Source organism: Apium graveolens, chromosome 8 (assembly GCF_009905375.1).
Source record: "Apium graveolens cultivar Ventura chromosome 8, ASM990537v1, whole genome shotgun sequence".
NCBI classification, from domain to species: Eukaryota; Viridiplantae; Streptophyta; class Magnoliopsida; order Apiales; family Apiaceae; genus Apium; species Apium graveolens.
The window spans coordinates 31,676,534-31,748,622 of NC_133654.1; the positions used below are offsets into that span (position 1 = coordinate 31,676,534).

The 72,089-nt window shown below is 34.9% G+C and overlaps 3 protein-coding genes and 1 non-coding gene across 15 annotated transcripts; 2 read left to right on the plus strand and 2 right to left on the minus strand.

Moving 5' to 3' along the window:
* Window positions 1–3,666: 3,666 nt before the first annotated feature.
* On the minus strand, window positions 3,667–24,517 carry LOC141678258 (uncharacterized). Of its 12 annotated transcripts, none has more exons than XM_074484530.1 (6): window positions 24,381–24,517; window positions 23,913–24,031; window positions 23,467–23,541; window positions 23,057–23,163; window positions 22,476–22,534; window positions 22,019–22,316 (listed from the first exon to the last, which is right to left on the minus strand). In XM_074484530.1, coding segments are annotated over exons 2-6 (315 nt in total). In that variant the 5' UTR covers window positions 23,915–24,031; window positions 24,381–24,517; the 3' UTR covers window positions 22,019–22,244. The 12 variants fall into 12 exon arrangements, 5 of the variants coding, with proteins under 5 accessions (XP_074340631.1, XP_074340632.1, XP_074340635.1 ...); XM_074484531.1 differs by having other exon boundaries at window positions 22,019–22,333; XM_074484534.1 differs by having other exon boundaries at window positions 23,057–23,173.
* A 4,380-nt stretch (window positions 24,518–28,897) lies between these two features.
* LOC141679459 (plasma membrane ATPase 1-like) lies at window positions 28,898–35,571 on the plus strand. Its single transcript, XM_074485958.1, has 21 exons — window positions 28,898–28,957; window positions 29,529–29,648; window positions 29,750–29,848; window positions 29,961–30,098; window positions 30,210–30,344; window positions 30,452–30,631; window positions 30,833–31,036; window positions 31,150–31,269; window positions 31,555–31,674; window positions 31,833–31,955; window positions 32,184–32,288; window positions 32,374–32,518; window positions 33,028–33,192; window positions 33,268–33,506; window positions 33,615–33,647; window positions 33,734–33,815; window positions 33,959–34,119; window positions 34,333–34,569; window positions 34,721–34,903; window positions 35,112–35,290; window positions 35,412–35,571. Exons 1-21 carry the CDS (start codon window positions 28,898–28,900, stop codon window positions 35,503–35,505), a joined length of 2,922 nt encoding a protein of 973 aa, XP_074342059.1. The 3' UTR covers window positions 35,506–35,571.
* Window positions 35,572–36,392: 821 nt separating this feature from the next.
* On the plus strand, window positions 36,393–40,287 carry LOC141676614 (nudix hydrolase 8-like). Its single transcript, XM_074482301.1, has 9 exons — window positions 36,393–36,978; window positions 37,092–37,354; window positions 37,525–37,590; window positions 37,685–37,822; window positions 38,068–38,145; window positions 38,252–38,302; window positions 38,407–38,441; window positions 39,249–39,357; window positions 39,713–40,287. Exons 1-9 carry the CDS (start codon window positions 36,876–36,878, stop codon window positions 39,923–39,925), a joined length of 1,056 nt encoding a protein of 351 aa, XP_074338402.1. The 5' UTR covers window positions 36,393–36,875; the 3' UTR covers window positions 39,926–40,287.
* Window positions 40,288–44,975: 4,688 nt separating this feature from the next.
* Window positions 44,976–45,082, minus strand: LOC141682198 (small nucleolar RNA R71). Its single transcript, XR_012559600.1, has one exon. It is a non-coding gene; the product is annotated as a small nucleolar RNA R71 (small nucleolar RNA).
* Window positions 45,083–72,089: the final 27,007 nt, after the last annotated feature.

Below are 72,089 nucleotides of genomic sequence, written 5' to 3' on the forward strand. Positions count from 1 at the left end.
CCAATTTTCCCATTTCTATTTTTCTTCTTATTTCTTGTATCTTCAGTCTTGGTCTCTTTGACAGGTGTCTTGGAACTTTGATTGTCTATGAGCTTCTCTTCAGCTTTGGAGGATGGATTTTTTATGCATTTTTCTTCTGTTTATCTTCATCAGCAATTTCTTGTTTGATAATCAACTCTTCTTCACTGAAATTAACTTCACATGCCTTGAACATAGGTGAGGCAACCTTTTTCAGCATTGCTGGAACATTTTCATTTTCTGTTGCTTTTCCCTTGTCACCTATGTCTTTCTTTTTGCTGTTCAAGGAATCATAGTCAAGACAAATAGCAATGTTTGCACATGGCTTGTTTTTCTCATGATACTCTCCAATTAACTCAGATGCATTCTTGAAGGATTTCAACTTAACTTCATTCTTTTCCAGCTTTTCCCTTAGCACTGCTTCAATTTCACTTGCACACTTGAGATTGTTCTTCATATATGCATTTTCTTGTCTTACAGTTTTAAGCTCCACCAACAACAATTCAGCTTCTTGTTTCTCACTTTCAAGCTTCTCATTTATCTCTTTCAGTCTGCTCACTTCTTCATTAGAAGCAACCATACTTGTATGTATGTGAAACATTTTTGTGCTTATCTTTTCTACAGTTTCTTATATTGACTCGCATTTAAATCAATGGTAGTGAGAGTTGGTACCTGTGATTCTGATGAGGATGATTCTCCTTGCTCCAAGGCCATTAAAGCATAATTTTCAACTTCCTCATCTTCATTATTATCATAATCATCCCAACTTTTTCCCTCTGTAATATAAGCTTTGCTTTGCTGTTTTTTCAGAAGAGCTTCATACTTTGCTTCCAGTTCAAGATAAGCTTTGTATTTCTTTGCTTTGTTGGGTTTTCTGCATTCTGTAGCAAAATGGCCAAGTTCATCACAGTTGAAGCACCTTATTTTAGATCTGTCAACAAGTCTAGTTTTGTAACCATTCTTACTATCAGAAGTGTACTTCCCTCTTCCTTTCCAACTGATGTCCTTGTTGAAAGACTGTCCTTTACCCTTGAAGTATCTTGGCTTCTTTACTCTAATATTAGAGAATATTCTAGCCAAATAGGTCATTGACTGATCTAGCTCATCCAGTTCATCAAGAGTGTAGAACTCATCTTTTTTCCAATTCCAGTATGACTTGTTCCTGTGAATCATTTGTTCTTTGCTCACTTGATGAGGCAACTGGAGTTTGATATCTTGGCTCTTCATCAAATGTTTGGCTTCCATTGACAATTAAAGCACTTGAGCCATCTACTACATGTCCTTGACTAGATCTCAATGATTTCCTTTAAATCATTTCTAGTTCATATGTTTTAAGAATTCCATATAGAACTTCCAGTGTTATTCTGCTCAAGTCTCTCCCTTCCCTGATTACTGAGATTTTCTTTTCCAAATGATCAGGGAGAGTAAGCAAGAACTTTAAGTTCACTTCTTCAGCTTCATAGTATTTGTCATGGAGTTGTAAGTCATTTATCAGCTTATTGAATCTTTCAAACACATCAGTTATACTTTCTTTTGGCTTGGCCATGAAACCCTCATACTGTGAAATTAGTATCTTTCTTTGATTATATCTAACTTCCTCAGTTCCTTTACGGAGTATTTCAATCTTTTCTTAGATTTGTTTGGCAGTGTCACGGTTGACAATGTTATTGTACATCACATTGTCAAGTGATTCTATCAGTATTAGTTGCAAGCCATTATCCAGGGAAACTTTCTCATTTTCAGTCTCAGAATACTCAGAAGGGTCTTTTGGAGCATAATGAGCTGGAATGACCATATCACCATCTGTTGTTTCTTCAACTCTAACCATAGGAGTGAAGGACCCATTTTTGAGAATCTGTATATAGAGTGGGTTGGCCATCCTGATAAATAACAAGATTTTCTTTTTCCAAAGAGTGTAGTTAGCTTTGTCAAAGGTAGGAATTTTGATGCTATTGATTTTTCAGTGTATTCATTCTTCCAAGATCCTGAATCTGTTTACTTTCAGATTTTGCTCTGATACCACTTGTTAGGAAATGAATAACACACAGAGGGGGGTGAATGTGTTTTACTATTTTTATGCTTTTCTTGAATTCTTTTTCTGGTTGAACAAAGTAAATTGAATCTTGTAATGAAATGTGTTACTGTAGAAATTAAACATGCAATAATAAAGAACACATATCTTTTCAAAACTCACTTAATTTTATATTAAAATTAAGAATGTTTTGCTACAAAAATTCTAAGCTCTTTGTTGATAAAGAGCTTAGCTTCTTCTTGAGAGAGTTATAAGATTTTTTATCTAAACTGTTACAACTGACAGTGTTAACTTTATTATTCAGTTAATGCTGGTTTACACAGTGTACAATAAGACATGCTATTAGCTTTAGTAAACAGTCACTTGTCATTTCCATTAATAGAAAAGTGTATCTTCTATTTCTGGCTTAGCATATCTTAGCATCATGTGTTTACTTTGATCTTCCTTTGTCAGTTAATCTTCCTCATTGATCTTGCACATCCTTCAAACTGCTTTTTGTAGACTTGTCAATCCAGCTGTTTGGATTGTTTGTTGATTGTAGATCTTGGATATTGAACTGGTCTGCAACTTTGTACTTTGAGATTTTACCTCGAGATCTCCATTTGGTCTATAGAGAACTTGACATCTCGATAAGTATATTGGCTTATCGAGATATCTAATACTCCATAGTTAATTTGACGTGTAGAGGTCTCTGAATTCTCTATAAGAGAATTTGGCTTGTCGTGATCTCTAGTCTTCATATCTTCACTTTAACTTATCAATATCTCTGAGTTCTCTAGTAGAATTTGACTTATCGATAACTCAGAGTTCTCTAATGAATGTTGACTTGTTGATAACTTCGAGTTCTCTAGTGAAGAAATGACTTGTCGATATCTCCAATCTTTATGTCTTCAATTTGGCTTATCGATATCTCTGTGAGTTCTCTAATAGGTTTCCTGACTTCTCGATAAGCCATTTGGAGTTCTCGAGTGACTTCTCTATAACACTAAATCTATGACTTGTAGAGATCTTGACTTAGAATATTTTTATCCAAGATGATTTATTCAACTCCAAGCTTCTTCAAAAAAATTTCTGAGGCATGACCTTCTTGATCTTCTTTCAGATAGAATCCTAAAGCTTGATACTGTTTAAACAAAAAGACTCAAGTCTGCTCTTTGACATTTTTGCAGACTTTAAATGTTACAAGTACAAATGCAAACTAAAATTATAATACAACTTGCTTAGGATTGTCAATTTGACTTAGTCTTGTTAAAGTACAGGCATGTCTTGCACAACATAGCGTGACATTCTTGCATACATTTTAGGAGCAAACCAATTCCAACAAAATCAAAACTAAATGAATAACAAACCTTAAAACTTTTGCCTACTTATCACATTTTCCCTTGTGTCTTTCGCTATTCAGATTGGAAGTTTTAATAAATCAAGTTGATTTCTATAACACCCCCAAATCCGGGGTCGGGGATTCGGGTTGTCACGAGTTCCATTTCCCTTATCAATACTTAATCTTAACAGTCAACCAACTACTGCGTACTGTGACCCCACAATATACACACATACACCACAAGTTATAGTGTCAGAGATGAATACCAAAAATAACACGAGTCATTTTATTCCGCAATTATAAGTCATTACACCTCAAAAGGGTTTCTGAATAAATTTACATATTCTTTGCCATTATTACAATTCATAATATACATAAGTCTGGTACATCAAAAGTTGAAAGCCTAGCCTATTGGTAACTCATACCTCAGCCACAACGGCATCAACGCCTACAGGAAATTGCGGAACGTTTCCTATCCGCTCACGAATTGGGAGCTTGGTCCTGCTCATCTTGTCTATCTGTTGTTGTGTGATGAAAGAAGAAAGCAAGGGTGAGCAACAAGCCCACCGAAATAATATGTATAATAATTTACAATATATAAGCATTCTCATATTACTCATGAAAGTCTTGGTCAAGAAGAAATGAACCAAGTTTGAAATCTTAATGCGACAAAGTCACAAAATATTCAGTATATATATACATATATACTTCCCAAATCTTGGAAGTCCTCTTCCATGCATAATACACACAGAGTTCCAGTGTATAACTGTATAAAATATCGTTGCAAGGTGATCTCATATATCTAACCTTGTCTCAACGTTTTTCTGAAAATCTTTGTCATGCATAAGATAATCATTTACTAGATATAAGTTGAAAAGATGAAGTTATAAGATACTCCAATATACTTATATCTTTTCCGAATACTACTTGAACTACCACCGTCCAAGGTATAACCAGTTCAAAAGTTCATCACATAGATGAGACTACAAGATAAGATTTGAATAGATTCAATATTTGAAATATCATTCAAAAGAAATAAAGTTACGAGATACTTCATTAAGTCCCGATATATATATATATATATATATATATATATATATATATATATATATATATCTCATACTTTCCTTGGAAACCTCTGTTATGAAAAATATAAACAGAGTTATAATATCTAATGAATTTGGAAAGAAGAAAATCTTGACATAAACCTGATATCTTGATGATCAGGCAAAGATACCAATAAGTAACCTTTTCTACTAGTAGATGGACGAATTCCCCACTGGTCATCACCCTGGCCGCATTAGGACCTATGTTGGACTGCCACTCAGCCACTTACGCATTGATGGACTCCCACTGAGCCACTTACACTTTCATGGACGCCCACTGAGCCCATGTTGCTTATACCGACTCAAATAGATGGACTTACTTCCCGAACGTTGGGCAAGTAATCAAAATGTTTTATCAAAACAGCAACCTCGTTGCGATTATAAAATACACCACAGAGCCGGATCCCTCAATTTTTAAGCGAGTATTTAAATCCGCTTCGAAAGGAAGATCTTAAATTTGAAAACGAGTTTTGGGATCCGCTCTAACTTTTAAAATCTTTTTGAAGACTCGAAAACATTTTTAAGAATGTTTGGAGTAATGTTGATTTAATAAAATAAATCAGTCTCGATATGTTGGAGAATATCTGAATATTATTATTTAAATAATATTTCCATAAAGGATAATCTCTATAAAAATAATTGAAGTAGAAGTTTTAAAACTCATACTTGAAATGAATAATAAATAACCAAAGATATACTTATACGAAAGTACGATCTTTATTTGAATAATCAAAAATAAGTTTGATTATCAAAACATTATTCTTTAATAAAATAAAGAATATTATTTAATAAAATGAGCGGAGTCATAAGTCCTCGAATGAATATTCAAAATAATATTCATTAAATAAAATAAGCGGAGTCATAAGTCCTTGAATGAATATTCAAAGTAATATTCATTAGAAAAAATAAGCGGAGTCATAAGTTCTCGAATGAATATTCAAAATAATATTCATTAAATAAAATAAAGTTATCGAATAAACCTTATTCGATTAATAGTTTTGAAAACTATATCTATATATATATAAATATATATATATATATATTATACTCGGGAACATCGACTCCCGGTTTAGAAATATGTTCACCTTTAGGTCCCCTATACTAAGGGTATACGCAACTACTGCTTATCTCTAGCATAGGTATTATGCAACTTATAAGCAATTGAATCAACAATTAGATATCAAGATTACGAAACAGACATGCATATATACCATATCAGCATGCTCCAATATATCGCAAGATTTGCTAATAACAATCATGCACTTATCACAAGATAATGTATATACATATATACATCACAACAACAGTATAACGGGTAGAAAATTTGCCTGAGTGCTCTGGGGTAGACTTAAGCTTAGAGTGGGTCCAGTAACCTATGAACAACAACATAAGCCGGAATTAAATCACGGTCGCTTAAGAAACTAGACTTTATCCACTTAGACCATAACGTTCGCTTATACGCTTAACGATTTGCGTTAATCTTTCGCACACCCTCGGCTCCACCAATTTTAATAAATTAATCATTACGAATTTTAAGGCAACTCTTTCGTGAGTACTTTACCAACTTCCTAATCCACCTTAAATAATTGTTATGTAATCCAATTAGTCTTTTAGGGGCCTTAAACAAGGTCTCAAAGTAATGCGAGGGGTAAAGGTTCGTTCGCGAAACGCCGTTACTTAAAACGGTCATTTCTCCTATACCATACATCGGAACCAAGCGATCCACATATCAAAACGAAGCTTACGACACGCTCTAGCTAAACATGGTAATGTTACAGATTGTTTGTTGAGTTTTCTTTGCTGAACACTAAGAACAAGCAGTTGAATAAAAATGGGCATTACGACGGCTATATTTGCGCGATTACCAATGTTTAAACTACTCCAATTAACCACCAACCAACTCATAACCATCAATACAACAAAACTTCACCTAAACCATACCACATCAGTCCATAACCTCCGAGTTTTTCAACTCAAACAACCACAATCAAGACCTATGAACTATAATCAAGCTTCAATTACCAAAATACTTCCAAATCAAACCAAACTACTAATAATCACAATCCATGCTTCTCATTTCACAAAACCAACCATTAAACTTACTAACAAATAAAGTAAAGGCTAGGATTTGAAGTTTATACCTTCCTTGGGAGGTGTTAAGTTGCTAGGAAGCCTTAGGGAGCCTCCTACAAGCTTGATCTTTCCAAAGAAATCAAGGACACAAAGTTAGGCTTTGAAGTTTCTAAAAGTCCGATTGAAATAACTGTAAAAATGAGGGTCTTACTATGCTTATTTGGACAAGACTTGTGAACAAGAGTTGTAGGCCATCTCAATACCTTTCCAACGAGCTATAGAACACAACATTTAAGTGAGAAATGAAGGAGATACAGCAGTTTTAATGTGCTGGTTCTGTTTTGGCCGAGAGCAATGGAAATGGGGGAGGAAATGCTTTTGCTTTCTTGTGTTGGTGGAAAAATGTGGTGGATAATGATGGGTTGTCTTGATATTTTGCTAGGTTAATAATAAAAAAAGGAGTTAGTGGAAGATGATCTCACCATTTTCCATGTGTTGGTGATTTGTGGTGAGATGAGATCATCCCTGGTTAACTAGATAATTAACTAGCCATTCCTTCCTAACTATCACTTGGTTTCTTGTTTGATCAACCATCCACTTGCCTTGCCACTTGCAAAGGTATTTAAAGAGTCGTTATTCATTTCTTTGTCCGATTATCACTCAATCTCGTTGATCGTTTGGTTAAATACCTTAATGGTTTAATTGATAAAATCTTCTTGGTATTTTTAATACCTAAATTAATTCTCCTTTATAATCCTTGAATTTAAAATCCTTCATCTTAATATTAATTCCTTAAATCCCTTAATGTCTGGTAGAAATCTCGGGGAAAAATAAAAGTGCTCGTTTTCGAAATCCGACGGCTTTTACATACACTTATTTTCTTTATGGAATACTAATACGATCTTAGAATTTCCATAACAGTACTCCTATATATCGTGGTCTGATAATTTTTCTTAATCAGCATTGTCAGCAAAAGTTACTATTCATCCGGGTTTCAAAAATTTCCAAAAATTGGGGTTATTACAGTCTCCCCTCCTTAAAAGGATTTCGTCCCGGAATCAGATAGAAAACAGTTGGGGATGCTTTTCTAGCATTGTGCCTTCTAACTCTCAAGTTAATTTTCCACGTTGTGGTTCTACCACCAAACTCTGACTAGTTTGATAACCCTTCTCCTAAGCACTTGTCCCTTTTCGATCTATAACCCTTCCTGGTTGCTCCATATAGGTTACGTCTGGTTGCATGCCTATGCGCTCATACGCCCCTATTTGTCTGGCATCCGAATTACACTTCCTTAACATTGATACATGGAACACGTTATGAACTTCCTACAGGTTCGGGGGTAGGGCTAGCTCATATGCTAACTTCCCAATACGTCTTAATACCTCAAAGGGTCCAACAATTCGAGGGCTTAGCTTTCTTTTCTTTCCGAACCTCATCCATCATTTCCAAGGGAATACCTATAACTGCACTAGGTCCCCTACTTCCTACTCTTTGTCCTTTCGTGTCAAATCAACATACTTCTTATGTCCATCTTGGGCTACTACCAGCCGCCCTCTGATTAGATCTATTATATCCCTGGTCCTTTGGACCACTGCTGGTCCGAGCATCTAGCGCTCTGTAACTTCATCCTAACATAAGGGAGATCGACATCGTGTTCCCTCAAGGATCTCATAAGGCGACATCTCGATAATGACATATGATCTATTATCGTAAGAAAACTCAATCCGCGTTAAGTGATCATTCCAAATTCTTTCAAGTCTGTTTCACAGACTCCCATCATAGCTTCTAGCATTATAGCTTTTGCTTCTCAATACCCATTCTTTTCCAGTTCGTAATCGGTACTATCTTCCGTACAGAATACTATTCTAGATATACCTTTACTCGCTAGAGTTTTATAACCTTTTAATAATCGCGTCAACCTTAGTATCACGAACGCGTTAGAATCCAAATACCATCGTACTTGGTACCACTTCATCTCTAGCTGCCTCCATCTTCGAAAGCTTGGTCCTTCGTATAGAAGTAAAAGAATTTATTGAGAGATCACTATGATCATGAACACTTGTTCTATTGCATAGTTAGTACAGAAGGTGGCCAGCCTTTAGTACTTGACAAGCAATTAAACAACATGTGGTATCCTACTAGGCTTCTATCACACCGATAGATAGTCATTCGGCAATACCTCCCCTTCTGGAAGGGTTGTTCTTCTCAGCTTACATGAAATGAAAAGAAGAGAAAAGAACGAACTGAAGAGAATTGTATATATGAAAAAAATACTGCCATAAAATATCTGGCTTGGAATATACCTCTGAACTATAGAGGTTTGTCATTGGAGAACAAAACGTATACGTATATATATCAACATCAAGTATTATAGCATCGCATTTCACCTGCTTAAATATTTTTGCTATTCCGTCCATCATTCTATGGACCCATGCTCTTGCTTAGCTTATACATAATCACCCTTGAAACTCCCTCGACAACGAAAATCGAATCTGGGATTTCATTCTAGACCTCATCGTTACTAGAATCCATTTCTATACCACAACCTTCTTCGTATGGGTAATACTACTCTTTATCGATAAGAAGGGATAAATATATCATAGGTAAATGTTCGGCTTAGTCGGTCTATCATTAATAACTTATACATCACCTCGACCCGATTAGTTGTACTCAATCTCAGCATCCATTCCAATACAACTCTCACGGTTGTAATCGGCTCATTACTCGCAGAATCATTGCTGCATTACTATAGTCCACCACGGACCTACTATAGTCATTCGTTTTCCATGAGATCTTAATATCTAACCATACAAAGTCCATAACTATCGTATCCAATTCTTCTAAGGAGGCAACATGAACACCGTTCATGATTCATGAAGAACACTCCTGAACTTGATGTACATATGACATGAAGCTAGAAAAAATTGCAGAAGAGTTTCAATGAAAGCAACGATATCAGGTTAATACCATTATTAACCATATGTCTTTATTTGGAGACATGAAACTCAAAGATCCATTTAGTCCTTTCGTAACATGGTCATGGCTTATCTCTAGATAGGCTAAGATAGATAGCCCGCTCACGGCGATTACATAAATTAAATCTTTACTAAACTACTATTACGGTTGAGTATCGCACAATCATCAGAAGGAATGTCAATCTTTCAAATCATAATACAACCTTCACGGCTTTAACCATCGTCACTGTATTCCTCTGGCACGAGCGCCTATAATTGCTCTCTTACACTTAGAGTATCGGCCACCTCTTTGGCCTTTCCTGATAGTAAAATTTCCTTACAATCAATGTCATTTTAACCACCTCCAACTAAATTTTCTACCTCATTTCAATCACTGCTTATGTGAAAATTCTTTTCTTAAGTCCTGGTGAGAAAAAAAATCACCATTTTTCCATAAGTCATTGTCTTAGTCTTTAGATGTGAACATTGTCACGACTGACTCTCGATCATACTTAGGACGTCTCTTACCTTGGGTCCTTCTCGTTTTCACCAATCTCGACCCTCATTGGGTCGATCTATACTTTCTTATGGTCCAACATGTGCCCCACCTGGCATTATTATAATTACATCATATTTCCTTTATCAAAATTTCTATTCTTGAGAACTTTGAATATTACCTTTCTCCTTGTAAAACCTCTAAGGTTATCCTTAAATCCTTCATCAGGTACACCCTAGGTAAAGGGCATATCAAGATACCATTTACTAATACCAGAATCATTTTCTATATAGTTTTGAAAACTTTCTCCACTGATCTTTAAAGGTTGTTGTTGCCTTAGTCCTTCATTTCGTACTACCCAAACTCATAATGTCCCTATTAAGGGTGAAATGCCATCCTTTATGCATCCCCCATGGTTCATCTCAAGCTATTAAGGTTATATCCTTAATTCCACCTTTAAAAAGGTACTTGCATCCTTACATGGATAAATCAAGTCATATATCCCTGATAAGGGTATCTTATTCAATCATTCCCACCTCGATAGTATATGCCTAATTTCATAATAACATCTGTATTCAAAATGAGGTCAATCAATATGGCCTCCAAAAGATAACAACGGTTATCCGCTTTTCTTGCCTGATTCAATAATGATAACAGGGATGTTCTAGAAGATATTGGTCGTGTTCAACGTGAACTTTTTAGTTCTAACTACTCATTTACCTCTTTTATTTATCTCAACAGTAATCTCAATGTTGGGATATCTTTTATACCTTGCATCCCCCTTTTTGGGTATTAATTCACATGCGTTACTTACACTTCACATTCTTGAAGGTCACTTCCTTCATCCAATTTCCTAATTTCTTACTTTCTTGTCTCCTCAGTCTATCTGCGTCTCATTATTTATCCTCGAACTATCTCAAGGTTTCCTCGAATCCTCCCAACTTAAAGGGGATAAAATATATGTATCTCTTATACCTTCAACCATCAACTTTAACTCATGGTGAATCACCCTCATCCTGACGATTGTATACTTTTCTAGTTCTATTGCTACGAGTCTTTAGGGTTTCCTCATACCCAACTCCCTTATCATTTCTCAAACTATATTACCTTTATATTCCTTTCCACTTCAGTTTCTTTTTTTTATTACAATCATTTCATGAACCCATTAATCATTGACTTCAAACATCACGTTGTTCTGGGATTCATGTCCTCAGGACGAATCTTGCCACCTTTTACCACTTAGATTCATAATTCATCATACTCGTCCGCCTTGGTTCTGGCTCTAAAGCTTTTACACTATCTCTATAATCTTGGGAAGTACTTTCCCGAAAACAATTGACTGAACTTTAATCGGTTTATTATAACCTCTGGCCCCGTGTCTTTCTTGGCCTTTCACCAACGGGTGGCCTCTCTCTTAGGAAGGTAAGTGAAAAAAAACAGTCTTTTTCGCTTCGTCAATCATTTAGAATCTCAAATGATTCCTATATTTCTTTTAGCCAGGCTCTTGCCTCAACTGGGTCAACATGTTCCTTGGAACTCTGAGAGCTTAGCGACTTAAAGGTCATGAAAGAATTTTCCACCGCATTATTTCCTTAGGGTGGTGGTTGGGGGTAAAAGTATAAGTTTTGTTTAAGCAGGTCCATGATTTTCCCCATAGGAGTACCGTCCTGGTTCTCCCTATCTTGCTCGACTTCTATTTTCTTAGTATGAAATGTTTCATCCTTCTCCCATAATCGGGGTTATCTTATACATTAAAATCCTTGTTTTCTACTTCATTATGTTATGGGTTCCTTCTATCTTGATGGCGACCTCCCTGTGCGGCGTCCTTCAAACCCGGATCAGAGGTTTGGGGTCCACAACACATACTTAATATATAAACCTGTATATAAATTATTATTTGTAATGACCCTGCTTTACATAACCACGGATCGCAACAGGTTAAAGTATGAAAACAAGCCACAACCTTAACTTTTATTACAACGTACCATAACCCAACTAATTTAATTTACAACTGATATAAAATTATTCTTACAACCTTGCTATCTCACTACTGCCATAAGCTTTTGCTAGCTCGATCAATCATAAGCTGGAATCCTAGCTCGAACATTAAACTGGGAAACCTCACTATCAACCGTATCCTTCTTAACTGTAGAACACATAAAAAGATTCGCAAGAGTGAGCTAACTAGCTCAGCAAGTCATATTATCAATAACTGAGGTTAAACAATAATAAACGAGATGATTCAGAGGAATCAAGTTTCTTGTTAAACAACCAATAGAATTGGATATTCATTTTAAGTTTTTAAAACCAATGTTAGGCTGCTGATCAGTCACGCACTAACCCCAAGCAAAGCACACAGCACTGCTCTAACTACTGGATCCAAGGCACACATTGGCCCAACTTGACCATCGATATGGTCTGACCACGAATCTAGTCCACACAAAGAAAACTATCCAATTCTAAGTATTTCAATATGATAAATAATAGAGTTCAATAAAACCAGATCATAATCAATAACAATAAAACATTTGTAAAAGAGTATGGTAAAAATTCATGGTTACCGAAAGGGTATGTCAAAGTACATAAAAGAAGTGGCCTTCAGCCGGTAGGATAATCGGGTATTAGATGAATAATGTTTTTACCAGGTTTTAGTACTTTGATGTCACAAGGTATGGTTGAGTATAAAAGTTTCTGTATGTTCAAACAATTCTGTTTCAGTATTTGGTATTTGATGGATATATATTTGTGGAGTAGTATTGTATTTGTGTGGTTTAATATCCGTTAAATCAACAAGAAATGGTTCACAAAGAATAAGGCTTGCGGTTTAAAGATCAAATGATGTGGCTCAGGTTCAAGGCTGAAGGATTCAAAGTATTTCCAATATAAAACAGAGCTATTTTGAGTATTAACAATATGTCACAAGAGAATTTAGAAATATTTGCAATATATCTCGAGAAAAGTTTAGGAGTACTTGCCTTATCATAATCAATTTCAACTTCACTTGTATTTGTTTAATGACCCCATTCAACAATCACTCGTCTGCTTCTCCTATGCCTCGCTTCTATCCTCTGATCACTTGTTGTATTTTCTACATGTCAATTCTATTTTCTGATCACCTGCTTCTCTTTCTTACGCCTTGCTTACTCTGCTAGGCATTATAAGTATTTATCAATATTTCACTCATACGATTCTGTTCAACACATACTTCTATCTACTCTTCGTTTCACCCAAATCCGATTAATGGATCGAAAGTTATGTTATAAACAAGTAATCATCGAACATATAGACCGACAGTCAAACAATAAGTCACATATAACACATAACACGTCATATAATCAATGATATATCACTTATAAAGAAGTCTCGGGTCATAAACAGGCTTTCAGGTAATAAAAATGATTTTTAAAATATTTTTCGGAATTAAAACGGGTCGTTGGATCAATTTTAGAGTAATAAACAGGGTTCGGTTGGCCAATTCCGGCTTCGAAACAATTTTATAATAATTATTGAGCCTTGGAAATAATTTAGAATAATATTTTAAAGCTCGAAACTATTTTTCAGGATTTTTAAATCATTTTTAAATGATTAAATCTAATTAAATAATTAATTAAAATCAATTAATAATTAATTAAATCAATTAATCATTTAATTTTTGAATTAATTAACCAATTAATCAATTAATTATTAATTAAAATTAATTAACTAATTAATTCAGATTTATTTTTGAATTAAAAATAAATTTTGGAATTAAAATAATGATTTTTGGAATTTCCAGAAATTAAAAATGAATTTTAGAATTTAAATAATGAATTTTTGAATTATTAATAAAAAAAAAATCCAGAAACAGATCCTCAGGTCAAGGTTGTCTTCAACCTTGAATCAAAGGGCGGCACAGACGGGCGGCCGGTGGCCGGACTTTGAAGAACAGGCCGCCGGATTCTGGAATTTCCAGAAAACGACCGGCGAACTTCCAAGTTCCGGCCAGGCCCGTTCCTGGCTGAAATCAATCCCAATCAACTCGGTTTTCATCTCAAAACATCCCTTTTGATTTCAACAATCCAGAATTAACACAAACATCTCCAAAATCCTGCCCGAACTCCGATTCCGACCAAAACCCGACCTTCAACCTCGGTTTTCTGGCCACTTATCAAAATCACTCGATTTTGAACCAAAAGTAACGATTTTGGTACCAAAATAAACCTTATTACATGTATAATCTATTCATGCCATCAAGAACACTCAAAACACTAGATTAAACCAAGAAAAATCGATGTATAAATCTTATAAAATTTTAAAACTCGTTTTTACTATTTACTGAACCAAATCAAGCAATCAATATATGAAAATGATCCTTAGAACTTCTACAATCATAATCAACCAACAAAATTATCAAACCATTCCTCTAAATCAAAAACCGAATTTAAGTTTAAATAATTAAAAACTGAAAAATATGAAATTGAAAAATAAATACCTTTATTCGAAGATTTTAATACGGGTACGATCGTCTTGTCGAGAGCTTCGTTTTGACTATTCATACGCCTCCATCGGATTCCAATAATGCCTTCAAATCTTTGTTTGATTACGAAGAACACGAAGAACACGGTTCATTTCTCTGAATAATTATCTATTTAGCTGTTTGCAAATGATTTTCGGTACAAAATAAAATACGGTAGAAGCTATTTATAATTACGGGAAATTAGTATCCCGTTGGATCATTCAGGATATAAAACGGTACGTTTATTTATAAAAACTGATCCAAACGGTACCGGTTTTCGAGATACTTATCCAAATCAGTACAATTTGTACTGCGGTCTTGGTCTTAGCGCCTGGTTACACGTACTACGAGGTGATAATTGTGATAGTTTAATAAAAAGCTCCTGTTTCTCGAAAATGCGAGTTTTATCGATTTACCGAAATGAATAATGTATCGAAAATGTTGCGCCGGGACCCGCGCAGGACAAACCGTACGCCGGATCGAAAAAGTCGAAACACGGAAAATGCTCGGAATATTGCAATTAGGTTAGGAAGGAGTTCTCGGAAGAGTTTCGGGTTCTAAAAACGTAACAACGGATGACGTCGGTTGGTTCCCGTTTTTATAAAAATAGGTTTTAAATACCCGGAAAAAGATTTTATAAAATCCATATGATTCCTATAAATTCATAAATCAACATAAAAATAATTAGGAAGATATGACAATTATCTATATTTTATTTTGGACATATAAAAATTAAAATACTCAATTAATAATATTTTTAAACATCCAAACACATTTAACACTTAACAAATTATTCACAGAATAGATACTGAATACATATAATAATTATCTATTAGCAAAAATAATTATACGATATATCCTGGATATTACACCCTGACTATCAAACTCAGGGTTTTCCCTATATCTTATTCCTCAAACTATGGCTTTCATCTAAGATCTCATGTTTAAGCTCTTGAATTTGGAACCCAAATTCTGTAGGAATACCTCATTATTCCCTTATCATCTTTCTCGGTATTAATCTCTTCTCTAGTCATTGGCTCTCTGCCTTCATTCATCCCTTTTTCTTGGCACCATACGATATTTTCTAGTAATTCGGGCTGCATTGCAAATCTCAACAACTTTTCGGTACCGGCTCCGGTTACCTTCATTTCTATTTCCATTTTCTCAAAATCTTTTATCAACTCTCTCGAAGACATTATCATATTGAGTTTCTCCTTTCTACCAAGGGAGTTAGCCACCATATTGGCATTCCATGGATGATAAAGAATCTCATACTCGTAATCCGTGTTTAGCTCTAACCACCTCCTCTGGCGCATATTGAGCTTTTTCTGTGTGGAAATATACTTGAGCTCTTATGGTTTGTGTAAATCTCGCACTTCTCTCCATACAAGTAGTGCCTCCAATATTTAGGGAAAAACTAATTGTCGTGAGCTCAAGATCATGGGGGAATATCAAATTTTATATTCCCTTAATTGTCTTGACGCGTACGCGAATACCTTATCCTGTTGTCTAAGCATGCACCCTAATTCCTTGTGCGAAGCGTCACTTCAAATCACAAAATCTCCTTTTCCATCTGGCAACGCCAACATAGGGGTCGTCACCAATCTTTACTTCAGTTCTTGGAAGATATTCTCACATTTCTCTGTCCATTCAAACTTCTCAGTCTTACGAGTAAGCTGTGTTACAGGGGATGTGATCTTTGCAATCTTGAACGAACCTCCGGTAGTAACCGGCCAATCCTACCTCTGGTAGTCACCCTGATTACGGTCATTAATTCCTTAGCGATCATCTCTTCAGTCTTGTTAGGATCCTCCACGGGATCCTTCTCAGCAACAATCCCTTCTGAGACAACATCCTCAACAGTTACCTCCTCAATATGATTATCATCCGGTCCCTCATTAGGGTGCTCCATTGGATCCATAATCTGATCCCCAATATGTAGTAAAACATCATCATATTATTGCTCTTGGACTTCAGAGCTCGGAGTCCCACTACCATATACGATAACGAGCTACGCTTTTATCACGATATTTATAAGGGTTTCCATAAGGGTTTTAACTGTCAGTACTACGTTAGGTAGTCCGACTATGAACTTGGCAAAAGTTCTTATTATCTTAGTGAACTTATCATTTTAACGACGCATCATCTCTGAGGTTTATAACGCTTAGCTCTGATACCATTTCTGTAACACCCCCAAATCGGGGGTCGGGGATTCGGGTTGTCACGAGTTCCATTTCCCTTATCAATACTTAATCTTAACAGTCAACCAACTACTGCGTACTGTGACCCCACAATATACACACACACACCATAAGTTATAGTGTCAGAGATGAATACCAAAAATAACACAAGTCATTTTTTTCCGCAATTATAAGTCATTACACCTAAAAAGGGTTTCTGAATAAATTTACATATTCTTTGCCATTATTACAATTCATAATATACATAAATATGGTACATCAAAAGTTGAAAGCCTAGCCTATTGGTAACTACTACCTCAGCCACAACGGCATCAACGCCTACAGGAAACTACGGAACGTTTCCTATCCGCTCACGAATTGGGAGCTTGGTCCTACTCATCTTGTCTATCTGTTGTTGTGTGATGAAAGAAGAAAGCAAGGGTGAGCAACAAGCCCACCGAAATAATATGTATAATAATTTACAATATATGAGCATTCTCATATTACTCATGAAAGTCTTGGTCAAGAAGAAATGAACCAAGTTTGAAATCTAAATGCGACAAAGTCACAAAATATTCAGTATATATATACATATATACTTCCCAAATCTTGGAAGTCCTCTTCCATGCATAATACACACAGAGTTCCAGTGTATAACTGTATAAAATATCGTTGCAAGGTGATCTCATATATCTAACCTTGTCTCAACGTTTTTTCTGAAAATCTTTGTCATGCATAAGATAATCATTTACTAGATATAAGTTGAAAAGATGAAGTTACAAGATACTCCAATATACTTATATATTTTTCAAATACTACTTGAACTACCACCGTTCAAGGTATCACCAGTTCAAAAGTTCATCACATAGATGAGACTACAAGATAAGATTTGAATAGATTCAATCTTTGAAATATCATTCAAAAGAAATGAAGTTACGAGATACTTCATTAAGTCCCGATATATATATATATATACACCTATATATATATCTCATACTTTCCTTGAAAACCTCTGTTATGAAAAATATAAACAGAGTTATAATATCCAATGAATTTGGAAAGAAGAAAACCTTGGCATAAACATGATATCTTGTTGATCAGGAAAGATACCAATAAGTAACATTTTCTACTAGTAGATGGACGAATTCCCCACTGGTCATCACCCTGGCCGCATTAGGACCTATGCTGGACTGTCACTCAGCCACTTACGCATTGATAGACTCCCACTGAGCCACTTACACTTTCATGGACGCCCACTGAGCCCATGTTGCTTATGCCGACTCAAATAGATGGACTTGCTTCCCGAACGTTGGGCAAGTAATCAAAATGTTTTATCAAAACAGCAACCTCGTTGCAATTATAAAATACACCACAGAGCCGGATCCCTCAATTTTTAAGCGAGTATTTAAATCCGCTTGGAAAGGAAGATCTTAAATTTAAAAACGAGTTTTGGGATCCGCTCTAACTTTTAAAATCTTTTTGAAGACTCGAAAATATTTTTAAGAATGTTTGGAGTAATGTTGATTTAATAAAATAAATCAGTCTCGATATGTTGGAGAATATCTGAATATTATTATTTAAATAATATTTCCATAAAGGATAATCTCTATAAAAATAATTGAAGCAGAAGTTTTAAAACTCATACTTGAAATGAATAATAAATAACCAAAGATATACTTATACGAAAGTACGATCTTTATTTGAATAATCAAAAATAAGTTTGATTATCGAAACATTATTCTTTAATAAAATAAAGAATATTATTTAATAAAATGCGCGGAGTCATAAGTCCTCGAATGAATATTCAAAATAATATTCATTAAATAAAATAAGCGGAGTCATAAGTCCTCGAATGAATATTCGAAGTAATATTCATTAGAAAAAATAAGCGGAGTCATAAGTTCTCGAATGAATATTCAAAATAATATTCATTAAATAAAATAAAGTTATCGAATAAACCTTATTCGATTAATAGTTTTGAAAACTATATCTATATATATATAAATATATATATATATATATTATACTCGGGAACATCGACTCCCGGTTTAGAAATATGTTCAGCTTTAGGTCCCCTATACTAAGGGTATACGCAACTACTGCTTATCTCTAGCATAGGTATTATGCAACTCATAAGCAATTGAATCAATAATTAGATATCAAGATTACGAAACAGACATGCATATATACCATATCAGCATGCTCCAATATATCGCAAGATTTTCTAATAACAATCATGCACTTATCACAAGATAATGCATATACATATATACATCACAACAACAGTATAACTGGTAGAAAACTTGCCTGAGTGCTCTGGGGTAGACTTAAGCTTATAGTGGGTCCAGTAACCTATGAACAACAACATAAGCCGGAATTAAATCACGGTCGCTTAAGAAACTAGACTTTATCCACTTAGACCCTAACGTTCGCTTATACGCTTAACGATTTGCGTTAATCTTTCGCACACCCTCGGCTCCACCAATTTTAATAAATTAATCATTACGAATTTTAAGGCAACTCTTTCGCGAGTACTTTACCAACTTCCTAATCCACCTTACATAATTGTTTTGTAATCCGATTAGTCTTTTAGGGGCCTTAAACAAGGTCTCAAAGTAATGCGAGGGGTAAAGGTTCGTTCGCGAAACGCCGTTATTTAAAACGGTCGTTTCTCCTAAACCATACATCGGAACCAAGCGATCCACATATCAAAACGAAGCTCACGACACGCTCTAGCTAAACATGGTAATGTTACAGATTGTTTATTGAGTTTTCTTTGCTGAACACTAAGAACAAGCAGTTGAATAAAAATGGGCATTACGACGGCTATGTTTGCGCGATTACCAATGTTTAAACTACTCCAATTAACCACCAACCAACTCATAACCATCAATACAACAAAACTTCACCTAAACCATACCACATCAGTTTATAACCTCCAAGTTTTTCAACTCAAACAACCACAATCAAGACCTATGAACTATAATCAAGTTTCAATTACCAAAACACTTCCAAATCAAACCAAACTACTAATAATCACAATCCATGCTTCTCATTTCACAAAACCAACCATTAAACTTACTAACAAATAAAGTAAAGGCTAGGGTTTGAAGTTTATACCTTCCTTGGGAGGTGTTAAGTTGCTAGGAAGCCTTAGGGAGCCTCCTACAAGCTTGATCTTTCCAAAGAAATCAAGGACACAAAGTTAGGCTTTGAAGTTTTTAAAAGTCCGATTGAAATAACTGTAAAAATGAGGGTCTTACCATGCTTATTTGGACGAGACTTGTGAACAAGATTTGTAGGGCATCTCAATACCTTTCCAACGAGCTATAGAACACAACATTTAAGTGAGAAATGAAGGAGATACAGCAGTTTTAATGTGCTGGTTCTGTTTTGGCCGAGAGCAATGGAAATGGGGGAGGAAATGCTTTTGCTTTCTTGTGTTGGTGGAATAATGTGGTGGATAATGATGGGTTGTCTTGATATTTTGCTAGGTTAATAATAAAAAAAAGAGTTAGTGAAAGATGATGTCACCATTTGCCATGTGTTGGTGATTTGTGGTGAGATGAGATCATCCCTGGTTAACTAGATAATTAACTAGCCATTCCTTCCTAACTATCACTTGGTTTCTTGTTTGATCAACCATCCACTTGTCTTGCCACTTGCAAAGGTATTTAAAGAGTCGTTATTCATTTCTTTGTCCGATTATCACTCAATCTCGTTGATCGTTTGGTTAAATACCTTAATGGTTTAATTGATAAAATCTTCTTGGTATTTTTAATACCTAAATTAATTCTCCTTTATAATCCTTGAATTTAAAATCCTTCATCTTAATATTAATTCCTTAAATCCCTTAATGTCTGGTAGAAATCTCGGGGAAAAATAAAAGTGCTCGTTTTCGAAATCCGACGGCTTTTACATACACTTATTTTCTTTATGGAATACTAATACGATCTTAGAATTTCCATAACAGTACTCCTAAATATCGTGATCTGATAATTTTTCTTAATCAGCATTGTCAGCAAAAGTTACTATTCATCCGGGTTTCAAAAATTTCTAAAAATTGGGGTTATTACAATTTCCTTTTCAGTAATTGAACTTGTTTTTTGAATTGTATCTAAACAGTGGGTAGTAAATAAGCGACAAAAGTAATTGATACAAGCTAACATTCTAGCTAGCTTATGTTCAATAACTTAAAGGCCTTGAAAATTCCTAACTCTTTATTTTCAAAGTACAATTAAACTCTCCAACTAATTAAATCATTTAATTAATGCATTTACATAAACATTATATAAAATAAATAAATAATAATATACTAATCTTCATAGGAGCCTTTGAGAAATAGCACGCTTCACCCGGATGCCGCAAAATGGTTTTTGTGTTGTTTTTCAAAACCTTCTGCATTTACAGCTCACATAAGATATAAGATTTTAAAATATATGGGTCGATGATCACCACGATGAACCCCATGCATGATAACAATTAAAATCGTTTGTTCAAAATGAATTTTAAGTCATAGCTTAGAAACTGGATTTACTACACCATGCCCTTCAAACTGATGAGCAAGTAAATATCCACTACAATAAAAAGGTGAATAGACATCACATATTAGGCATCGGTCACTCATGTCAATGATGTCAAAAGTTTTATTAACATCATCCCATGTAAATGTGATGTCTTTCTATGTTTATGACATCAATTTTTATTAAAACCGATATCATAAGTTCTCCTAAAAAAGTTAATCTCGCACCCCTCCAATATTTTCCCCCGTTAGTCAAAAATTTTCCCACTTATTACCAAATTTTTTCCCCCTGCACAAATTTTTGTTTCCCCCCTCTTTCAACAAATTAAATACAAACTAAAACCTAGAAAACAAATCTCACTTTCTCTAAACTCTCTGTCGACTAAATTCTCTCTCCTGACTCTCTCGCCAAGAACCCTAATCTCTCAACTCTCACCTCCACTCATGACTCACTCATATCTCGACACTTTTTCACCCTTATCCAAAAACCCTAAATCTCATCATCCCACTCTCTCGACTTCCACTAATTTACTGTAAGAAGGTCAACTATATTCGATTTGTTCATTCTCACTCACCAGATTTATTCTTTATCACTCACCAGATTTGTTATGTGAGTTAATAACGATCAAGATTTTGTCGTACAATCTACCAATATTATAAAATTTGGCTTCAAAATATGCAGGATAGTGAAATAAAATAAATACTGAACATGTCAAAAAAAGAATCAAAAAAATGAACTAAAAGCAATAACTATCTATCTAAATAATAATAATAATAATAATAATAATAATAATAATTTAGTAAGTCATTATTAGGTCACCGAGAATGAATAACACAAAGAATTTATTTTATGGCCCATCAATATTATAAGTGCAGGCTTCAAAATATGCAAAATAATAAAATAATAGTAACAACTGAAAAGACCTAAAAGATCGAAAAACGTTGAAAGAAAGGTAGCAACATCCATCAAAATTATAATATATAAGCATGTCATTTTCAGGTTACCACATAGGGACATTGCTAGCTCTAAGGAAGGAAACAGTGTTCTTAGACGCGGCAGTCCAACGGGGTTAAGCAAAACCATTCTCTTTTGATCTTCTTGATTCCAAGGTAGTTATCCTAAGGTGGACAGATAACTGTAAACAGTTAAAGATAACCAAACTAACATTTGCTGCCAATGAAGATAATATATTGATGCAACAAAAAACTATGGGTTATTAATTAAAAATTATTAATTGAAAATTATTCAATTATATGCAGGGAATGGTATATACTAACGTTAAAGACATGCTCCAACCAGTGAAGCCAACTGGCAAGACCCTTGAGCTCCACTTTTGCTTTTGAAGTTTAAAGACCAAAATATCAAAGACAATATTTAGCATGTAACATAGAATTTAGTCTCTCAAAGAATATAACCAATGGATATATATATATGTAAACAAAGAAAAGAGTGACGAAGACCTAAAATGTACACATTGAAAATATCTGATAGGATAAGTTTATGATTGGTATGGGATTAACAGCTAAATAAATAATATTAATTTGTTTAAATAAATGAAATAATAAAATAGATTGTATCAATAAGAAAAAACAATTTTTAATGATACTTTGATAACTAAATTGGTTTTACCTTTATTTTCATGCAGGTTTCTTGAAAAATCACATAGCCATGAAACTATTGAAATTGAGTTGCAAGTTTAAACCCAATATTTCTATTTAATCTACAAATTTATTATCCTCAAAATGTAATAACGAAAGTCTTGGAATCACATATAATTACAATTCTTTTATTATAATTGTACTCAACTGACATTACCTAATAATAAAATTGTTGGGATCATATTATATTTAGAACTTACTTTTTAGTCGGGAAGCATCAACACTCTGCCTTGATAACCCTCTGCACTCCAGGAACACCTCCGTCACGGGAAGTGGTGGATGTCCCCTCTTCCATGCCGAAACATCACTTTGATTAACTGTCATGTGCAGACACAAAAAATAGAACATTTTAGCTTCCAATCTTCAATCAAACAATAAAGAACCCAACGACCATGTGGTAGCACATAAAATGCTCACAATACCAAGATAATATTCATATGAATTATTAATATGATTGATGCATTTATTTGGTCCACTCTTTGTAGCAATTCACAGTACATGAAATATACTACGGTTTCAAGAATGAGCAACATGATTGGATACACCTACCTATACAAACAAACCCAGATACAGATCCACAATCAACACGTTTTGATGTTTCAATTCTTACCAATTGTGTTGCCTCCGATTCGCCCCTCCATCCCCGACCCTAGATATTTCGGCGCCACATCCTAAGCGGTGAGCCCTAAAGGCAGAGTTGATATAACACAAATGAAAAAGACTTTTACAAATCTTATAAAATGCGATGGGTCAATTCTGTATTTTCACACATAATAAAATGTCTCACTATTTTAGAAGATAATAAAATGACTCAGGAATTTTGAGTCTAATTAAATGTCACACTAATATTTCCCCTTGTTGGGCTATTAATAATAAGATAGATATATCTATTCAGTTAATAGAACATTTCATTTTAGGATTTTAGATATTATAAAGTAAGAACCTTGACAGAGTAAAGATACAATACATAATAACTACATAACAGTAATGAATAATGTGAAGCATCTACTAGATAAAACTATGCAGTTGAAAAAAAGTGATAAATAGTAAGCTCACATTAAATTTTATTCACATTGTAGCATGGAGTTTGCTCGGTGTATCTGAAATAACATAGTACTACATAATAGCTACCATAGGCAAATCATGAAAATATATTTGGTCGGTGTAATATAAGCCTGAAACGAAAGAAGTCTCGTCACAAAATAGACCTATTTAAAACAGAGTTATATAAGAAAACACCATTATAGCTATTAAAGACTCAATTGAACCCCTAAAATAAATAAATACGAGCTAGACATAAGTTAAAGTTTATTCGACTCCAAAGCCACTTCGACCCTAAAACTAATTCGACCCCAAATTAGCACCAGACAAAAAGATAAAAATGAAATTAGTACTGGAACAAGAGAAATTAACTAAAGAAAAAAGTAACTCAATTCAAACTTAAAACCCTAGTTTTGTTTGAACTCGAATCGGTTGAAGGAGTACCTGTCTCCATCGATTTGTGAAAGTTTATCTTTAATTTACCTTTGAATAAGAAGAGAGCAGACAGAAAGAGTAAGAGCTGCGAGAGAAAAAGACAGAAAGAGTGATGTTTAGATAGGATAAGTAGAAATTTATTTTCAGAGAGATAAGTTTTCACTATACTGAATTTTTAACACGCCCAATAGAAATACAAATTGCCCGCTTGTTCAAAATTGGAGAGCATTTTTAGCCCGCCAGATCCCAACTAAAAATTGATAATTTGACTTTTTTATTTTATAAATTTTTAATTATAAATATTATTCATATTTTTATTAATAAAAAAATCAGTTACTTAGTACAGTTTATAAAATTAAACAAAAAAATTATCTTATCAAAATTTGCTAATTTAAAGTCAAATATAGTGATTATTTATAATATTTTTATTTAAAAAATGGTGTAATTAATAATTCAAAACTTATATTTACTTTAATATTTAAAATAAATATAGAATTATTCAATTATTTGATCTGAAAGTATATTTTAATATTATTGCTTAATTGTATTATCAAAACTTGATTAATTTTGAAGTCAAATAATTGTATATATTTAATTATTTGTAAAATGTTGTTTTTTTAAATCGATTAATATCCTAATGTAACATAAATTTCCACATGTTTCACTATTTAAATCATTGTGATAGGTCATATATGACGTAGTGAGTTATTTATAATAAAAAAATTATTTGATTATTTTTTGAGCAGTGATATATAATCATTATAAGTGGAAAATTATAATGACAATAAAAAAATCGCTAGGGACGAATTTACGCAATTTCTTTCTCATTAGGGTTGTCTGAAAATTTCATCATTTATTTTGTCTATTGATTTGTTTGACCCTCCAACGGTAAGAGATTTCTTCAGTTGGAAAATGGAGATTCGATATAAAAAAAAGCTTTATGATAAAACTTAATTTCTAGCCTTGGAAAATTTTGATTTAATGCTACAATATTGGTCCTTCATAAGATATATATACGCATTGACACTGGCATTGTGGCTCAGGACTTTTTGTTATGACTTGGTTGGTGTAATGGAGGAACGCCGTATCAAGATTAAAGCGAAATGACAAGTGATATATGTATTGGTTTGATTATTTTGGTGTCAATGGAGTTATCTTCAAATTCAATTAACTAATTTATTGATGTGATCAAAAGTATTGGTGTCAAAATTATTGATAGGTGCCATCCAATTAATATGTGAGTTCGAAATATGTACTAAATTTTTGTCTAGTAAAAGGTATGCATTCATAAAATTCTAAATTTTAGTAAAACTAGCTACATATGTTTCTTGTTTGAGCTGCGGTTTGTGCATATTTATCTATCACGTACATTCTATTGTGTATTAAAATAGTATCCCACAGCTTCCATCTTAGACTCTATTTGAGAGTGTCGTTAAAAACTGTTGTGAGGTGAGAAAAAAGTGTTGGTAGAAAAAGTGTTGTCAGAAAAATTAAATGAGTGTTTGATATTTTTTTTAATTTATGCATATTATGAGATATAACATATTAAAATAATATTTGTGAGAATGTTTGATGGTGACACTAATAACTATTTGCTGTAAAAACTGAAAACAGTTTTTTCAAATACATGGGGACATACTTTTGCTAACAATAATTTTTAGATCAAAAAAGTTTTTCCAGATAACAGTTTTTAAAATTTATTAAATACCTTTGAGACATTTTTTCAGCAAAAAAATTATTATAACCGTTTGCAATAATACCAACCAAACGGAGGTTTAGTTTTTCAGATTCTCCTTTAAACGAAATATAGGATATATTAAATACAATTGGTTTCCTTTTCAACACTCAGTATATTGGAATATTCTAACTTAATTAAGTTGAGATTTCAGAACTGGAATGGGCCACGAAGATTACAAATAAATATTGGATATTATTCCGTTTAGCTTTGGCAGCCCAAACTAATTGTCCAGGGCCTCTAAGCCCTTAAACTTTCAGCCCATTCTTTCGTACGTTATTAATACTTGCTAAATTTTTACAACAGTTGTTAGCAAAACCGAACCTCTTCTACAAAATTTTGTACACACTATTCTCTAGCAATAGTAGAAATCAAATTTAAAATACGTCTCAATTTTCCTTTTCAAATAGACTTATATATTTTACAAATAAATAAATGGCTATGCGCCGTAATAAATTTTGGCACAAATAAATATCGATCCTAACACCTGGGACGCGAATAAGTATCTCATGACATTCTAAATATGTCTCTGGAGTAAGCAAGTTCACGCGAAAAGAAATTAAAAAGAAAAACAGAAATAGGTAAAGATGAACTTTGAATGGGTAATCACAGGATGCAGAGAGTCCAAGAGGAAGCACTCTCTGAGTTGTGATAACAAAAACTTTGGTTAGCATTTATAGAGAAAATGTACCTAGTTTATGTCCGAGTTTAAGACAGTACACATGCTTGTTTTGGTAGTAATACTAGTATTGATAATAATTAATTTGTCTTTTATTTGTGTATATATATATATATTCAATGCTTTAGAGAAATATACAAATCAATTAAGCATAGATATAATCAGTTTTAGCATTTCTTGTAATATCTTGTTTGACCTTAATCTCTTTAGCTTTATTATCTAATCATTTCATTGATAATGTTAAAATTGAAAACTATGCATTTGCTGGACTATTGTTTCTAGAGTGTATGGATTGTATATGAGGCATCTAAGGATATATGCACATATAATTGGTTAACATTGACTGATAGATGTATAAGTAACCATATATTTTTACTGGCATTAAGTATTATTGGCTAACTGGTAACTAGATGTTCCAATATATAGCATTTGCGGTGACAACAAATCCAGTGTGTCAATCAAAGTGTTATTAGCATTTTGTTGAGTATAATGCAAAAAACTTAAATATCTTTTTTTTATTTATTGAGCATGGTCTCGTAAATATACCTTTAATCTTATCTTTTGAATAAAAAGAAAAGTTCAGAGGACAAAGATGGCTAAACTTTTCATAAATTAGCAAAATATTGATTGGGTTTGAAGTTAACATACTGATAACCACATTTTACTCTGATTTTTAAAATAATGGCATTTGTTAAGAGTCGTTAAGTAAATAAAAATTTAAATACCTTAATTTACAATTTGGTGCCTAAGTTTTAGTGGCCTTTATGCTTTTACTCTAAAAAAAATAAATGACACAAACATGAAAATACGAAAAACTGAAATGAACCAATAGAAAAGCTATACTAAAATTTAAAATATAAAATCACCAGTGATATTTTAAATAAAATAACTTGAAGATGATGCAGTCCTCTTGCTGTTTCCATTTCATTGGTATAGAGAATGATTTGGTATATAATAATATGTACAACATGTATGATTTCAATGTAAAAAATCGTACATTTACAAAGTACAACAGATATGCTGTGTTATAATGAGCCAACATAAATTTTGTAAGCATTGTAGTTCGAACATAACGTCGAATGCAGTTTGCTTTGTAAACGCAAAAGAAAAACAGAATAAAATCGGTCCAGTGATTGTTATGCTGTATTTGGACGGAGTTTCGTAGCTCCGTTTTCTGTCTTCTCTCCTATGACTTCACACCTTCTCTTTTCTTCTCATTTTTCTAATGGGGGATTTGTTTTACATGTTGTCTTCACATACAGTTCTTGCATGTTATATATTTACATACCTATTTTCCATTTTTCTTCCTGGTGATCTTTTACCAATCCTGCCCTTTTTTGAGTTTATTGCAGGTATAGATTTGCAGTATTTTTGTTTTGTCGATTTCGTTGAAATGGCTTGTTTAAGAAATTGCATTGTATTTTTTCATCCTTGGCACAAGACTGGTTTTTTATGGCTATTGTAGTGTTGGTGAATTGATTATATGCTCTAGAATTAATATAGCTTTTAGATATGTTAGGTTTTGGGTCTTGACAAAGATAGTCACTCTACTCTTAATCTAGCAGAAGTGAAGTGTGTGTACATCTCATCTTCTCAGACCCAACTTACGAGTGAGATAATTAAACTTAGCATTTTGGTTTTGTTCCTAAAAGTAAAGGGGGTTTTCAGGGTTGATCGGCCAGCGAGACAGGGAAGTTTTTTAAGTTTTCTTGATTCAGAAATTTTAAAGATTTTAACATTGGCTTAAGTTACTTTTTGTTTTAATATATTCATGTGTAACATTCGTAATTAGTACTATAGCTGAGATTTATCTGTGCATGCATACATTGCAGGAAGCTAAGTGACCACATAGTAATTTAGAAAATTCAAAATAAATGGTTCAAGATAATGAGAGGCAAAACTACATGTTGCCTGGTATTGCCATAGAACATCCAAATGTTGTAATAAATCGTACAATGACTGTGTAGATCAAGATTGTGGTTAAGTTCACTCTAAAAACTAGAATCCTTCCATAAAAAATATCTTATATGCTTTTGTCTTGCACAAGACTTGAAAATGTGAATCAGACTTCATGATTTTTAATTCTTTTAGGATTAGTTCTCTGTGCAGATTCTACTCGGGATTGAGTAGGAGCTGAAGAAAAAAGTCGAGATGGATGCAGACAAGACAACAATTGCTCTTGAAGCAATCAGCAAAGAAACTGTTGATTTGGTACATCTTTCTTGCAGTTGTTATATTGGTGCACTAGGAATAAAGTATGCTTAATATAATTTTGAAAACTAAGTTTTACTAGCAAACGGATTAGGATTCATATACCATTTTCTTGTTCTGTAATTTAAGAAGCCACCTTGCTTATATTCTAATTGTTCATCTTACACTATATTATAGGTACTTCGTACTTACTTTGTAAAAGAGAGTGTATACTGACTCTAAGGATGTTTAGTCCCTAAAATTAAGTCATAACTGATATATTCTTGAATGCTTTATAGTGGAATGATAGTGTGCGCAAATAGATTCTACAGAGAGTAACTGAAAATATATGACTTGATGGGAACATAGAAGTACGTATTCCAAATTTCCAACTACTATCGTTACAAGGTTGTTATTCATCATCCTAATTGAAAACCATGACCTCTGCTCATACGATGCAGTATACCTAGAAGGAAAAGAGAAACATTAATATGGTGTGGGATCTTAGAATTCTAGACAATGAAAAGAGAAATGTAATTGTAGTGTGGGATCTTAGATTGCTATAATAGTGTTTTTTACATTTTACTTGCAGGAAAACATACCAGTTGAAGAAGTTTTTGAAAAATTGAAGTGTACCGAAGCTGGACTCACTTCTGATGAGGTTGAGAAACGTCTTGAAGTGTTTGGATACAACAAGCTTGAAGAAAAGAAGGTCTCTTGTCACTTCATTAAGCTTCTCCAGTTTTATTCTGTAGTACAGGATAATTAGTCTATGATATGTTCTCACTTCTCACGATATCTTATGACATATAGGAGAGCAAAATACTCAAGTTTCTTGGGTTTATGTGGAATCCTCTGTCTTGGGTTATGGAAGCAGCAGCTATTATGGCAATCACGATGGCTCGTGGAGGCGTAAGTCTTTAAAAAAATTACTAAATTCTCACTTGAACTATTACTGGGACCAACAAGTTGCATTAAAAATGGTCTAGAAGTACTAATTTTTCCACCAAACTCTCAATCTTAGGGCAAGGGAGTGGATTACCATGACTTTGTTGGGATCATGGCGTTACTTATAGTCAATTCAACTATAAGTTTTATGGAGGAAAATAATGCTGGCAATGCAGCTGCAGCCTTGATGGCACGGTTGGCACCAAGAGCTAAGGTTTGCCTTGCTGAAACAAGATATGAAATTGCTTTTCTACCGCCTACACTACATTTTATCTTTTCCCTATTATCATCCTAGTTGATGGTTCAAATTTAAATTTTCCAACAGATTTTACGGGATGGGAAATGGGCCGAAGAAGATGCTGCTGTACTAGTTCCTGGAGACATCATTAGCATAAAACTGGGGGACATCATCCCAGCTGATGCTCGTTTGCTTCAAGGGGATCCCTTAAAAATTGATCAGGTATAGATCCATACTGTTTTTTGTCTATTTGTTAAAATGTATAACACATTAAAGCATGTTTATAGAAAGAATCTTAATAAGCCTAATGTTTGTTGTATATGTTTCAGTCTTCCCTTACAGGAGAATCACTGCCAGTAACTAAGAATCCTGGTGATGGAGTATATTCAGGCTCAACATGTAAGCAAGGGGAAATAGAAGCAGTTGTTATTGCTACAGGAGTACACACTTTCTTTGGAAGAGCAGCTCATCTTGTTGATAATACGACACACGTTGGGCACTTTCAGCAGGTCCATGTCGAGAACTCCATACACTGTGCACACTACATTAACTTTGGCAATAAAAATTCCAGGATAGGAAATGCTCATATAATGATGAATGTGCATTTGTTCTATTGTGTGGAGTCCCTTAAGAGACTGTGCTAATGCATTCATAGCTTCTTTCTTCTTTTACATATCGTTATCCAAAATATATGTGTTGGCGCTTCACAGGTATTGACTGCAATAGGAAACTTCTGCATTTGCTCAATTGCTATTGGAATGTTTATTGAGATTATAGTTGTAGCCCGTCAACATAGAAAATATCGTGAAGGCATAGACAATCTTCTGGTTTTACTCATTGGTGGTATTCCCATCGCAATGCCAACAGTTCTTTCAGTTACTATGGCCATTGGTTCACATCGCTTATCTCAACAGGTTCATGTGACTTTTTATTTGTTCTTCCGGTTGAAATATATGCATAAATGTATTTAACTTAACTTGTTACTACATACACCTTATGAAATCACATATATTTTCCTACGATTCAGGGTGCCATTACAAAGAGAATGACAGCTATAGAGGAAATGGCAGGTATGGATGTCTTGTGCAGTGACAAAACAGGCACCTTAACTCTCAACAAGCTCACAGTAGATAAAAATCTCGTAGAGGTGATTACTTTATCCTACATTGTGGCTTGATTCACTTTAAGTACTTAATAGAATCGCTTTTCATAGGACCTAGTGATCTAATAGCAATGTTGTGGTTATACACCTTTCATACACGACAACATAGCTTTGAAGCTCGGCATGATTTCTTTCGTCAGTGACTCTACTGTAATATTAACAAAACAATTATTGGTAGAGCCTAATGCACTTGGATCATAATTTCTTTGTATCAAGTGTTGAATGCGCATAAAAGAAATTGCCCAATTTTGAATATCTATGTGTGTGCAGGTTTTTGCCAAAGGCGTCGACAAAGACACGGTTGTCTTGATGGCTGCAAGAGCCTCTCGAATGGAGAACCAAGATGCCATAGATACCGCAATAATGTCTATGTTGGGTGACCCTAAGGAGGTATTATATGTTGTTATATGATAATCTTATTAAAAGACATAGTCAATTATTGCAAATATGCCTAGAAAATCTCTTATTAACGTACCATTAAAACAATTTTTATTTTACACGAGTGAACTTAAGCAATTGATTAAACGTGATATTTGGTCATTCTTAAGGCACGCGCTGGAATTACTGAAGTTCATTTCCTTCCATTTAATCCAACTGACAAACGGACCGCTCTTACGTACATAGATGGTGCAGGAAAAATGCACAGAGTGAGCAAAGGTGCACCAGAGCAGGTACTCATTTAGCAACTATCGTGAAGTTATTACTTCTGAAAAATATATTGTAAGAGCGTTTCTTTACATTTCCTTCCTCAAGACCTAATATCTCTTATGAGTACCTCATTATATATACTAACCAGTTACGAGTTTACATGTTCATGTGAGTTAGAACTTGCAGTCCCGTGTATCTGCATGTGTGTAGTCATATCAACTGTTCTTAATTGATTTACCTCATTATTTTAGATTCTAAATCTTGCATGGAACAAATCCGAAATTGAAAAAAGAGTACATTCAATTATAGACAAATTTGCTGAGCGTGGACTTCGGTCTCTGGCAGTTGCTCGTCAGGTAAATATAAAGTTACCTTGTATATGCATTCTCCTGAACTCTCTGAGTCTATAATGTATATCATGTATCCTTTGTACTGGTACAGCAAGTACCTGAGAACACCAAGGAAAGTGCTGGCGGGCCCTGGGAATTCATCGGTCTTATGCCTCTCTTTGATCCACCTCGCCATGACAGTGCTGAAACAATTAGGAGAGCTTTAGATCTTGGAGTGAGTGTTAAGATGATCACAGGTGTGTGCCACGGCTTATTTGATTATATCTGTTTCTACAGCTTCCTTCAGTAAACAATATGTTTAAGTTTATGATCCACGGGTAAACACTAAAAACCAACAATTCCAGAAGTGACATAAAAGCTTTTAGTAATGTATTTGATATCTTTGTATATGAAATGGTCATTAATTAATGACTAGTCCAGCTTGATAGTGCTAGACTGCTACTTACCATGATTTTCAGTAATTCCTGCTCTAGGTGCTTCTGATATTTTCCTTTCACGCTCCCACGTATTTACATGTTTGGTTTGGATTTCTGTGTGCATGTCAAACATTCTCATTTAAAATGGCAACAAATGCAATGACAAAAAGCCTGAAACACTTGCAGATAACTAAGCCAATTAAGCCTTTCCTAAGAACTTCTACTACTTCTTGTTGATGCATTCACTGGTTACTAAGCTATGACCTGGCAGTTTTCTCTGTATTATTTGTGTATTTATGGTGTACTAACCCTCGTGCATCATTGTTTAGGTGACCAGCTGGCAATTGGGAAGGAAACAGGGAGACGCCTTGGCATGGGAACGAACATGTATCCATCGTCTTCTTTGCTTGGCGAGCACAAGGATGCTTCACTTGCAACTTTATCAGTCGAAGAACTTATCGAAAAAGCTGATGGTTTTGCTGGGGTCTTTCCTGGTACATTGATGCTTATTTTTACCGCAAACTATTGAATATTCTTGCATACACCTCTAATTCATGTTTCATTTGTAGAGCACAAGTACGAGATAGTAAAGATATTACAAGGCAGAAAGCACATCACAGGAATGACAGGAGATGGAGTTAATGATGCACCTGCACTAAAGATAGCAGACATCGGAATTGCAGTAGCAGATGCAACAGATGCTGCCAGGAGTGCCTCTGATATAGTACTAACAGAGCCAGGCCTGAGTGTGATCATCAGTGCTGTTCTAACAAGTCGTGCTATCTTCCAGAGGATGAAGAACTACACAGTTAAATATCATCTTGTTTTAAAATTTTTCATGCTTTATCAAGATCTTTTTCCCCATATATAGGATTGCATGTTAAAAAATGATCTGAGGTTGTTTCTGTTTCTTCAGATTTATGCAGTGTCCATCACAATCCGTATTGTGGTAAGCTGTACTTGTACGATTTCTTTTCAAAATTTATAAACTATAGTTGCTTGATACTAATCCTTGGGCGTTTATGTAACACGCAGTTGGGGTTTTTGTTGCTAAGTGCCTTTTGGAGGTTCAATTTCCCTCCTTTGATGGTTCTGGTCATAGCTATTCTTAATGATGGTAATGATTCTTCACAATAACTTTCCAATACACAAGTCTGTAAATCGATAATGATACGGCAAATTTTTTTATTTTTAATTAGAGATGTCTTGACTTCAATAATATATTTGTGCATGTATCAGTCTAATGCAATCTTTTTTCAGGCACTATCATGACAATTTCTAAAGACAGGGTGAAACCATCACCACTTCCAGATAGTTGGAAACTCACTGAAATTTTTACAACTGGAGTTGTTATAGGAACCTACCTTGCTTTAATGACTGTCATTTTTTTCTATGGAATGGCTGAGACTAGCTTTTTTGCGGTAATTGCAGCTCGTCTTGTTACATATTACAGCACTAGATTGCGGAATGACCACTATAATAGCAATCACTCACCACATAACTACATAAGCACCGGATGATTCTTATAATTCTTTACAAATGTCATAATAATTACTCATCACTCAACCGAAATTTTTGTAGATCTATCTCTTATACAGATTTTTATCTTTTATCTGTCTTCTGTCATTTTTCAGAATCATTTCCATGTAGATGACTTCAACAAGAACAACTACGTCGAAGCTCTTAAAACTCTTTCAAAGGAAGAAGCAAAAGAATTGACCAAAACTATAAATGGGCGTCTAGCTTCGGCCGTGTACCTTCAAGTCAGTACCATAAGCCAGGCCTTAATATTTGTGACGCGCTCAAGGGGATGGTCATTTACGGAAAGACCAGGCTCTCTTCTACTTTGTGCCTTCATGATTGCTCAGTTGGTAAGTCAGTTGGTTCCCACAAGCACTGTCACATTGTTCTTTCTTTACCATAAAACAAATATAACAGAGTTTTTCAAATGATATATACACATTAAAAAATAGTTTCCATTCTTATAATATATCTAAGATGAATGTGGTTATACCCCTGCAGATCGCGACTGTCATATCTGCTCTAGTCACATGGGATGTTGCTGGAATTGTCAAGATTAAATGGAAATGGGCTGCTATTATTTGGATATACAACATTTTGACTTACCTCCTGCTTGATCCGATCAAATTTGGTGTCCGGTATGCACTCAGTGGAAGAGCTTGGGGACTCATAGTTGATAACAAAGTAAGTGAAACTGAACTTGTTTACTTCATATCATGTATATTCTCTCAAGCCTATATCAATAGTATAAACTTTAACATCCACTGGTAGCTTATATGCTACCTAGCCTAGCTTTGATTCTCGTTTATGACAATGTTTACCTATGAATTCCACCCGAAATAAGCTAAGTTTTCTTATAAACAACCTCCTCTATTCTTGATTTTTTCCCCAGACTGCATTCACCACACAAAAGGATTTTGGCAGAGAGGCTAGAGAGGCAAAATGGGCAACCGAGCAACGAACACTTCACGGTCTTCAGTCAAGAGAAACAAAGATGTTCGCTGAGAACTACACTTTCAGGGACATAAACATTATGGCTGAAGAAGCAAAAAGGCGCGCGGAGATTGCAAGGTCAGTGCATTTATCCTATCAAAATGTTTTTTTTCTATACATCACACTTATAACATTGTCTGCAAGTAAAAGGAAAATGTTAACCCTGTAATTCATATTTTTTCGTGTTACATGTAAACAGGTTGAGGGAAATTCACACATTGAAGGGAAGAGTAGAGTCTTTTGCAAAGCTAAGGGGGTTAGACATTGATGTCAATCCACATTACACAGTCTAATCAGAATTTCATGATTGCATTACCAAATTTAGAATCTTTTGTACTGGAAGCAATTCCTTTTGCATCATTGGGATGGATACTATTATTTTTGTGCAATAAAACTGTAATCCAGCCAATTTCAATAACATCATAGTTGTCTTGTTCATTTTTTTTTCTCTCTGCAGTTTCCTCAGTAAAACTTAGTTGTTTTTTGTTTCCCAAGAAAACCTTAACCAATTTGTAATTTGTAAATAACAGGAAAAAATCGAAACTAAACTGACTCACAAAACGAATCAAATCAATCTAACGCTTGATACCATGTTAAAATATCGATATAATTAGTTTCAATTTAATAATCTTGATACCTGCAAGGAAATTTGTCACTAGCTCATGAAATCCGAAAAAAAAACAAATTGACAAGATTGGCATGTAATTTGAAGTCTATATATGGTAGTTATCCATTCAATAGGCATGATTCTCAACCCACACTCCTCATAAACATATTTAAAAGTATCCATTCCAAGTTGTCCTTTTCTCAGCTCTCTTTTACTGGTATATACTTCCTAAATGTTATTCCTAAATAATGGTTACTCATTTTCTCTAAAATAATTGTTACTCAAACCTTCAAGAATCATGCTTTAAATAAATTTCACGAATTTATTGGTTTAAATCATGCTTTAAACCTTCAAGAATCTTGTTATCTGGAATAAGAACAGTTTCCTAACAAAATAATTGCATATAAAAACCTAACAAAGTACATACTGTTTTCAAGCAAGAAATTACATGTGTTTTCATCCTGTTATGTTTAGTGATTACATAATGCAATCTACAAACAAGGACGTGGCACAAACTCACATTATGATAGACTCTGTCAGTTCTGAGCCAGATATGTTGAAATCACGTGTTAAAAACAACCATATCAATACAAAACTCCAACTCTCCACATACTATTAGTTTCTTGTTATCTTCATAATACTAAAAAATAATCATCATGTTGGCTTAACCTGTTGTTGATCTTCACTTGATACATACATTTCTCACCTCAGCCCACTTTATTTTTATCCCTTGGCTCTTGGGATTACTTCTATCCTTAATTTACTCCTTTTCTTCCTGTCCATACTTGTATTTATTCCAATTTTACTGACATTCCTGCTGTTTCATTGTACCCCCTTTGATTTTTTATCTCTATTTTCGACGTAGAATACCAAGATTTTCCTTGTTCTTAGCTAGGTTGCAGAGTATCTTCTTCTTGTTTTTTGATCTTATATAAGTTGGATAAACTTGGAATACTGTCTTGGTTAATTTTTTTTAACTATATATATATATATTCTTATTTGATTCTACAGTTGTGGTTAGATTTGGTAGTTTAGTTTTTTGAGAGGTGTTAATCAATGGAGTTAAAAATGTGTGTTTCAAAGTCATCAATTGGGCCTTTGTTCTACTCCAGTCATATAGTTAGTCAAAAAGTCTCCCTGCAGCTCTGTTCTTGCAAAGGTATATTACTTTTGTTCTCTTGAAATTTTAATTTTATGTTTTCTTGTGCAGGACAATCAGGTTACTTAACACTATGTTATTATGATTATGATATCCTGCCTTTTTTTCTCTAGGTAACTTTTCAAAGGCTTCTTGTATAAGTACTTCAGATAGCGCTATGAGTTCTGTAGGGAAAGATAAGTTGATGGTGGATACTTATTCGTTTCGGATGAATGGAATTAATGGATCAACCCCAAATGTATATTTCAGTAAAAGAGTACTCGACCATTTAGATGATGAGTATGGCGGTGTTGTTATCAATCCAGAAAATTTACCATCTAACCCAAGTTTCTTTGCCTCGGTTCTTCGTTCATCTCTTTCTCGTTGGATGTTAGAGGTAGCTTTCTCCTCTTCTCTTTCAAGCGCCTTTCTTGTTTTAAGTTCTTTATGTTCATATGGGACAATGTGGTTATTTGGTAATGGCAGGATTATGTAAACAAAATGATTTTACTTTCTTTTATCCTCATTTTTGGGCCATTTAAGATCTTCATGTCATTTGATATGCAGGGAAAGAAAGGTCTTTGGCTTAAGCTGCCACTAGAAAAATCTGAGCTTGTTCCGGTAGCAGTGAAGGTAGAAGAATTAGCAAAAAATTGTCATTTCTTTTGAGCTTTTGTTTTTGTTGTTACTTAGTAGGCACAGTATTTGAACCTTGGTTTGTTAATAGGAAGGGTTTCGGTATCATCATGCAGAAAGAGGATATGTCATGATGACTTACTGGATTCCTGAAGGACCTTGCATGCTTCCTGATAATGCTTCTCATCAAGTTGGAGTTGGAGGTTTCGTGATTAATGAAGATAATGAGGTAAGATTCTATACTAGTTTGGTGGGGATAAAGGATAAAATAACCTGAATTATGATAGGCAATTGCTGCAATACTCTTACTTCTAATGCAACATTTCTATTTTGTTTAGAATGATGGTTGTGATGCCTTATAATTTGTGGATCAGAGTCATTCTTCCTATACCTTATAATCGTATCATTTAGTCTACGTATAATAATGAAATTCTCTATTGCTTTTGTAAACATATGTTCGATGACAATCAACAGGTACTTGTAGTACAAGAGAAGCACACAACCCCTGCATTTACTGACCTGTGGAAACTACCTACTGGTTTTATTCAGGAGGTTTGTTTATATTTAATCTTTATATTACACATTACAGTAAATGTCCGGCTCCTTGAGTTTCATCATATAAAAGATGTTTATAACTGTTTTCATTTGATATTATCAGTCGGAGGAGATATTTACTGGAGCTGTAAGAGAAGTCAAGGAAGAAACTGGTGTAAGAACCTTGTACATAGTTCTTCTGTTAATAGTCATTCTCAATCTTTGCATAATGTGTATTTGATCGTTTCACGAGCTCTTGTTTTGCTTTTTGTGTTGCAGATCGATACAGAATTCTTAGAAGTTGTAGCTTTCAGGTACAAGATATTTCCCATCTGAAGAGTTATACCAGTAACAAATTAGACTAATAATTATATCCTCTTATTTTGATGTGTTGGTGGTTGAATAATTACAAGATTCGCGTAGAGGCTTAGTTGATAGAGAGTTTAATCAAAACAAATGAATGTTTATATACAGTATCCCAAGTCCTAACAAAAAAACTTTGAAAATAAAATAGGGTGTAAAAGTTGTCCAATCTTCAATTTAAGGTTTTCTACTCACAGATTCAATAGTACTTGAGGCAATGATATGTTTATGGTGTCAAACTGTCGATTAGAGTTTGTAAAAAAATTGGCTGGTGTTCTGCCTTGCAGTCATGCAATAACAAGTTTCTCCAGCACACATCCTAAGTGTATTATAATGGCTACAGATTATGTCAAACAGATAAGCAAACAACATAAATTATGTCCACAGCATATTCCTTTAAATAATTTTTATTCAGACTCCCCTCTACGCCTCCCTCTCCCCCTTCTCTCCTCCGGCTTCTGAAATTTTTTGTTGAAAAACCTGGAAATTTCTAGTAGAATAGTTCAACTGTTTGGACAATGAAGTCGTGTTGTCGATTGCCCAAAACAGCATAAAAAGAAAATGTCAAAATAGAAAATACTATAAAATGTAGGCGTGCAAAGAGATTTGTTATATATAAGCTGTGACTCCTTGATCAGATGTCACTACCAAAAATGTTACTTTGATTTGCAGTTTGGGGCTACTTTTATGCAAAGCACGTACCTCTCACTTTCCTTAAAACATACACCTTTTACTTGACATGCGATGAGTTATTGCAGGCATGCTAAAAATGTGGCTTTCCAGAAGTCAGATTTATTTTTTGTCTGCATGTTGAGACCTCTGTCGAATCAAATCGTGATTGATGACATTGAAGTTCAGGCTTGCAAGGTAACACTGTTTTCCTTGACGATAAGGTAGCTGTTAACGTTTTATGTAATCAGAAACTTGGCAAGTTTTAGAGCTAGTCTAGGTACTGGTTTCAAAAACACAGATTCAAGGGTAATATTTGCGATGGTTAACAACGTTGCAGTTGGTCACATCCTAGAAACTGTCTTCAGTATGCAAATAAGATCAGCCTCTACTTTTTGCTATAGTGAAACAATGTTACCTATTGAAATATTGCTTAGTGTTCAACCAATATATTCTGCTTGCTTCTGTTGATTGATCATCAACAGATACTTAAAAAATGCATTATATCTGCAGACGGATAGGCAAATAACATTCTCTATATTAAAATTTGCAGTGGATGCCATTAGATGAGTTCATAGAACAGCCACTTATCCAAGGGGACAACATGTTCAAAAAGATCATCGACATTTGCATTGCGCGTATAGGGAAGCAATACTGTGGACTATCCGTTCATCCAGTAGTCTCTAAATTCGACGGAAAGCTTTCTTCTTTGTACTATAATATAATAGATGCTCAAGATTCCAACTGTCAAGTTTCATCACTCTGAATGTTCCTGCTGTGTCTCGGGGGGGGGGGGGGATGTATGTGTGCTTTGAAGTTAAAGACATCACTACTGCTTTGGAAAACTTACCAAGGACCATACGAGTAATGCTAGTATGCCCACTATTTTCAACAAATCGAATCCATATGTATAGTTTGACAGAGATCTTGTTAGTGTAAATATAATTATATTTTGTGGCTATCGTATATCCTTAATCCTAATCAGCTTTCCTTCGTAGGTTTCTTATAACAGTTTTTCACCCAATGTTGCTGCTGCTGATACCAAACGGAACCTTTATCTTGATTCTTGACCTCGAATGTCTTTTACCTTCAGAATAGGATTATTGTCCAAATTTTTTTCTTCCCGGCTGCCTGTCATGAAATATTATTCAAGAACCAAATCGGACTCATTATTGTTATGGCAAAATCGAACTGTCTTGGTTTTTCCAAGCCGAAATAACCGAAATTATACTTTAATTTATATTTATATATTTTACGGATTACTTTTTATTCTAAATATTTTAATTTTGACTATTTTTGATTGTTTATTAATGATAAATTATTTAAAAAAAATTATTAGGGTTATATCATTTTAAATTCAATTACTTTCAAAATTCTAATAAAAAATATATTGATAAAAATAATCGAAGTTCTTAAATATTTAGACGATGAAAAATAAAGTATAACCTAATATTTTTCTTGAAATTTATTATAATATTAAATATGAGAAAAAAATTGAATAATATGATATATATTCTGTTCGGTTCTTACTAATCTAAGACGTCAAGAACCGCACCGGTTACCGAAATTTCTAAAAAAATGACTAGGGCCCTTTATATAAAAATTGGATGTACTTGAATTATATTGGACTAGGGTTAGGATACTTAATGAATAAGTCTTCGTTTTAGAGTAGATTTTGGAGTCCTAATAAGTAGGAAGCAGATTTCTTGTTGGTTTGGGTGCCTTGGAGACCACTCAATGAAGAATTATATCCTCTATGAGACATACTTAATGAGCTGTTATTTTACCCTTTTTATTAATTACGAAATTAATAAATAATTAATGGTTCGTTATTGGACCATATCGGGTTTAATTAATTCAACATTAATTATGTTTCTAGGCTAATTTCATGCCCATATCATTTGCCCCCCAACTTTTGCGAAACCTGACAAAGATTTCGCAAAAGTTAAAGTTTATATCTTTTATGGCAATCATTTTTATCGTAAAGTGTGGAGCGACCTACACATTTACAATGATTCTCCCTTTGGGATTCATCCCTACGGGCTTCTCTAATTTTTCAAGAATTTTTTGGTACCTTCTGATATTTTTCATTAATTTTCCTTAATTTTTCGGGAATATACCAATACTCACAGGTATTTTCCTCAATTTTTCAGGAATATTTTGCCCAAAAATAATTTTTAAAAATTATTTTCTAATTTTCTTGAATTTTTAGGATTTTTTCCTCTATCTTTCCCTATTTTTGGGAATTTTTTGTTATTTTTCTTATTTTTGCCCATTTTCTAATTAATTAAATAATCAGAAAATGGGCAGGGTGTCATGCATCCTAGGCGTGGGTCACCCCCGCCTAGGAGACACTTTTTGAACAACGCCTAGGATTCATGTCTCCTAGGCGTTGTTGACTCTCATGCAGACATGCATCCTAAGCGTGGGTCACCCCCGCCCAGGAGACACTTTGTGTACAACGCCTACGATTTATGTCTCCTAGGCGCTGTTGACTCTCATGCAGACATGCATCCAAGGCGTAGGTCACCCCCGCCTAGGAGAAAACTTGTGAACCACACCTAGGAATCATTCCTCCTAGGCGTGGTCGGTATTCATAGCTTCAATATATCCTAGGCGTGGGTAACCCCCACCTAGGACACATGGTTTGAACCACGCCTAAGAATTGTGTCTCCTAGACGTGGTTTGACCCCTTCATTCTTCAATAGATCCTAGGCGTGGGTCATCCCGCCTAGGAGACATGATTTGAACCACGCCTAGGAATTGTGTCTCCTAGATATGGTTTGACCCTTTCATTCTTCAATGGATCTTATACGTGCATCATCCCCGCCTAGGAGACATGGTTTGAACCACGCCTAAGAATTGTGTCTCCTAGACGTGGTTTGGAACCTTGATTTTCCCTTGTGATTTTTCACAAATTCTGGGTAAATAATTTTGTGCCCTTGCTTTTTTGTTAAGGAACATTCTAGAGTTTTCTCGAATTTGGTAGCGTATTCCAAATTTTTGAATTTTATGGGCTTCCCGCCCTTGACGACTGGCAGACCCATTTTTCAGGCCCAAAGACGGTTGAGCTACCGCATGTAGATAGCTATATAAAGAGAAAAATGTGAGTTCATTTCTCACACTTAACCTCAACAAAAAATTCGCTCTATACTTTTTTTCTCTTCAACTTTTCTCTCATCCTTTTCCACCGCAAGGCGATTTCCGGCTTCCTACACCGCCGTTATCTTCTACCGCTTTATGTGTTTATTTGAAGATTCTGTTTGAATCTTCATCTTCTTCCCTACCTTCAAGGCTTTTCTGGGTTTTCAAGCATTCTTCGCAAGAATTTCCATGGCAAATTCTGACTCCTCCCTTTCTCAGCCTCCTCAGGCCGCTCCTCGCCCTTCTAGGGCTAATCAAGGTAAAAAATCCCCCGTTCATGCTTCTGAAATTTTTCTTAGGGATCTTTTAACTGAGTTTTGTCAAGCCTTCCCTAACATGCTCCATTTAGATGCATATAAATTAACCCTCAAAATATGATTCTGAAAAAGTAGGTGTTGTAGCTCGTTTATTTTCAATTTCTGCTCCTTATAGGGATGAGGCCCCAGGCCCAAATGATAGGGCTTGTTACCCAAAATATGGGGCCATTCTTGTATATAAAGAAACCTTTTATGTTGGTTCGTCTTCCCCCACACCCCTTTGTTTTTGGTATTTTAGCTGAGGCCCGTGTCTGTCTGATAAGTGGATTTCATATCTACTTGGAACGCTTTATAACAAGCTTAAGTTGGTGTTTTGGACTCAAGTTATTGGTATTTTTTTATGTATTTTTGTGTTTTTGCATTACAGAAATTAGTTTGATGAATAAATAAGCTTTTTAAGGAAATATGCTGAAAGGAGGTCAGATTCTGAAGCCTTGTCCATGTTCATGTCGAAGAGCATCTCGATAACTTCGGGTGGACTATTGGATCGCCAAATTCTGACATACGGAACTCAAGTTATAGCAGAAGCAAGAAACTGAAGAAAAATTTAGAGGCACGATGCGCCCGCGCGGGAAGCGGGGCGGCCGCGCCAGTTTGATAGAAGACGCGCGCGCCCGCGCGGAAGAGGGGCGGTCGCGCTAGAATCCTGAAGAGGGCGCGGCCGCGCCAGAAGCCTGAGCCAGAATCCTGGTTTGACTTGAATTTGATGATTTTGAGGGCCTAGGTCGTCCAGAAGCGTATATAAGCCAATAATAATTCGTTTTTAATAACAAGGGAGTCGAGAGAGAGTAATACGAAGACCTAGAGAGTACAAGACGGCTACATAGAAGAAGACTTTTGTATTCTTCAATATAGTTGATACTTTGGATGCTTGTTTTCGATTTGTCTTTGAACCCTAGTACTCTTATATTGTTTATTATCATGTTTTCATTGGAACCCATGGTGACGATGAGTTCAATTATGAACTAATTGTTGTCATGGAGTTCTAGCAGATTTATTTATGGATTTCCATAGTTAATTGTTTTATAATCCTTTGTGTGTGGTGATTTATGATTTCCTAGTTTGGTTGTGCTTATTCGTCTTTGATGCGTAGCTAACATCTAAGATTGTTTGTTAATCTCTATTGAAGCGAAAGTAAATATAGAGGTTTAGAACTTGCCATGCTAGCATAGGTTTATGTATGAATTGACATGCATAATTCGTGGGTAATTTTAACCATCTTATTCACCCTATGTGATCAAGATAAATAACTTGCTCTTAAATCATTATGTTTTCAATCTTTATAGACATATAGGGACTAAACATAATTGGTGTATATTCAACTTCTATCTTAATTGTGGATGTTTGATAGTAGGGTATACGTATAACGAAAGTTGACATATACTAGTTTCGTGTTATCTGATTAGTTGTCATCACCATCATATGCTAGGGTCAAAGAACATAAACTTTGAATGAAGTATTTAATGAAGTTATAATCCCATGTTTATTCTCATATTAGTAAATCACTCTTAATTCTCTTAGTTAATGTTAATTAGTATAATCTCTTAGTTAAATCAACTTAATTTGTTATTTGTCTTAGCATTGTACGATTACCATACATTGTTGTATAAGCGCATATTCTGTTTAAACCAGTCTCTGTGGGAACGAACTTTAATTTAATATATACTACTTGTGATCACGTGCGCTTGCGTGTATTTTTCCGTGTGTTTTAATGCGAACAAGTTTTTGGTGCCGCTGCCGGGGAATTCGGTGTTAAATTTAGTTTATGTGCTTGACATCAGTGGTCGTTAAAGTTCACTAACTCAGATATTTTACTTACTTGTTTACTTTGTTTGTGTTTCAGGTACTCTAGAGAACGTGTATGCGAACGTGTTCTCAATCTCGTAAGGGAATATTGGACGAAGTTGAAGTAGTTGATGAAGTTTTTGAAGAAGAGGAAAAAGTTGAAGAAGAAACGATTATTACAATGGGAAACTTAGCAGCGAATCTGAAAGCTTTGATGGATATTCTCAACCAAAGATCAATGACATTCAGTCTAGCATTATCAAACCATCCATTGCGGCTAATACCTTTGAAATCAAGTCTAGCACGATTCAGATGGTGCTAAATTCAGTCCAGTTTGGGGGTTCTCCAACGGAAGATCCCAACATGCACATTAGAGATTTCATCGAGATCTGTGACACTTTCGAGTTCAACAATATTTCTGAAGATGCTGTGAAACTGAGGCTTTTCCCATTCTCTCTGAGGGATAAAGCTAAGTGTTGGTTGCATTCTCTACCACCAGGTTCTATCACTACTTGGGAGGATCTTTCTCAGAACTTTCTTACTAAATTCTTCCATATGGCGAAGACAGCTACAATCAGGAATGCTCTTACTCAATTTATACATCAATTGGGAGAATCTTTATGTGAGGCTTGGGAGAGCTACAAGGAGATGCTTAGGAAGTGTCCTCATCATGGAATGCCTGATTGGATGATTATCAATTGCTTTTATAATGGTTTGGGTGCACAGTCCAAACCCATGCTCGATGCAGCATCAGTGGAGACTAATGGGCTAAGAGCTATGATGAAGCTTATGAGCTAATTGAATTGATGGATGCTAATGAATATCAGAACCCAACTCAGAGACTACCTCAAGGCAAGGTAGCAGGAATTCTGGAGGTGGATACAGCTACGGCTATAGCTGCTCAACAAAAGGTGTTAACGATGAAAGTAGATTATTTGGCTAATTATGGAGTTAATCAGTTCACAAGTGTTTGTGAGCTTTGTGCAGGTGTGCATGAGACGGAGCAATGTGCTATATCTAGTGAGTCAGCTCAGTATGTGAGCAACTTTCAGAGGTCACAGCAACCAGTTCCTGCCACTTATCATCCTAATAACCTCAATCATCCTAACTTCAGCTAAAGAAACAACCAGAATGCGGTACAATAACCTTATCAGCAGTTTGGAGCAAAGCAATTCAACCCTCCTGGGTTTCAACAACAGTATGCACTAAGACAACAACTTCAACTTATGTGCAAAAATCTGAATTGGAGGAGTTGAGGCTTATGTGCAAAAGCCAAGCGGTTTCTATCAAGACTATTGAGAATTAAATAGGGCAAATTGCCAATGCTTTGTTGAACCGTCAACCAGGAACTCTTCCTAGTGATACAGAAGCTAATCCAGACAAGAGGGAAATTAAAGAGTAGTTGAAGGCAATCACATTGAGGTCTGAAAAGGTCACGAGCCCCCAAATTCAGGAAGATGAAGATTATGAAGATTCTTTTCAGAATGCGGGTGCATCTGCACCTTTGCCGATTCCATAAAATGAGATTGTAGTTGAAAAAGTTGTGCAGAAGGATGCCGAGGTGGAACCGAAGAATAAAGTTGTTGAAAGAAATCCTCCTGAGGGTAATACAGGGGATAAACAGGTCTACCCACCTCCGTCATATCCTAAAAGACTTTAAAAGCAGAAGTTTGATAAGCAATTTGTTAAGTTCTTGGAGGTTTTCAAGAAGTTGCACATTAACATACCTTTTGCTGAAGCTCTAGAACAGATGTCAAGTTATAGTAAGTTCATAAAGGGTATTCTATCTCGGAAGCTAAAACTTGAGGAGTTGGAAACCGTTGCTCTAACGGAAGAGTGTAGTGTTGTGCTACAACAGAAACTACCTCCTAAGCTTAAAGATCCAGGAAGCTTCACGATACCTTGCACCATTGGCAATCTGTCATTCGACAAGTCTTTGTGTGATTTGGGAGCTAGCATCAATTTGATGCCCTTGTCCGTTTTCAAGAAACTTGGTCTACCTGATCCAAAATGCCCGCTTGGTTCTATTGCTCCTTGCTCGCGGAGCGGCATACCGCAATCCTGTTACAGGCGGCGGTGTATGTATTTCCAATTTATTTCCACAAAGCAAAAGATCTGATCCAACAGAAATCCCAGACAAAGGAATAAAAAATAGTTTTGCGCTTCGAGTTAGCGAAGCGCTGTAGTAGCGCCAAATCCCTATACTCAACCCAGTAAAGCTTCCTCAAGACTAGAGGTAAATGGAGTCTGTGAACATGTCTTTACAACTGGCTGATCATTCCATCACTTATCCGTGAGGAGTAGTGGAGGATCTCTTGGTTAAGGTGGATAAACTCATCTTCCCTGCTGATTTTGTCATTCTATACTTTGAGTAGGATAAGAAGATTCCCATTGGGAATACCATTCTTAGCTACGTTCCGAACTCTTATCGATGTGCAAAAGGGTGAACTAACCATGAGAGTTCAAGGTCAGGATGTCACGTATAATGTCTTTAATGCTATAAAATTCCCCACTGCTGAAGAGGAATGCTTTAAAGTGGAGTTGGTCGACTCCGTAGTGACTTCGGAGATTGATCACTTGCTAAGGACTGATGCCTTAGAAAGAGCCTTAACGGCGGATTTTGATAGTGAAGACGAAGAAGGGGAAGAGCAAATGCAGTATTTGAATGCATTCTCATGGAAGAGGAAGTTGGACTTGCCTTTCAAGTCTCTTGGATTGGAAGAGCTGGAAAATTCTTCAAAGCATCTCAAGCCATCTATTGAAGAAGCTCATGCACTTGAGCTCAAACCACTGCCTGATCACTTGAGGTATGCATTTTTAGGTGATGCATCTACTTTGCATGTTATTATTGCATCTCACCTTTCAGGAAGTGGTGAAGACAAGCTCTTGAGAATTATGAGAGAGTTTAAATCAGCAATTGGATGGACTATAGCAGATATCAAGGGAATCAACCCTTCTTATTGCATGCATAAAATTCTGCTTGAGGAAGGAAGCAAGCCAACTGTTGAGCAACAAAGGAGGATAAATCCTATCATGAAGGAGGTTGTGAAGAAAGAACTTCTTAAATGGCTACATGCAGGAATCATCTATCCTATCTCTGACAGTTCGTGGGTGAGTCCGGTGTAATGTGTGTCTACGAAAGAAGGTATTACAGTTGTAGCTAATGAGAAGAATGAGCCCATCCCTACTCGGAAAGTCACAGGATGGAGAGTTTGCATGGATTATCGAAAGCTGAATAAAGCCACAAGTAAGGATCACTTTCCGCTTCCATTCATTGATCAGATGCTTGACAGGTTGGCTGGTCATGAGTACTATTGTCTTCTGGATGGATATTCGGGATATAATCAGATTTGTATTGCTCCAGAAGATCAAGAGAAAACCACGTTTACTTGTCCATTTGGCACTTTCGCTTTCCGTCAAGTCTCTGTTATTCCCAAGCAATGCAACAAGAATTACAGAAGGGGGTTGAATGTAATTTTGGCTCCTTTTTAAATTGTAAGACTGTTTTTACTTAATATATATATAACAGTGTTTGATTTTGCAAGAAGTGCGGAATGAAACTTGAATTGAAATCAAAATATAAAGTAATAAAACACAAAGCTTTAAAACTTTATAGTGGATTTGAACTTATCCACCAGAGATATATATTAGTATGAGAACTCTGTGATGCTTGAATATCGCACAGCTGCTTACAAGAGAACTTACAAACTTACAGAGAAATTCTTAACATACAGCTTTATCTATCTCTCTGAAAATAATGATTACTTAGTTAGTGTTCTACTTGTTACTCTTGGTTTATATATCACCAAGTTATATTATAGTAAGACAAGACAATAAAACAAAATTATGTCTAGTCTAACTTCATGCTGCTACATTACTCTATCCAGCATCTTTGAATATCTTCATATTAGCATGGAAATGGTAATGCTTCTTTGTTCACTAAATCCTGTAATTAGGCTGCCACATTCCATTTGTAAACACCCGACGCATGTGACTGTGTTGTCACTATAAACTGCTATTTTGAATATTATCATCCGTCGGGAATATGTTGATCATCCGTCGGGAGCCTTTGTAGATCATCCGTCGGGAGTCTTTCTGTCACTTGACTCCATTTCACTTATACAAAATTACAAGACATCTTATATTTACAATTAGCTAACCTATTTTGTATATAAATCTAGTAGTCAACATGACTTAAGGATTCCTACAGCATCTACTCAACTAAAATATTGGTGTTTGTAGAAATGTGCTACAAGACTTATTGTTACATAAGCTACACTCTCGAGAGATGTTAAATTGTCATCCATCGGGACTATAAAGTTCATCCGCCGGGACTATATTAAAACATCCGTCGAGAGCTACAAAATCACCAAGTTAAATCTACTAAGGTGTTTTGCTTAACTTATCATCAAGTTCACAACATATTCCTAACAATCTCCCCCAATTTATGTCTACTGGAATTGTAGCCATAAATTAAGAGAAACTTAATGATAACAAAACACCCTGAATGTATAGATTGAAATATAGTAGATAAAACTAATAAGTGCTACTGTTTATTTGAAAATTAAGCAAAGTAAAGTGTACAAAGAGTTCTCACAATCATTTTCAAGGTGCTCATCTAGTCTGAGTAGGTCATTTCTCTTTCCTTGATGGTCTTGATTTCTTCCCAAGCTTCTTGTTATTTTCGTCTATTTAACTTTGGAGTTGTCTGTGAAATTCAAGTTCTTCAGCATTTGATAGATCCGGTTTTTCTTGCATTTCCATAAGAGTCTCATTGCTTGAGATGCTCAATTGGTCATCCAATCTGAAGAATCTTCTAAAATTCTTTTCATCCTTGAATTCCATCAGCCAGTAGGGCCTCAAGTGCACTCTATTTCCTGTGAAGGGAATTGATTGAGTCCTTGGGAGTGCATTTGAGTCCTTGTTGCTCCTTAGTTCTTCTATCTTCTTTAGTACTATTCTCTTAGCAGTCACATTGAACCCAAATTTTTTCTTGAATGATGAGAAGTCTTTTATTAAAATAGAACAGCTTTCTTGAAGAATCATGTAAAGGGTCCATATGATCTCTTTCCCACCCTTGTATTTGAACACCAGTCTTTTAGAGAGATTCCTGTGAGCATCAATTCCCCTCACTTCTTCTAATTCATCCATGTAGAGATTGATGTCTGAAAATTCATTGTTATTACAGATGTATAGAAGACATCCCTTGTTGATAGATGTTTGAGCTTTGGTTAAGGCTTTGGTTTTGAGTTTCACAGGCTTGACCTTCTTGATTGCTCTTGTCTTTGTCTTCTTTAGCTTTTTGAGGATTGGTAAGTTCAGTTCAGGAATAGGAAAACTTTCCCAGTCTATTGGCTCATCTTTGGGAACTATAGGCTCATCATGAAAATTCTTTGTAGGATCCACCTTAAATTCCTCATGTACCACTGAGGGCTTGGCTGTTTGAGTTGAAGTTGTAGACTGTTTGGGAATGTAATCTTCCATCTTGTCATCATCAAAATCCAACTTTCTTTTGGAATGAAGCTTGTATCTGAACTTCATTTTCTGTTGAGGTTCCTTGTGCATTTTCTGATCTTGATGTTCAGCTACCATAGGTGGTTTCTCAAAAATATCAGTTGCAGTTTTCACAGCTTGAAGTTTAGCTACTATAGCAGCTTGTTATTTCTTGTATTTGAGCTTCTTAGACTCTAAAGCAGATTGCTTCTTTTCTTGCTTAATTATTTATTTTTCTTCCCTTTTAGCTTCTACAAACTGAGGGTATCCAGCCACCCCACAGATTTCTTTCCCATTCCTGTACATTTTGGCAATTCTTTTTTTGTACTGAATCAGTTGGATCTTTGAAGAATGCAATGGACCTTGCCAACAGCTTCTTTTTATCTGGCTTTGGAGTCTCAAACATAAGATCCAAGGGAGTTTTGTCAGATGACTTTAGATAATTTCTTTTGGGCTTCATAACCATGTTGGCTTTTGGAGACTTGATGCATGAAGGTTGGCCCTTTTCCAAGTTTCCTAGACTCAATTCATTCACGAAAATTTGCTTGACTTGAGAGAAGTGATGAAAGATCTTGTTAGGTTTCTCAATGGGACCAAGTTTCTTCTGAATTGCTTCATCAATCTTCTTCCATTTATCATCTAATTCTTTTTTAACTGCTGCAACATCAAGCTTTGTGAAATTTGACTTTGAATCCAATTAAGCAGCTGCTATTTGGATAAGATCAATGTTGTCCAATACTAGTGGCTTAGGAAATATAATTTCTGGAATAATTACTTGACTGACTTGGATATTAAGCACATTCTCCCCCTCACTGATTGGCTCCTCTTGACTAACTGGGACAAGTGAATCTTTCTCCCCCTTTTTGTTAGCATCAAGTTGAGTTGAGGTAGAAGTCTGTGCAGCTACTAGCTTTTAAAGTAACTGAGTTTGTTGAGCTTGATGTAAATGAATTGCAGTAATGGAAGCTTCTAGAGTCTTGAGTCTTGTATCCAAGGAGTCCACTTTGCTGGAAAGATTAGAGTTTTTCCTCAATTGTCTGTTGATGTCAAGCATTGTTGTGTTTGGAAATTTAGCATCCAATCTCTCAAAAACATCTTTCTTGACTTGATCAATCTTTGTCTTAATTGCAGTTACATACAAATTGTGTTGGAGAGATTGAATTTGGTGTAGTTGAAGAGAATTGAGATGTGCTTGAAGAAGCTTCTTGGTGTTGGCATTGGTTGTGGCTTGAAGAGATGTCTGAGTTTGTTAAATGATATGAAAGAGAGTAGTCTTGAAGTGTTGCTCATCACATTCCTTGAAAAACACCTAAGATGGAATATTTGATCTTGAGCTAGGGCCTGCTTCTCCCCCTATGTCCATTAGCTCTTCTTCATTATCATCTTCATCTCCAAAGAAGTCTTCAGAACCACCAGTGCCATAATCAACATCATCACCAGCTGTGGTTGGCATGGATGAGATGGCATCTTTGGCTCTTTGCATTGAAGCTGTTGTATGCACCAGATTTAGCATTCTTTCAGCAGCCACATTATCCTGCTCAGCTAGATATTCTTGCTGAGTAAATGCCTCAGCCTCATAAGAAACAGAATCTAAGACAGCTTGGTATTCTTGCTGAATTAGTTGTTTCTTTTCAGCCTCATTGACATCCATTAACTCACTTACAATGGGATCTTCCCATTCTGATGTACCTACTTTTCTCTCAATTTCTCTTTGTTCTTGCATCAAGGGCTCCCCTTGGCTCACCACCCTCACACCCTCACCTTCAGCTACTAAGGTGGAACTCCTCTCACTCACTTCTGCTAGGCTAGAAGAAATAGCCTGCATAGTTTCTCTCTTTTCCTCTCATTTTGCCTTAGAGCAACTCAGCCTCTCACTTTGTTCACTCCCTTCCCTCAAACCTAGGAGTGATTGTACAACTACTAACTCATCTACACTTGTAACAATTGTTGAAAATTCAGTTTGTGTAATGAGTACCGACGGATGAGGAACATCCATCGGGGTAGTAGTTAGGATAGCCGACGGATGACTGCTGTTAGGCACATCCGTCGGGATACAATCACTAGCCCACGGATGAACGATATCCACTGGAATAGAGGATATGATAGAGTTTGGAATGGAAACTATTGTAGACTTTGTGCAGATTGATGTTAATTTAGGCACAAAAGTGTCAACAGTTCCTGAAAGAATTGGAAAGTAAGCCAACAAATCATCTAAAAGATGATGCTCACTTGCACTGAATTTTGGCTTCTCCAACAGAGTTAAAGAAGGAGAATCAGGGATTGATGTGTTGATCATATCCACATCCAGAGAATTGGTGGGAGAGTTTGGTGTGTATGGTGCTTATATGATTAAATATTTTGGTTGTGACTCTACATTTGTTGGAGCCACATCAAGCTGAATTTGAGAAGGTGCATGTACTGAGACTTTGACTACAGTAGGCACTGTGTGTGCACCCTATGTATCCCCAATGTGTTTAGATTTCTTCTTTTTGGCATAAGTTTGGGGTGAGCTTGTGTCCCTTACCCTTTTGGCCTGTGCTCTTGGCTGAGAGCTTTGTTCAATAGTTACATCCTTTGGGGAGGATGCAACTAGCAATGAGTTATTGTCCTTATTAATCACTACAGTTTGTTGGGAAACTGAAGTGTGGCTAGGCTAGGATTCACTCATCTCTCCAACCTTATTCTTAGGGTTTATTTGATGTTCACCATGTCCCTCACCTGTCTCACTCTCCTTCACACTCTACTCTTGTTGTGTAGTGGATTTTGCAACTGGTCTCTTTTGAGAGAGACCGGAGGGGCTTTCTTTGATTTGGATTTAGAGATCTTTGGTTTAGTGGCTTGGGTAGGCATCTGTTTGGTCACATTCATAGATGTCATTGCCACAGTTGAAGGCAAAGAAATAGGTGGTTGATAAGTAGTCGTAGAGAGAAAGATGTTTACCTCACTTACCTGAGGCAATTCCATGATAAAAAAATAGACAAGGGGCACCTCTTTGTAGTGATCAGCCCCGTTCAAATCTGTAATAACTCTTCTTTCTTGAACCCAAAAATTCAGTTTGTTGGTTAGGTTCTCAATTACAAGATTCTCACAAATATGGTTAGCAATAATCATGAAGAATCTAGCATAATAAACATTTTTAGATCTCTTTTTGATTTCCCCTAACTTGTATCCTAACTCAAACATGATGGCATCACTGAAATTGCAGTACTTATCAGTAAGAAGTATGTAGAGCATGTTAAGCATTGTAGTGTTGACAGAATCAAAGTTACTTATTTTACCAGAAAACACCTTGGTAACTACATCACACAGATAACTCCACTATTTTCTAAGACCTAGTCTCCTAATCTCACTTAACTTAGTGGTAGGAAGTGCATAGCCCATAGAATTAAGCAAATTAACTATATCAGCATCTGTGTGTGGCTTAGTAGTAGTGTTATCAAGAATTTTAAGCATGCTTTGAAAATATCAATGTTAATGCAATGTTCTTTACCTTTAATGGAGAGAGTGATGGTTTTGTCATTAGACTAATATACAGCAGTGGTCCACATCTCTTCCACAACTTCACAGTAGATAGTGGGGGATTCCGACATGGCATAGCTAAGCTTGCATCCCTTCACAAAATCCATCATTTTGTGATAATCCTCAGATGTTGGAATCTCTTTGTTCACTAGAGCCACAAAGTTGTTCTTCTCATATATGAATCCTGACTGAGACATGATCTTTACTACTGGTGCCATTGTTAAAGCAAGGAAATTATAGGAAAAAAAGGGTTTTGCTTTGAGAGAGAAGAGAACAGTTAATTGCAGTAATGAGAGATAAAAGCAAAAATAAACTGAAGTTAGGCTTTTATGTACTCTCAAATAAAATGGGATAAAAATTAAAGATAAAGATTAAAGACCCAATGAGAATTGCCCAAAATAGCCGTTTAAAAATACAATAAACTGTCAAAATTCTATCAATTATCCGTCGTGATATACTTACAGACTGTAAGTATATCCGATGGATAATGTCCATTACTTTTAACGGCCAAGATGTAGACAATTCGACGGATGAGAATAAAGCAACTATCCGTCGGGTATAAAATAATCCTGAAAAGTAACTGATTTTTACTAAGCTCTTCTATTTCGACGGATGATCAAACTCGATTGATAATGACATCCGTCGAGATGTAAATTTTAACTTAGCCAAAAAAAATCATCTAAAACAGAAAAATCAATTAAATTTCTGGCTGCATTTCAGCTTGCAAAATTATTAGAAACAATTTTAAGAATAATTAAGCATACCTAACTCACTTACCAACCTAGTAAAGGTGGATTCATCAAGTGGCTTGATAAAGATATCTGCAAGCTGCTTTTCACTTTGAACAAAATGAAGTTCCACAGTACCATTTATCACATGTTCCCTAATGAAGTGGTACTTAATGTCTATGTGCTTTGTTCTTGAATGTTGTACTGAATTTTCAGTGATGGAAATTGTACTTGTGTTATCATAAAAAATAGGAATTCTGTCCACTTGTAGACCATAATCCAACAATTGGTTTTTCATCCATAGAATCTGTGCACAGCAACTACCAGCAGCAATATACTCAGCTTCAGCTGTAGAAGTAGAAACTGAATTTTGCTTTTTACTGAACTAGGATACTAGCTTGTTTCCTAGAAATTGACAGGTTCCTGTTGTACCTCTTCTATCAATTTTACAACCTGCATAATCCGCATCTGAATAACCAGTTAAATCAAAACCAGAATCTCTAGGGTACCAAATGCCAAGTTTCGGTGTGCCCTTGAGATATTTGAAAATTCTCTTAATAGCTACTAAATGAGATTCTCTAGGATTAGCCTGAAATCTAGCACAAAGACAAGTAGCAAACATCATATCTGGCCTACTAGCTGTCAAGTACAAAAGTGAGCCAACCATGCCTTTATAGCTTGAAATATCCACAGACTTTTCAGTAGTGTTTAATTCAAGTTTAGTTGCAGTGGTCATGGGAGTTTTGCAGATGTGCAATCCATTAGATCAGACTTCTTTAAAAGATCATAAATATATTTGGTTTGACTAATGAATATTCTATCACTAACTTGCTTAACTTGTAAACCAAGAAAGTAAGTTAGTTCTCCCATCATGCTCATTTCATACTTATTTTGCATCAATTTGGCATCAATTTGGCAAACTTTTTGCAAAGTTTTTCATCTGTAGAGCCAAATATAATATCATCTACATAAATTTGAACAAGTATACTAGAGGTATTTACATTTCTAAAGAATAAAGTTTTGTCAAAAGTACCTCTTGTGAAGTGATTTTCTAAGAGAACCTTTGACAAAGTATCATACCAGACTCTAGGTGTTTGCTTCAATCCATAAAGTGCTTTCAAAAGATAATAGACATATTCTGAAAAGTTTGGATCTTCAAAACCAGGAGGCTGACTGACATTGACTTCCTCCTCCAAATCTCCATTCAGAAAGACACTTTTGACATCCATTTGATAGACTTTGGAATTGGCATGGGCTGCATACACTACTAGAAAAAGTAGAATAGACATCGGCTAAAAACCGATGTCTATGAACAAAAAAATCCGATATCTTCATGGGTGATGTTAAAAACCCCCCATTTAACATCAGTTTTAAACTAATGTTAAAGAACACATATAACATCAATTTTTAAGGATGTTAAATTTCTAATGTATATCTAATTTGGGTATATTATCATAATATAATATTATTATCAATTTAAACATATGTGAGATAAGCAAAATATTTCCATTTAGCTATTAAACTGATGTTACTAATACCAGTACCAACGGTTTTCAAGATAAACCGATATAAAAATAACTTTTGACATCAGTTCTTTATTTCAAACCGATATTTATTGGTGGTAAACCGATGTCTATAAAGCTCAATAACATCGGTTTTCTGTTTTAAGATTTTTTTTGTTGTAGTATTTAACATCGGTTTTATTCGATATTACTGATGTCAATGTTCCACTAAAACTGATGTATTAAGTTTTGATAGACATTAGTTTTTTATTTATAACAGTTGTTAAAGTGTTAAATTAACATCATTTTCCATTGTAATGATGTCTGATTACCTGTTTCATAAATGTACATTTTATAAATATAGATGCCAAAAATTTGTCAAACCAATAAACTGTCAAAATCAACTACTGCTTTATATCAGTTGTCTATATATCTAAAAACCAATATCCAAACATCAAGTATAATATTTTCATCTAATCCTAACATCAAATACTACACATATTCATCCATTTATTCTAATTATGCACTAGCTACAACATCCAACACATGCAAACCTTCCGGTTCCAAGCCTCAAAATTGTTTCAACGAGTGCTTTTACTTTGAACCTGAAAATTAAGGTCCCCTAATTCTGCACATGCATGCCCTTCACTAGACCAACCTGCAAGTTATAACTGCAACTAATAAAAAAGAGACCAATAGAAAGATATCAGAGCAAGTATGCACGTAAAATTTGATTTATTTATATTGTCACAAAAACCCAACTACAACTTGGTATCAGTATCATAGACAAGTCTTAATATTTTCCTTAATTTGCAACTTGACTGCAAAATTTAGTTCTTAGCCCTAGTATCATTAGAATATCATTATAAGCATCAAGTCCAAAAAGACTGCAGATGTGTGTATCAAAATTTTAATGAAGAAAGCTTATGGAAAAGATTTGTAGCTTCAATGTATTGGTCCATTGTTACACTAACTACAACTGGATACGACTTGCATGCCGAAAACACAGGGGATATGCTCTTTGATATCGTCTACATGTTATTTAACTTGGCACTGACAAATTACCTCATAGGAAACATGACAAACCTTATCGTTGACTGGACCAGCCGTACCAGAGACTTTGTATGTCCTCCTTCCATATTCTTTTACTGGTTTTTAGCAGTCTCATGATCTGTCCAAGTAACACAAATGAGATTATTCATTTCAATCAATGAATTTGAGATGGATTAGGAAAAAATGGTTAAAAAATCAGAATAGGTATCGGTAAAGTTCCGAAAAAAATTATTTTTTTAGTAAATAATATTATATGTAAACATACATTTACACACTTATAAAGAGATTTCTCTGCATGTATTTCTCCAACTATAAATTTCAGGTATACACTTGTCATCAGAATTACTTGATCGACTATATGAATCATATCAGAAGTGATTACAACACCTGAACACATGGGAGAAAACATAAAGATGGCAGCCATTTGACATTTTTCCCTAGGTGTCTGCTGGAAAGTTACAGGTCATGGACAGATCATGTATTTCTTTTCAAAGGGCTGCAATGTTGTGTATCAATAGCATTTCAAAGGGTTGCAATGCTACAATGTTGTGTATCAATGCCGTATATTCTAAGAATAACAGATAAAAAAACATGGATATAGTCAATAACATTTGGATCAGAAATCTATATAGCATTTGGATCAGAATTATACTGGCATTTATAGCCCAAAGTCCATAGAGAAGCATCTAAGAAATATCCATAGCACGTAACAAATTGACCAACCTCTAGGAAGTTGTTTACTTTTACATGTGGCACTTGTTTGAGCATTCAGATTTCAGACATATTATAAAGATTTTGTATTGAAGTGGGGGATGAGGGCAAAGAAGTGAGCTGAACATACAAGATCAATGAGTGCAACAGCTTTCTCATAAGGAGAACCATATGCAATGGCATCAGACCTCCTATTAAATGCATGGGGTACATAATACTTAGAGTTTAACAGTATCTTTATTCAGCAGTTGTAATTCTGTAGTTTCAACAACTACAACTATCTGTTACAAGGTATACATGATCAAATCAACTAGCTTTGATCTTGAAATCTTATATCCTGTAACATCAAGCCTCAGCGATCCTTCTACAGTTTTGAAGAATTTGTCCTGTAAATGTAACACAATTTGATCAGGAGGCTATTGAGCATGTCCGTCTTACTTTAGCACAGAATGTTGATTTGTAAATTAAAATAAACCTGCTCTTTTGACAACATTATTAATCATTAGATAGATGTTCTGATAAATTTATCAGAGAACATATGACAAGAAGTATATATCGTACTATACTATGAAATATATAAAGATCGCTTGATGCAGGTTTATAGAAATGTAGCCTAGTTTCAACTCAATTTGTCAACACTGAGGAAACCAAGACAGACAGCTTATTCACATATAATAAACTATTCAAAGGCATGAATGCTGAATACTTTGTTGAGTGCTGATGTGAGAAAATCAACTAAATCTGGACATCTACCAATTCTTTTATAAACATGCACTAGGCTGCAAGTGCCCCCCCAAAAAAATTATTGACTGCTTGGCTTTACCAAGGAGAAGCCGTTTTACATACCGTTTGTTGCTAGCATAGGGTCCATAATAATTACACGAGACTTATCAGTAAATTTTTCAGGCAGCCTGCAGAAAATAAAATTAAAATTTTACTATGGATGTATAAAGATATATACATCCATAGTACCATAAACTCAACTAAGGTCTACTTAGTAATAGACAAATCCAAACTCTTTGGGTTAAGTGCTAACAGCCATTTCGTAATAAGCCTATATGAGTTGTTGATCATTATACTGTGTTGTATTTGTTGTGACAAGGAAGCATCATAATTTTATACTTAAAGAAGTCACTAGAGTTTAAAACTTCACTTTTTCCCCAATAATGTAGTGCATAAAATTATCACCTCATACATTGAAGAGTGACTAGATTTGAATCAATCAAGACAGAAAAACCTAATTATAACCTACTGTATGGAACATTTGCTAGGTAAAAATGAAGAAAAGATAGAAAGCTACTTAACTGTCATTTTATACGGAACATGAAAGTAAATATTCTCTACAAAAAACATTTCATCCGCTCATCTCTTCTCATAGCATTATATACAACGTGGACCTGGAAACACAATGAAACTCAAATATATAAGTTAACTATTGAGAATAGCTATATATAACACTTTGATTATTCTCGAACATATTGGTATATGCATTAATTACATAATACAGTTGAACAGATTGAATTGACTGCCTTATTTTGCAGATTGTATATATATTAAAATACAAATCATGATATTTATCTTTTATATTATTAATTTTAGGTACATGAACTAACACGGAAGGGAGGGAGGGAGGACCTACTCAATGAAATGAACTTGAACCGGTCCAATATTAACAAATATATATTTTCCCCCTGACGACATTTTTTGCTTTACTTGTCCCTGAGGAAACAAAACAAAGACAATTATATGATTGAAAGCCAACAAAATGATTGCTAAAAACGAGGGGCATATTTCTGAATAAAGCTTGTTATATTACTTCTTCACCACCCAAACAAAGTAATTAAACAGACTGATAATAAGCCTATTGGAGAAATGTAACGCCAAAACATACACAACCAATTATTAATTACCAAAAAGTTTGTTGGATACTACTGGTACTACGTTTATTTTCAGATGTTAACACAATAATTGTAAGTTCCTAAGATGCCTAGAGACTTCATCAATGAGAATTTTATACTAACTTTTCGCCATCAATTATATTCAATAACCATTACACATTAAATTAGCTCAATAAAAAGCCTCACTGCATCTCCTAGAGAAATTTACAGCCCTCTCAACTTCTTCGTCAATGACATTCTTGTAGCCTTTCTTGAACCAATGATGCTTGCCTCTTGTGAAAAATTAAGACATATAAACACTTCAAGGTGACAAGAATTCCAATATGCTTAAATTACTTTACCCGGCTTCTTCTCAATAAATATTAGTAAAAGGTGACCTGAATCTTTCATTACTCACCAGCTTACCTTTGCCTTTTCCTGACTAGCTTTGAAACTGAATAACTTATGAAGCCCAGATGCTTTACTATTAGTCTTAGCGTCAATAATGGTTTCTGTGGGAGTGCCTTTATCAGAGTAAAGAGACGACTTGTTACTCTTATCCTTGGAATCATTGGTTAACCAATCCATGGGCCTGATATCACCATTTTATGATCATACGACAACAAAGTTCATGATAATGAGGTCATTATTATATAAAATTGTAGACTCTGATATATCTTAATCAAACAAAGCAACACAAATGTTTAACATACATTTTAACTTAAACAAAGCAAAAAAAGTAAGATCAACACAGGCATAAATAAAACCTCAATAAAGCCTCGTATACTCGGAATATATAATTACACATAAACACATCATATGTAACACCCACATAAACAAAGTCTCAACTAATTAACAAGCTCCATTCGAATAATTAATCAACTTCATTAACTATTTATAACTAATTAAAATCAAATCCTTGACTAATTAAAAAATTAGGGTTTCGAAATAAAACTCCCAATTTGAAACTTGGTGTTTAAAACTTACCAATTCAAGCTCTGGCCACTTTCAACTTGTACTTATACTTCTGACTTCTTTAAGCCTCTTCTTCTGAACTTTTAAACCTCTGTCTTTTAAACTTGTATTTGACTTTTTCAACCTCCGAAGAAAAGAGAGCGGTGTTGGGGAGAATTTGTTTTGGGACGGAGGTATTAGATCGAGAGAGAGGAGAGAGTCGAGTTTTCCGGTCGATATAATTGAGTGAAGAGAGCTGAGTTCTTCGGTCAAGAGAGTAGAGAGAGAGAAAAAGAGTGCAATCGAGGATGATGAGTGTTTTTTATTTTTGTTTTATGTTTTTAGATAAGGGAGGGGAGATTTGGATACTTAAAAAAATTTAAAGTAAAAATTGGGGGAATTTTTAAGAGGGAATGAAATATTTGGCTAAGGGGAAAATAGAAGAGGCGCGCTGAATTACAACATCGGTTGGGCTAAAAAGTCGATGTCTATATTAACAAAATACATCGGTTGATTAAAAATGATGACTAAAAAACCTTTTACATCGGCTCCAGGAGCAACCGATGTCTAAGAGGCGATATCTATTTTACTTTTTCTAGTAGTGATAGGCTAAGAAAATTCTGATGGCTTCAAGTCTTGCAACAGGAGCAAAAGTTTCATCAAAATATATTCCTTCTTGTTGGCATTAGCCCTTAGCAATCAATCTAGCTTTGTTCCTGACAACTATGCCATTTTCATCCATCTTGTTTCTGAATACCCACTTGGTGTCAATTGGATTCTTTCCTTTAGGCTTGGGTACCAGCTTACATACCTTGTTCCTTTCAAATTAGTTTAGCTCTTCTTGCATAGCTAGAACCCAATCAGGATCCAACAGAGCTTCTTCTACCTTCTTTGGTTCTTCCTTTAAAAGAAAGTTGCTATATAGATATTCTTCTTGAGTTGATTTTCTTGTTTGAACTCTAGAAGATGCATCACCAATAATAAGCTCAAAAAGGTGATCTCTAGTCCATTTTCTATGTTGAGGTAGATTAGCTCTAGATGAAGAGGCCTCATCATTGTCTTGATGTGTGACTGAGTTTTGATTAGAAGAAACTCCCCCTGAGTTTGTGAATCTTTGATTTGAAGAAGGAGTTCTTTCTGTACGTGATATGTTTTGACTCTCGGCTTCTCTCATTGTTCCTATGGATGATGCATTATGCAACTCGGAATCAAGCTTCTCTTTATTCTTTTTCCAGCCTGCATCACAAAAAGATTTTATACCTTGAACTTTATTGAATTGAGCATGGACATCTTTAGATGATTTCCATGCCTTAATCACTTCATGTTCTCGTTCAAGTTGCTTTCTTAAAATCTCCTCTTTCTTTAAGGATTCAGTTAGTTCATGCTTAGCAATCTTGCATTCTATTTTCAATTTCTCAAACTCAATAAATTGAGTCTCTAGCACATTGTTTCTTTCACTTAAAAACACATTGTTCTCTTTAATTTTATTGTTTTCTTTTGTGAGAGACTTAAATATAGCACGCAGGTGATATAGTTCAGTAGACATGTCATTTATTACATCATTACACTTAGCTTTAGATAAATGTGTTAGGTTAGTTGTGATTACCTGATTACTTGATGAACTGGTCTCTATTTCATCTGATTTGGCCATTAGGGCTAGATTAACATAGTTCGTTTACTCATCTTCATCCAATCCATCTGCAGCCCAGTCATTTTCTTGTGTAATGAAATCCCTTTCCTTTTGCTTAAGCAACTCAAAGTATTTCTGCTTATAATCAACAGACTCAAACTTCTTCTTGCTAGAATCAGACTTTCTACACTCACTAGCAAAATGACCTGCTAAGCCACATTTGAAACACTTGAATTTAGACTTATCAACCATGTTTCTGTTTGGATTAGCTGCTCCAAAATTCTTCTTGAATTTGAGCTTGGCAAATCTCCTGGATAAGAATGCTAGAAACCCATCTATATCATCCATGTCATCTTGGCTCAACTGTTTTTCATTTTCAGCTACTAGCCCTTTACCCTTGCTATCACAAACCCTTGAGTTTGATGCAGATTCCACAGCTTTAACCTTCATCTCCTTTTTCCTTTTCTTGCTCAGCAACAAGTGCAATGGATCCTCTTTTCTTCCTTCCTTTCTCCATCCTTTCATCTTGCTTTATTTCAAGCTCATAGGTCTTTAGAATTCCATACAGTCTTTCCAAGGTGAATTCCTTGTTATCTTGAGAGTTTCTTAAAGAGACTGTCATGGGCTTCCATTCTTTTGGCAGAGATCTAAGGAATTTAAGGTTTGAGTCTTTTGTTTGATAGACCCTTCCATGCAACTTGAGAGCATTCAGTAGCTTTTAAAATCTACTAAATATATCAATGACTTATTCACTTTCTTCACAGTGAAAATGCTCATATTGTTGAATCAAGAGTTGCATCTTGTTCTCCCTAACTTGCTCAGTACCATCACAAATAATTTGAATTATGTCCCAAACCTCTTTAACTATTTTACAGTTTATGATGTTGTCAAACATATCACCATCAACACCATTAAACAGTATATTCATGGCCTTTTTATTTTTCCTGACTTGCTCAATGTCTGGATTAGACCATTCATGTCTAGGCTTTAGAATGATGGTTCATTCCCTGTAGCAGCTCTCATAGGGACATGAGAACCTCTTTTAATGCAGTCCACATAAGCTTCATCTTGAGAGAGAAGATGTAGATGCATCTTCACCTTCCAGTGGTGATAGTTGTCTTTGTCCAGAAATGGAATTTTCACTCCAACATCCTTTTTGTTCATCTTGTTGATTGTTGTGATCTTTACACTCTTTGTACTTCAAGAGCTTGCTTTGATACCAATTGTTATTCCCAAGAAATGCAACAAGAATTATAGAAGAGGGGGGTTGAATGTAATTTTGGCTCCTTTTTAAATTTTAAGACTGTTTTTACATAATATATATATAACAGTGTCTATTTTTGCAAGAAGTGCGGAATGAAACTTGAATTGAAATCAAAACACAAAGTAATAAAACACAAAGCTTTAAAACTTTCTGGTGGATTTGAACTTATCCACCAGAGATATATATTAGTATGAGAACTCTGTGATACTTGAATAGTACACAACTGCTTACAAGAGAACTTACAAACTTATAAAGAAATTCTTAACAGATACAGCTTTATATATCTCTCTGAAAATAACGCTTACTTAGTTATTGTTCTAATTGCTACTCTTGGTTTATATATCACCAAGTTACATGATAGTAAGACAAGACAATAAAACAAAATTATATCTAGTATAACTTCATGTTGCTACATTACTCTATCAAGCATTTTTGAATATCTTCATATTAGCATGGAAATGGTAATGCTTCTTTGTTCTATAAATCCTGCAATTAGGCTGCCACATTCCATTTAAAAAATACCTGACGTATGTGACTGTGTTATCACTATCAACTGCTATTTTGAATATTATCATCCGTCGGGAGCCTTGTTGATTATCCGTCGGGAGCCTTGTTGATTATCCGTCGGGAGCCTTTGTAGATCATTCATCGGGAGTCTTTATGTCATTTGACTCCATTTCACTTATACAAAATTACAAGACATCTTATATTTATAATTAGCTAACCTATTCTGTATATCAATCTAGTAGTCAACATGACTTAAGGATTCTACAGCATCTACTCAACTAAAATATTGTTGTTTGCAGAAATGTGCTACAAGACTTATTGTTACATAAGCTACACTCTCGAGAGATGTTAAATTGTCATCCGTCGGGACTATAAAGTTCATCCGTCGGGACTATATTAAAACATCCGTCGAGAGCTACAAAATCACCAAGTTAAATCTACTAAGGTGTTTTGTTTAACTTATCATCAAGTTCACAACATATTCCTAACAATCTCCCCCAATTTATGTCTACTGGAATTGTAGCCATAAATTAAGAGAAACTTGATGATAACAAAATACCCTGAATGTATAGATTGAAATATAGTAGATAAAACTAATAAGTGCTACTGTTTATTTGAAAATTAAGCAAAGTAAAGTGTACAAAGAGTTCTCACAATCATTTTCAAGGTGATCATCTAGTCTGAGCAGGTCATTTCTATTTCCTTGATGGTCTTGATTTCTTCCCAAGCTTCCTGTTATTTTCTTCTATTTGACTTTAGAGTTGTCTGTGAAATTCAAGTTCTTCAGCATTTGATAGATCCGGTTTTTCTTGCATTTCCAAAAGAGTCTCATTGCTTGAAATGCTCAATTGGTCATCCAATCTGAAGAATTTTCTAATATTCTTTTCATCCTTTAATTCCATCAGCCAGTAAGGCCTCAAGTGCACTCTATAACCTGTGAAGGGAATTGATTGAGTCCTTGGGAGTGCATTTGAGTCCTTGCTAATCTTTAGTTCTTCTATCTTCTTTAGTACCATTCTCTTTGCAGTCACATTGAACCCAAATTTTATCTTGAATGATGAGAAGTCTTTTATTAAAACAGAACAGCCTTTGTAGATCATCTGTCGGGAGTCTTTCTATCACTTGACCTTATTTCACTTATACAGAATTATAAGACATCTTATATTTACAATTAGCCAACCTATTTTGTATATCAATCTAGTAGTCAACATGACTTAAGGATTCCTACAGCATCTACTCAACTAAAATATTGTTGTTTGCAGAAATGTGCTACAAGACTTATTGTTACATAAGCTACACTCTCGATGGATGTTAAATTGTCATCCATCGGGACTATAAAGTTCATCCGTCGGGACTATATTAAAACATCTGTCGAGAGCTACAAAATCACCAAGTTAAATCTACTAAGGTGTTTTGTTTAACTTATCATCAAGTTCACAACATATTCCTAACAGTCTCTTTCGGACTTTGTGGTGCACCTGCTACTTTTCATAGATGCATGATGGCCATTTTCTAAGATATGATTAGCACTAATGTGGAGGTGTTCGTGGATGACTTTTCCGTGTTCGGTACTTCTTATGACGAATGCTTGCACAATATTGGGTTGGTGCTGAAAAGATGTGATGAGACCAATTTGTTGCTCAATTGGGAAAAATGTCACTTCATGGTACAACAGAGTATCATTCATGGGCACAAGGTATCTAGCAAGGGTCTTGAGGTGGATAATGCTAAGGTGGGGGTCATTGAAAATCTTCATCAGCCAATCTTAGTTAAAGGAGTCCGCAGTTTTCTTGGTCATGCGGGTTTCTATCGGAGATTCATCAAAGATTTCTCTAAAATATCTAAGCCTTTGTGCAATTTGATGGAAAAGGATATACCCTTCAAATTCGAGGAAGAATGTCTAGTTGCTTTTGAGAGCTTGAAAAAGAGTTTGACTACAGCACCTGTGATTACTGTACCTGATTGGAATGAGCCCTTCGAAATGATGTGTGATGCTAGTGACTATGCAGTTGGAGCAGTTTTGGGCCAGAGGAAGCAGAACATTTATCATGTGGTTTACTATGCTAGTAAGACCCTTAATGGTGCTCAGCTGAATTACACTACTACAGAGAAGGAGTTGCTGGCAATTGTCTATGGTTTTGAGAAATTTTGATCTTATTTGTTTGGGACAAAGGTGGCAGTTTACACTGATCATGCTTTTATTCGATATCTAGTCTCGAAGAAAGATTCAAAACCTTGCTCGATTTGATGGATTCTCTTACTTCAGGAATTTGAGCTAGAAATCAAGGATCGGAAAGGTACAGAAAATCAGGTAGCTGATCATCTATCGCGCTTGGAAGATCAAGGTAAAACTTCGAAGGATAAGACGTTGATCAATGAATCTTTTCCCGGTGAGCAACTTTTTGGGGTGCAAGAAGAAGAACCATGGTTTGTAGATATTGTGAACTATCTGGTGAGTAATGTTATTCCCCCGGAATTCTCTTCTGCTCAAAGGAAGAAGTTTATACATGAGGTGAAGTGGTATCAATGGGATGAGCCGTTCTTGTTTAGACAAGGAGCAGATCAGATTATTCGGCGATATATTTCGTATAGTGAGACTGAGGGAATCTTGCGAGACTGTCATTCTACTGTGTATGGTGGACATTATGGTAGAGAGAAGAGAGCAGCTCGTATCCTTCAAGCAGGATTCTTCTGGCCTACTTTGTTTAAGGATGCTCATCAGTTCGTTTCGAGATGTGATCGCTGCCAACATGTTGGAAATATATCCAAGGGAGATGAGATGCCTCTAAATGTGATGCTCGAAGTTGAGATTTTTGATGTTTGGGGAATCGACTTCATGGGGCCATTTGTCTCATCCTGCAACAATCAGTATATTATGTTGGAGGTTGATTATGTGTCCAAATGGGTCGAGGTAAAAGCTTTTCCAACCAATGATGCTAAGGGGTGATTAACTTCCTTCATAAGCAGATATTCACGCGTTTCGACACTCCGATAGTTATAATCAGTGATGAGGGATCGCATTTCTGCAATCACAAGTTCACTGCATTGATGGAAAAGTATCACGTGAATCATCGTATTGCCACATCTTACCATCCTCAAACTAATGGGCAAGCTGAAGTGTCTAATCGGGAGATTAAACGTATTTTGGAGAAGGTGGTGAGTCCATCACGAAAAGATTGGTCTTTGAAGCTAGATGAAGATGTTTGGGCATATAGAACAGCATTCAAGACTCCTCTTGGTATGTCTCATTTCTAATTGGTGTATGGGAAGGCGTGTCATTTGCCTACGGAGTTAGAGCATCAAGAAAATTGGGCTTTGAAGAAATTAAATCTTGACATGGAAGCTGCTGGAGAGAAAAGAATGCTTCAACTAAATGAAATAAGAATAGGTGAGCGTAAGATAGAAATAATAGGCTATCTGAGATTGGAAAGACCCTAGGCATACTTGTGTTAAGTTGAGTTGAGTGCAAATTAGGGTTAGCAGATCCGATATGGAGTTGGCAAGATAGGATTATTGAGAAAGTGTAAGACGAATATCATGGTATTATAGGTATATTGAGTTCTCAGATCCTATAATAATGAGAAATCGACGGATCGACTGAGACTGGGTATGTTACCCTATATTTTATGTGGTTTTGAAGAATATGTGATCGATTCTTGTAAGAATTTGTGTGAGGGAAGCGAGGTGAGTATTAGTACGATTTAACTTAGGTATTAGGACGAGTTTCACGCCGGAGGCAACCAGTTGATGGAAGCTGATGAAGAACCAACGTTGCACGTTTCGAAGGCACCACCGTTGCGAGAAGATTCTTATCACTTATCAGGAGTGAATGATATCTACCTTACTAGGTATAGGTAAGATTAGCAAGAAGATGCGACTCTATCTATAGATCGAACGTTGAATCATATGCGTAATTGCAAGCATAACGTCAATGACGATGATAAGAATGTCAAATACGGTACTAAATGTTAGCGTGGCGGTAGAATTGTGAATAAAATGATATACAACGGTAAATAAAGTTTCGTCGACTAATAAGTGCAAGCAGAATCCAAGGAAAAGTAGAAGAGGTACCAAAGTGGAGAGACCCTTATATGGGCATTCTTTTAATTGGACATTTCATTAGTGGATTATAAGAATAGCAAGTAACTTATATAGTAATGACGACCAAATATTTGATTTCCAAAACTTTAAAATGAAATTTCGGAAAAGATTTTCTTAATCAACTTTCAGAAGATTTTTGCATGAAATAAGTTTTACAATTTGGTTGTCGAATTACTACTTAAGTTCTTGTTATTATGTAAGGTCCCGTAAGAGGGCTATTTTAAGCTAGAAGGGGGGTTGAATAGCTTAATTACCAATTTAAGAATTGTTGTGGCGTTTTAAAAATATTTTATCCTTTTTTAAAACTTTACCAAGTGGTTATGCAGTTTATATGTGCGGAAGATAAAGTGCAAGGAAAGAAAATACCACACGGTGATTTTATCCTGGTTCGCGATGGCGCAACCTCTAATAGATTTGTTCACCCCTACTCCAGTCCCCGAGCTCCTCTCCCGGACTCGGGATTTTCCCTTATAATAAACTCGCTCCTTTAGTAGGTGGAGAAGCCTTTACACCCTTTACAAGTATTTTTCTTGGTGTGTAACACAAGGGTCACCTTCTCAAAATAAATGTAATACCTACACAACTTATCTTAGACAATAACTCCCCGCTATTTCTTTAAAGTTGTTGTAGAGCCTTTGTGTGGACTTGGCTTCCTTAGCTTTTGTCGGTCTTGGATCTTAGTGATCCAGTCTTGGGTCTTTCCTCTTCTTCACGGTGCGAAGACTAATAACTTCCTGTTAGTACGTCTAGGACTTAGGTCTTAGAACGAGAATCACCTCACGTCACTTCACCTCACTACAAAACTAACAAGACAATCCACGAAACAAACGAAGTATAGAAAAGATGATATGAACTAGTATGTTACTGTACTAGCCCACAATTAGTATAATATTCAAATAAGAATATTAAAACTAAATAACAATACTTGACTTAAGAATAATACAAGTTGGTCAAGTATATTTATAATTACTCTTTTATAGATTTAATAAAGTTGTGGAGTAATATGAGAAGTTCCTGTTTATGTTAAGCACTTATGGCTTATGACTTCTTAAGTATTCTTCTTCTTTCAAATACGTATTTATAAATCGAAGAATACTTTAGTTACAATCTCGGAATTGTAACTTATCATTTACGCTCGTAGGCTTAAGGATTTTAGTATACTTCTGTTTTGACACTTATGTGGTCAAAGTATACTTTTAACTTCAAGCACTTGTATAAGTTTTATGATTCTTAGCCAAGATCCAAATAATAGAAGTGCAAGTAATTGGCATAAGATCGTGCTTTTGAAGTTTAGACGAATAATTATGAGTAGTTTATATATATCGAATAATAACCCCACGGAACACTGAAAGATGTTAGAAGGGGCTTATACGATATGTCTCGTAATTGTTTATATACATGATATGTGTTAGCCAAGATCCAATTAAAGTGCATGAAAATAATTGGCTAACTCGTGGATTTGATTCGTCTTTAAATAACGGATGATTACGGAGTAGTTTATATGAAACAAGCTATAATCCCCCGGAACACTAAAGATGTTAGAAGGGATTACACTTTTACTTCGTAATATTTTATATGTACGTTATTAGTTAGACAAGATCCGATTAAAGAGCGTTAAGTAATTGTCTAACTCGTACGATTCATTTTAAGATTTGACAAATTACGAAGTGTTTATATGAGACAAGTAATAATCCCCCGGAGAGCACTAAAGATGCTAGAAGGGGTTACACTTAAACTTCGTAATTATTTTATGAGCACGAATGAGTGTTAGCCAAGATCCAATTAAAGTGCAAGAAATAATTGGCTAACTCGTACTTGTGTCAAATATAATCTCCCCTTGGAGATAAAGTACTTTTCTTTTTAGATCTTCTTGTTGGAATGATTTTTATGAAGATCAAGTACTTATTCGAATTCCGACTTCGAATCTAAGTTCTCCCCGAGAACTTCCTTTATAAGAGAACTTGTATTAGAGCATAAGATGAAGTAGAGAAGTTAGGTAAAAGGCTTAAATACAAAGAACTCAAATAAGAAGCTAAAACTAACAACTTTTGAAAAACGGTCGGAAAAGTTCGCCGGAAAAATTCGCCGGAGGTTCGGCCGGATTTTGGCACTTTGGTCGAACTTGGGCAGTCCTTCGGGAGGGCTGGAAGTGGTAGTGGATGAGCTCACTTGGTGGGATAAATCTTGGTTGGGTGAATCTAAGCTTGGGTTTCAAAAACCTTGTATATATGTAAGTATATAGAAGAGATAGAAGGTTTTTGAGAAGAAGTGTGTGTATAGAATTTGAAAGAGATGAAGAGAAGCACTTTTTGAAAAAATCCCAGCAACTTTGTGGATCTTTTGCTTTTTGAAAATGGGTTGGGGTGGGGGTTTATTTATAGGAGGAGTTGGGTGGATTGAATGGTTTAGATTTGAGAAGGAATGAATGATGGATGGAGTGTATCACATGGATTAATGACATGACAAGTAGGTTGTGTTTCTTTGCAAGTGGGAAGGAAGAACAAGCTAGTATCCATTCAAATATCAGCTGATATATATATATATATATTAAATATATATTTTCCTTTTCTTTTAATCATTCTTTAATTACTTTAATTAAGGATTAAGCACCATTAATTATGACCACCACAAAAACTCTTAAATAAATATCATAAAAAATATGATAATTACCTAAATATTATAAAATAATGTCCTGAAAGTTTTGGTCAACTTTAGTCAATGGTAACTAGGTCAAACGTGGTCAACTGTGGGACCAACTGCCTCGATTTTTGTGCCCAGACAAAAATTCTCTGAATGCTACAAAATTTTTACCATACTTAGAAAATACCATTTAAATGATCCATACCAAATTTCAAGTCATTCTAGAATGTGGAAGTATTTTATCTAAAAATGAAACTGTTCTGTCAGCCTTTCTTCCGAATAAAAATATCGTTGGTCTTGAAATAAAGGAGATGGATCTTTTGACCAAAGTTTTGAATTGTATAAATACTTAAAATATATTTTCTAATATATAAAATATATTTGAGTGGTGGGAAATATTTTTGAGTATTTTTGAATAATTTTCTCCGAGAAATACTGATTTTACGAAACGGGAGAAAATTACTTTACGAACACACAGAATGGGTGTAAAAATGGATATTAATACTTCAAACATGAATATTAATAAACTTTGAGTAAAAACTCTTTTTAAGGATGTAAACAATATTTAGGAGCGAAGAGTAAAACATTTTTGATATAGCACGAGATCTCTAAAGAGTATTTCTTCAATATTCCTTATTCGAGCTTGTTACCATATTCCTGTTGCAACATAGATCTAAGAAATATCATATCTTGATGTTTCTTCTTTGATCATATTTCCTTAGAGATATATTCCATAAGGATATAGTTTTGATATTTTGCAAGAATGGAATATCTCTTTTATCTATTTAAAAGACATAATTTTGCTAGTTTGACTTTTTGACTTTGATTTGGATCAATTAAATTCATGTCCTAATGGAGAGGATCTACATGTTCTTAATTTTATGTTTAATCGTACAAATACAAAAATAAATAATATATCGAAGATATCCTTTTATATTATAAACAGAAAGTGATCCAAAAAGAAGAATGAATTTGGACTCAGTATTGTTAATTTGGAGAATCAAGTAGACCCACCAACAGGGAGAAAGTTTAAAGTTCCTTGAAAAACGAACATAAATTTTGTTTAATAATATTAATAATTGAATCAACATGTTAAAATATTATTTACCTAATTCATGAAATTATTTAAATTTAATAAGATTCGTGATTCGAGCGGTTAGAGGGTGATTGAAGGAGATGAAAGAATCTTCCAGAGGATTGGAGAAGAATCATATTCTTATCAACAAAATTGAGACGTTGCGTAATGGATGGTTAATCTACGCGGCATAAATGAAATTGGAAGCAATAATTATAAATTTTGTAAGGAAGCGATATGATCGAATTATTGAAGCTCTGAATATAGAGGCATTTCCAGACTACATTCCGAAGTTATAACGTGACCTAAACGATGAATCTCTCATTCGAATGGTTTCTGAAGGCATTTTCAAGTAAAGCGTAGATAGTGACCAATAATGTTATTCTTTCCTCTAATACAACAACATATGTTTATCTTGATCTGTGAATACGTATGAGCTTCTTCTGTTGATAAATCATATGAGGCGAAAACGAAAGAAAATTTCTTGTATTTCTTCTGAATTGTTTCTCTTCTCAAATTTTTGATTCCTGATTGAGACAAACAGTGTTGTGGTATGACGCTTTGTCGAAATGACGAAGAGTCGGGTGGGATGCCACCAAATCATGTGTTGTATGCCATATAGTATGAAAG

Excerpts from the sequence above, each read along its gene's own strand:
- LOC141679459 (XM_074485958.1), top strand. The coding sequence starts at position 28,898 with ATGGATGCAGACAAGACAACAATTGCTCTTGAAGCAATCAGCAAAGAA. Across the intron at positions 30,099-30,209 it reads GGTTGGCACCAAGAGCTAAG|ATTTTACGGGATGGGAAATG; the intron begins GTTTGCCTTGCT and ends ATTTTCCAACAG. Across the intron at positions 35,291-35,411 it reads AGGCGCGCGGAGATTGCAAG|GTTGAGGGAAATTCACACAT; the intron begins GTCAGTGCATTT and ends ACATGTAAACAG.
- LOC141676614 (XM_074482301.1), top strand. The coding sequence starts at position 36,876 with ATGGAGTTAAAAATGTGTGTTTCAAAGTCATCAATTGGGCCTTTGTTC. Across the intron at positions 36,979-37,091 it reads GCAGCTCTGTTCTTGCAAAG|GTAACTTTTCAAAGGCTTCT; the intron begins GTATATTACTTT and ends TTTTTTCTCTAG. Across the intron at positions 38,442-39,248 it reads TTAGAAGTTGTAGCTTTCAG|GCATGCTAAAAATGTGGCTT; the intron begins GTACAAGATATT and ends GAGTTATTGCAG.
- LOC141678258 (XM_074484530.1), bottom strand. Across the intron at positions 23,164-23,466 it reads AATCGGAGGCAACACAATTG|TGATGTTTCGGCATGGAAGA; the intron begins GTAAGAATTGAA and ends AGTTAATCAAAG. Across the intron at positions 22,317-22,475 it reads GGTTGGAGCATGTCTTTAAC|GATAACTACCTTGGAATCAA; the intron begins GTTAGTATATAC and ends TGTCCACCTTAG.